This window comes from Amia ocellicauda, chromosome 21, assembly GCF_036373705.1.
Source record: "Amia ocellicauda isolate fAmiCal2 chromosome 21, fAmiCal2.hap1, whole genome shotgun sequence".
NCBI lineage: Eukaryota > Metazoa > Chordata > Actinopteri > Amiiformes > Amiidae > Amia > Amia ocellicauda.
Window position 1 is genome coordinate 20760149 of NC_089870.1, and position 52941 is coordinate 20813089.

Below are 52941 nucleotides of genomic sequence, written 5' to 3' on the forward strand. Positions count from 1 at the left end.
TTTGGAAGGCATTGGGTAAAAAAACACAACCTGCTATACGAGACCCAGTTATTGTTGCATCCATCTAGCCTAAAAAATGAAGAATATTAATACAATATTTACTCTGCCCATTCTCTTAACTGACGAGTAGTAGACAAGCAATCTCATTAATCCAGTAATAGTAATTTAATAAATGCATGTCCCAACTTGTTAATTTTAAAATTAAACAAGATTTCAAACAAGTCAGTAACACTTTGCATTATATCAATTAAATAAATCCATGTAATTGAATTAATTAAAATAAACTTAATCACCAATGAGCCAACACTCAAGTCACATGATCTGTAATGCAAGTCACATATCCAGAGAAACGTCCCCCTCACAGCCCCTCCGTGTCCACAGTGCTCAATTTAAACCTTTGACCCGAGTCCCACCGAACCATGAGCTTGTCCGAGACCCATCTGGTAAACCTGTCTCATCCTCCTCCCCTCCCAGTGATCACTTCCACTGGGGGTCCCGGAACGCTGTGGCCCCGAGAGAAGAGCCGCCGGTCTCACACGTCTCCAGAAGAAAATTCGGTCTGGTTCCAAAGGACGGAGACAATCCAAAGTCTGTTTGCACACCAGCTGAGGAATCGCAGAAAAGAAAAACTACCAACAGGAAGCCATAATATGAAACAAATGTCAACAATTTATTTTTACATGTAGAAAAATGTACAGAAAAGGTACAAAAGGTCAGAAAAAACATGACTTTCAACACTTGCTGTGGTCTAAGTTTATTGCATGAATGGAAAACTGATATATATAATTTTTTGTACAGACAACAATGACAAATTCCAGGTGGCAAACACCTTTCCGCATTAGAAATTTTTATAAATAGAAACAGGTCTTGAACCTCAAATCATACTCAACACTAAATAAATATCTATGTGGTCGTCGGGCTGAAGGTGAACTGAGTTTCTGTTTCCTATGTAGTGTTGCACGGAAGCTCGGGCACCTGTCAATGAAGTTTCCCCGTTTTTAATTTGGATTTTCACTGTTGGAAGACTAAAAACAACATCCCTACGGCAAAAACAAACCCAACCCATCAGAAACTCCTCCTCGGGCTGTTATCGTCAATTCATTAGAGCAAACCCAGAACATTTTCACTGAAAACAAACCGATAAAAAAAATAATAACAGAAGGTCAATTTTAATACAAAACAATTCTGCAGAAGTCAGATCTAGAGATGTAACCAATATACAAAAGCAGACGCGTCATTGCAATCAACGACACATACCTGAACAAACAAAAACAAGTCTCCTGAGTACGTCAGATGCAGAGATTACAGTGCAGATCTGTTTTTCAAGGCCGCCGAGTTCCCCAAGATCTCAGAGAGGCGTGATTTTTCCACTGGCACGCTCTTTAAACCCTGTTGTGGCTAAACCATCTCCGTGAACATAATTGCACACGAGTCTCAGCTCACGTCCGAACCAGGCCCGCCCCTTTAACTGAGCTAACGCAAGCAGGCTTTTCCCGACAGTTCTCCCCCCTCCCATCTTTACAATGCGAGGAGCAGGGGGGAGGCGATTCACATCCTCGAGCGCTTGGCGGGGGGAGGGGAGGACGTCTGCTCCCCGGCTTGGACTTGGAGCCCCAGTTTCTGCGCCTGCGAGTGGAAGAAGGACTGCAGCCGCACCCCAGCCTTGGCCTCGTTGGTGCTGCGCGCGTTGTACTCGAAGCAGTTGGAGAACATCAGCTCCACGTCCTCCATGAACTCGGCTGGAGAGAGAGAGAGGGAGAGGGTCAATAGTGGGAGACCAGCGTCTGCAGAAGGTAGAAGGAAGTCCATCTATAGTCAATAGATAAATTCAAGACAGAAAACAGGAGACACTTCTTCACACAGAGAGGCGTCTCAATCTGAACAAACTCCCCAGCGAGACAATTTGGGAACATTCAAAAACAGACTGGATAGGATCCTTGATCACTTGGTTATTAATGGACACCAAACGAGCACGATGGGGTGAATGGGCTCCTCTCGACTGGACACTTTCTTATGTTCTTATAAACCACCAAGTCTGGAAATACCACAGCAGGAGAAAATCATATAATACAGCACTTACAGGCCATTTTGTATTCACAGGTGTTCACTTTTTCCCTGATGATGCTCAAGGCGATTGGCCTTTTGATGATGTCAAAATAATCGGGTACCTGTGGGGGGAGAGAGAGAGAGAGAGGCGTCAGGAACTCCGATTTCTTGAGGACTCCAGGATGAGAATTCGAGTCTCCAATCCAGGGACTACATCCTAAAATAGCATCATTTCACGGGAATCCATCCAACTGGCCGTATAGGCAAACGGAATCGCCCTCCCCCACCAACCCCCAGTCCTCCTGCTGTTGCCTCACCTGAGTCCGAGAGACCAGCTTCATGAAGGGCCAGCTGTCCTCGTGTCGCACCAGCTCCACGATCAGCTGCTCACAGGTGGACAGTTCGTGGACCCCGTGGTTCCTCCCGGAGCTCCGGCGGTTCGAGGAGGACGGGGGAGTCAGGACCACTTTGGGTTTGGAAGGCTGGTCTGGAAGAGAGAGAGGGAGAAGACTGGGTCACCAAAGGGACGGACACACACACAAACACTTTTAAAGACCCTCTATACACCCCACACCCCTCGAGTCCCGCCTACCGGAGACAGGCCGCTTCTTGCCAGGCGCCTCGGCGTGCCGGTCCGGTGGGGAGGCTCGGTGCAGGCCGGCCTGGCGGGCAGGGGGCTCCGGGGTGCTGTCCGCGGTCCTCCTGCCCCGCAGTCGGGAGCCGGCGGGGGACTCCGTGAAGGAGCCGTCGGCCGCCCGGGCCTCCTGGCTGAGCCGGGAACTGGCTCGGCTGCCCTGCCTTGGGGGTGGCCTGCTGTCCGAGCTAGGGGTGGCCTTGCCCTTCTTCCCCGAGCTCTTGGCGCTCCCCTTCCCGGCGGAGGCGCTCTGTTTCGGTGTGCCCTGCTGGCTGCGGGGGGTGGACCGGCCGGACTCGGTCGGTCTAGGCACCGCCCGGCCCGTGGCGCTGGATTTGCCGCCTTTGGTGGATATAGGCAGCCTGACTTCCGCTCGGCCCTTCCTCGGCGCGCTGAAAACAAATAAACACATCATTAAGATACGGGAGGAACGTCACGGGTCAAAGGTCATCACGGAACAGGACACCGTCCGTCTCGGCAACAGGATCCGCCCTTACATCTCTTCCTCCTCCTCAGATTCCTCCTCCTCTTCAGATTCCTCCTCCTCCGTCTCCTCCTCCTCTTCCTCCTCCTCCCCCCCCCCACTCTCCGATTCCTGCTCCTCCTCCGAGTCGATGGAGGACCTCTGGCGCGAGGACAGGCGGCGGGAGCGCTGCTTGGGACGGCACTCCGGACAGTACCAGTCTGTCTCGGGAACGGCCTGCAGAAAGAAGGCACAGACTCTGATTTGAAACTGGAGAACTTCAGGAACGTCCGTCCCTCACGGCAGCTCATGCTCCGATCACGAGACTGAGGAGAAAACTCGATCTAAATGCTCCCAGATCATGAACGCATGGACACTGGGCTCCAGATCGGCCGCACCTGGGAGGCCCGCGTACCTTGAGTTTGGGCCGGACGCAGTGGATGTGGTGCCCCCGGTCGCAGCCGTCGCAGAGCAGCATGTTCTCGGCGTCGCCCTTCTTCCGGCACACCTTGCAGCGCGCGTTCAGGATGGACTTGGACCAGATGACGCTGCGGTCCAGGGTGGACAGGTGCAGGAAGACCTGGGACAGGCTGGAGCAGCACAGCAGGGACTCGCGCCAGCGGTCCAGCACCGTCTTGCACACACGGCCGCTATCGCTGGCATCTGGGAGGAGAGAGACCCGGGAGTCAGAGTCCAGGGACGCACCAGGCCAGTGTCGGGCCGAGCGCATGGGCAGCCCAGTACCGGCACAGAGAGAGTAACGAGTGCGAGACCCTGTCCTGGAGGAGTCCCTGCCCTGCGGTTCTGTTTCAACCGAGCTCTCAAATTACTTAATTGAACCCTTTATTGAAGTAATTTCCTAATTCAGAGCCTTTTCATTATTTTATACAGTATGGGGCTTTAAGTGAAGTATAGAAATGCATAATTAAATAAATAACTTAGTACACAATTTAAGAAGTCCAATCTAAGCAGATTGATACTTCAATTAAGGGTTCAATTAAGTAATTGAGAGCTCGGTTGGAACACATAACAGCAGGGCAGGGGCTCCCCCAGGATTGGGAATCTGTTTAAGGGGAATTCTTCAAAAATTACCATCTTTTTCACTGGACTTGTCTTCTTTCTTCTTCCCTTTCTGGTCTTTTTTTGAGTCTTCATCACCTGTTGAAAATTGCAAACATCACGTGAAAATTGGGCCAAAACACTCATGGTTTCAATGAGTCAAGACAATATATATGGGCTGGTAGTTCAGATTGAAACAACACTTCCACACCTTCCGGACATATTTCTCCAGTGATGCACTTGCTCTGCGCAGAGGTCTGTTTATCTCCATTATAAACAGAACTCCACCTGGTGGTTAGACCACAAATAGCACGCCATCGGAGAAATCCACGGCTCAGGAAATCACTCCTGAACACACACGCGTCTAATGATGAAACCCAGCACGTGCCGAACGGTCTCTCTCTCTCTCTCTCTCCAGATGACTCACCCAAGGGGTGCTTGAGGAACTTGCGCTCGATGCCCTGTTCGATCTGGGTCAACGCCAGCGCCAGGTAGTGGACCGCGTTGTTGATGGGCTGTGGAGTGCTGGTACTGGTGGACACGGCGCTTTGGCCTTCAGTCTTCAGCTCAAGTAACCTGGGCCGGGGCAGGAGATGGGTTAGTTATTTTTCTACCTCGGGCGTGTAACACTTGCACGTCCCAAATGGTATTTCTCAGCCTTCATCACAGAGACGCAAGGTGAAGAGGTTACCGGTCTTTGGCGCTGAATTTCAGGCTGGTCTCCTCCACCTCCATGGCTCCGTCCAGGTCTTCGGTCTCCGTCTTCACTCCATTCTCCTTGACGTCGGGGCACAGCAGCTCGTAGTGGCCACTCTCCAGGGCTGACCTCCAGGCCTGTCTCTCCATCACCTGGGCGAGAGAGTTCTGTTTTTTAACCACATTGGAAACAGTTGCATTGCTTTATTCTTCACGTGTGCCTGAATATTTACAGTAAAAACTCCTTATGGACTTGGTCTCTGTCTCTCTCTCGCTCGCTCTGTGTGGGGTCAGGGGTGACAATCGCACGAAAGGAATCCATACCTTCACTGTCCCCAGAGTGCCCTGGTAGATGCGGTCCTCGATGTCCAACAGCAGGTCTCTTAGCCGAGTCTCCAGGTGCTTCTCTGCAGACTGGGGGGGGTCCTGGCCGGCCTGCTGGGCACTCTTGGATTTGAAGGGCCCGGCTTTACCCTCCGTCTGGGATTTCTCTGTACAGGAGAGGAGAGCGAGACACACGGGTCATCGTCCGACTCATTTAAACGCCCCCCCCCCACCCCCAAAAAAAAAAAAAAACGACTGAAGGAAGTGACTTGATTACCAAAAGTGAAGTAATCCGTTGATTCATTTCTCTTTAAAAAAAAAAGGGAAAGTAATCAACGGATTTAAACTGGCAATGTTATACCCTTATAGACTTGCGTTTCGTACCCGGGATGTGGAAGCGCTCGGGGGGGCAGTGGCTGAGCCGCTGGGCGATGCGCTCCCTCTCCAGCAGCAGGGCCTCGCGCAGCGCGTTCTCCCGGTGGCCGCGGCAGTTCAGCGCCTCGATCAGCTGCTCCAGCTGCTGGGGGGAGCTGTAGAAAGCCCACAGGTTGGGCCGCTTCACGGGCTTGGAGTCGCTGAGTTCCGGGGGAGCATCGGTGGCCTCGGGGCCCTGGCCGGCGATGGGGGCGGTCCCGGCAGCGTCTGGCGGCCTGGGCCGGGGCTCCAGCATGTCCTCGGTCAGCCCCGAGTAGTCCTCCTCCACGAACAGCCCCGGCACCGAGGGGAACAGCCAGTAGCGGCGGTAGAGGCGGTCCCGGCCCAGCGGCAGGATGTAGGTGCAGGCGGCCGCCTTCTGCACGCGCTCCAGGAGCTCCTTCTCCCGGCGGAGCTGTTCCTGGCGCAGCGCCACCTCCTCCTCGGGGTTCAGCGGCTCCTGGCAGTCCGCCACGCTCTCCTTGGGCTTACCGGCCTTGGCTGCAAACACACAGACAGGCAGACGCTCAAAACCTGACTCACTCGCTTCCTGTTCAACATCGCCACACAGAGGAGGGTTTAAATCATGGCACTCTTCCCTGGTCCCTAATCAGAGTGTGAAGGTGGTGAATTACCGTGCTCACCGTTCCCGGCCTTGCCGGAAAGCTCGGGCTCTTCCTCGTCCTCGGTGGCCGGGTCCCTGGGGACCTCCTGGCTCTCGGTGCTCGTGTCCATCTCCTCCTGCTCCTCCTCCCTGCAGAGTGCAAACAATCGATCAATCAGGCCTACCCGATGGCTCGAACTAACCGACAACCAAGCGCCGCCCCCGGGAGGCAGAACCCCGACATGGTGTCACAGGATTTGCATTTAAAGGAAAACGTTTGTGAAGAAAAAACAAATCCTCTGCTCAGTGTTGATGTACAAGTTTCCCAGTTATTCTTTTAAAATAAATAAAATCTACCATTGTGCGTTTCTAACGTGATTAAGTGTCACTCATTTCTCCAGGCACTTCACCCAGACACAAGCACGAGTCAAAAGCGATGGCACGTACCCCCCCGCCGCCTGCTCCCCGTTCCGCAGCTCATCCTCTCTCATCTTCTCGTGCTTCTCCTTTATCTTCAACTCTTGCTCTTTTAGCTTCTCCTCCTTCCTTTTTCGAATCCTGCAGAAATGGAAAATACAGCCCTTTAACTTCCCCTCCCAGCATGCTCTGCTCCACCCACTCCCTCTCCTCAGGCGTCAAGCATTCCTACAGATCATCGCCCGGCTGAACGGGACTCTGACGGTTCTCTGGACCAGATCATCTTGGCACTGCGTGACCCGTGGGGAACGGCACCAAAACGCTGGATCGACTCATGGAACAGGAAGGATGAACCGCACCTGTTGGCCATCTCCTCCCTCTCCCGGCGGTGCTGCTCGGCCCGCAGTTCCCGCAGCTCCTGCTTGGCCTGGCGCAGCATGTCGGCGCTGTCCTCGATGAAGTCCCTCGTGGACACCAGCGTCAGCAGCTTCCCGCACAGCGCGTGGAGGATCTTCAGCTTCTCCCCTGAAACACACGGACGCACACAGGCTCAGTCCTCTCCCCCCGGCCCGGCATCATGCTCCACGGCAGCTCACGTTTGTGCCGTAAATAACCAGATCTTCTTCGTGCTTAGACACTGGGGGCGGAGGAGAGACTCACCTGGCAGCAGGTCATACACGGCTGTGCTGGACAGCTTCTTGAGCAGTGCCGGGCTGCCGAGCCGCAGCTCCACGCAGGCGTCGTCCATGGAGCCGAAGCCGCCCTGCTTCTGGTAGCGGAACTTGGCGTTGGTGGAGGTGACGTCAGCGCCTGAGGCCAGGATGTGAAGCCGCAGAATTTCCGACAGGGTGCAGCTGTCCAGGTCCAGCTGCTTCAGACTGCAGCCTGCGGGAGGGGAGGACACACTTTATATTACACAACCTTGAACACGTACAGCGCCGGCACGGACGGCGTCAATGCAGAGGAACACGAACGCCAACTGCAACGATAAAGGATGGCAGCTGCGCCCGTGCCAGGACGAGTAAGTCCTCTCCAAAAGACCCCTCACTTTAGATTCAGGGGGGCACCGCTATTGTCGGCCGTGTTTGGAGATCAGGCACTCACCCTGGTAGAGCTGGGGCCAGGCGGCAGCGAGGGCGGCCACGGCGCTGATGGCCGACTGTGTGGGGTCCGCATCTTCGTCCAGGGCTTCAGTCAGGTCTGAAGGGATGGGATTTTTAATTAGACAATATACTTGACAAATAAATCTGTGGAAAAGGAACCAGTGCTGGCTACAATAATCTGAAACAAACTCCCCAGCGATTCAATGTCAGCAACATTCAAAAACAGACTGGATAGGATCCTTGGATCACTTAGTTATTAATGGACACCAAACGAGCACGATGGGGCGAATGGGCTCCTCTCGATTGGACACTGTCTTATGTTCTTATAAATAGTTTAGAGAGACTGGAAAATAAATCGCAACATCTACCAACACATCAAAACAGGCGATTTCAAATCCACACACAGATAGGCCTTGGAAGCTGCGAGAAGTGACCCGACTCAACTCTGACCTTTGGTGTCTGCCTCGGCCAGCTGCTCTCTCGCCACCTCCTCCTGCTCCTCCGCCAGTGCCTGGAAGATGGCCGACAGGAAGAAGAACAGCAGCTCGCATAGGGGTCCTTCCGGGTCGCAGCCCACCAGCGCCTCCTCCAGCACCTCTGTGAACACAGGGAGTCACGCCGCCGTCAATCACACGGGAACACACACGCGTAGCATAGAAACCCGCCGGCATATTTTTCTACTCATCTTCCTTGCCTGCCACGGCCAGGGTTCCTAGGAGTCCCTTTGCCGCAGGAAAAATGTTGTGGCAGAGAATCTTGTTTATGAACTACGCCGATAGATTTATTTTTAAACTTTTAGCTTAGTGGCAAATTCTGCAATTTACAGATATGATATACTTAGATTTTCAAAAAGCATTTGATACGGTTCCACACCAAAGACTGATCCTCAAATTGGAAGCTGTAGGCATTCAGGGTAATGTAAGTAGATGGATTATGAACTGGTTGATGTATAGGAAGCAGAGGGTGTCTATTAGAGGAGTCGCTTCTAACTGGAGTGAGGTTGTTAGTGGAGTTCCACAGGGATCAGTACTAGGGCCTGTGCTTTTTCTGATCTATATTAATGATCTGGACTCTGGGATAGTTAGCAAACTGCGTTGTTCACTTTTGAAAACCACCTTCTCCTCACGAGAGACCCGACCCGGGCGTGTGAGCTCTTGCGTGGCACTGCCTGGCTGGTCCCACCCACCCACCTAGAGTAATGCCGTCGGGGAACTCGTCCTCCAGGTCGAACAGCTCCCCGAAAGCCTGCAGGAACTCCAGCACCATCAGCGCGTCTCCGAACAGCTCCGGGGGCAGCCGGGTCCGCACAGGCAGAGGGGCGGGCAGCTCCTGTCGGGGTCCGAAGAGAGACGCGTTAAGACTCAGCTAAGTGTTGGGGGGGGGGGGGGGCGGGATCCTGCCACAGGCGCCTGTCTCTCACCTTGAGGTCGTCACACTCCATGTCCTCCCGCCGCTTGCTCCACTGCTTCAGATACTCGGCGTACTTCCTCTTCTCCTCTCTGAGCTTCTCGCGCTCCTGAGCCAGAGGGGACAAGCGGCCAAGAGAGTGAGCGAGTCTGACACTTAACGGTCGGCGGTTAAAGCAAAGGCCGAGCGATGGAAGCACCAAAGCCCCACGCAGTCCTACCTTTTCCCTCTCCAGCTTCATTCGTTCCTTCTCTTCCTTCCTCTTCAGCCGCTCCTCCTCCAGCAGCTTCCTCACCTCCTCTCTCTTTTTCTCCTTGTCCTCCTTCTCCCTCTTCTTTGCTTCGAACGCGTCCGCTCTCTCCTTCTTCAGCTTGGCCTTTTCCGAAGCTGGGAAAAAAATAAAATAAACGAGAACATGGGCTTTTAACGGTCAGGAGTTTATCCCAGGGGTGTCAAACAAGCAGGTGGTTGAAGAAAAACTGACAATTCAACCAACTGTTCAGCAACTGAAGCAGAGGTTAATAAATATATAAACCCAGAACCCTGCATAACAATACTGAACAGAAAACACAGACAACACTGTCTCCCTGCCTCCGATTACCCAGCATGCCTCTGACTGAACTACCTCTCTGCGCAAACGGCTCTCCAGTGACCGCCAGTTTATAGTTTTTATTTTGCGATTATCTTTTATTTTTTATTTTTTTTAAACTCACCCATGACTCTCATTTCCTCCTTCAGTTTCATCAGCTTTTCGTTCTCCTTTGTCCCTTTGTTTCTCTGCTTCGGACTCTCGCCTTCTGACGTGAAGCTCAGCTGAGATGAAAAGGTTTCAATTGAGTACGAAAGTAAAAAGACAAACTCCCATTTCGTATTATTTATTTCATCTCCCCCCCCCCCCCCACCCGGCTTTTATAGGGCTTCGCCTAGTCGTCCATACCTCTCCGGGCGACGAGAAGTCCTTGGGTTGCCGACCCCGACCTTTAGTCAGGGGGCTGAAGACAAACGAGGGAGGCTCATCCGGGAAGAAGTGAGAGAAAGTCTCTTCGGAAAGCTTGTACTTGGCGACGGTGGCAGCCTGACAACACATGACAGATTTACTGTGAAACCTTTCAAAGGTGGATGGCTTCGAGACTAATCACAATTATTACTAAATTGTTACAGCAGCATTATTGTTCTGATGGAAGACTCCTTGTAGTGAATTATCAGGCCTTCACACCATCGTTAACATCCACAATCGTCGGGTTGGCGTGCCACACCTTTCAGTGTATAAAAGATCTACACAAGTATAAAGAAAAGGACTAAAATATATCGTTTCTGCGGCTCAACTGTACCTTCAGCCCAATCCATCCACCCTGCGGCTCACAGTGCTGCTTCAGCAGGAGTTTCAGTCTGTCCCGCGAGAAGAGGTTTTTCTTACGGCTACAGCCGAGACGAGCACAACACAAGGGAAGAGAGAGGAAAGTCATTAGAAGCGTTCAGGTTATCCCGACTTTCATCCAGCTTTTCTAACATAAATCTTACAAAGAGAACTTCAGTTTTGCGACTGAAATAAGTGTTAAACTCTGTCTAAAGTCTGAAGCTGTGCGGTTTAGATTATATTCTTACCTGATCTGAGCGGCCTTAACTGTCATTGGATCACAGCCATCGCCTTTCACAGGCTGGACTTTATATCTAAATAGCGAAGCTTTGATGGAGGCTCTCTTTTTCCTGTGAGAGAGAACACAAGGGGAAAGTTAAATTAGAGAAACACTAGCACGCAAACACAAAAGCTGGTGTTTTTGGGGAAAGGAAGAGAACCATATATACATTAAATTATCTATCACACTACAAGAGCACGGATATAGCTCAAGGTAGCCCAAGGCCAGGACGAAAGGCAAAATCAAACCCAGAGTAAATAAAAGCACAATGCAATGCTATCCTTCAATGAACCAACTAGATTAAGGACCCTGGCCACCCATAGGGGTAACCGGGCCTGGCTGTCCTATACCGACCCGTTCACCGCAGGGGATTTGGTTGCTTTGGAGCCGCCCTCCTCGTCGCTGTCATCGCTGATGACGATGCTGTCTCCGTCCATCTGGGGCTTGACGTGTCCATTGACCACGCCGTTCTGATGGGGGCCTTGGACCTCCAGGATGCAGCACTGCTGCCTGGAAACACACCGGCAGCCCAGGTCAGTGGTCAGAACACCAAGAAAACACACACAAGATAGTACAGCTCTTTCACAGCACCCCCCCACCACCCTTTCGTCCGACTCTGGCCACAATCATCGATTGCCGAGTGTGACTGACTGTTGAATGAGATCACCCCGTCTCCTCCATCCGTAGAACAACTGTCAACAGACATCGTGGGATGCAATGCAATCCCCACAATCACCGTTTAAATTGACAGTCTACCATTCAATTAAGAGCTTGATCTCTCAGATTGCTGTTTTCCCTGCGCCGTGCGTGTGCAAACATGCATCACCTACGAGATGAAACAACCCAGGGAGAGAGAGACGGGCACCGAGCCCTGGCAGTGACAGTCAGCAGGGGGGAATGAAAGCCATCCAGTCAAATGCTACCGACATACATTTAACTCATCTTCCTCATTCGGATACGATATGACAACCAACGCTCAGGTCTGTGCGGCACACGCTGAGGACAGGGTTAAAGACGTACATAAATTTAATCTGTGAAGAGTGCACACAGTGACCCCACACGTTTCCACGTAGTCTGAGCTCTCCACTTTAATCATAGCCCAGCACAGATTAGTATAATCCAGCGCGGCAGTAATGGCCGGGAATCGGTCTTGAACAAGGCTGGCAATTCATCCTCTGAAGTGCTCGGCCCGGCTAGGAACGAGGGAGCCTCCGACATGAGAAGCAGTTAAGTCTAGAGAATTCAAGTACTTGTCTGGACACAATTACTGCTTTTTCAGCACAAAATAGTACCGCTGGCGTTCCGGGTCGAGGGGTTCATTCTGTCGATGATCTGGGTTTTGGAATAGGTTTGTTTAACCCAGGCAGAAAATATAAACCAAAAAAACACAAGCACAAAGTATTCTAAAAATCTAAGTGCTGTACCAGGAAATCCGGAAAGATTTCATTCCTAAAACAAAAACAAAGGAAGCCTGCCAAACCACAACAGGAGCGCCTGCTGTTCGACAGGATAAAGAAAGACCAGTAACGCTCGGGTGAGATCCAGCACTGTCTGCAAATGAACAGAGCAGCTCTGGGGAAAAACCTCTATCCACAACCTCGCCGTAATTGACCAAGAGAGGAGGACCTCATTTCATCTACAATCGGCCTCCAAAACACAGACTTCTATCCACACATCATCAGGATCAGAGCATGACTCCCACCAGCGACTGTAATGAAGCGTTCACTCGGAAGGAAATCTCGTTTATACCCATTAGTCTATTTTTTGGTTTGTTTGTGCGTCTGCTTGATTTTTTTACATACAGATATAGCTGGGATGGGCTACCGTGATGATAATTCACAGCAAACGAGTGGGAGTCACCCAGACAGTCGCCCCCGTGCCCCACATCTCCCCACATCCCCTGCTGTGGGTTCATGTTGCTTCATGTCTGGCCTGAGCCACTCGGACTGTGATGTGATGTCTGGGAGTGCTCCTTCTGCCTGGCCAGCCAATCAGCGGCCGCCTCCTGCAGCTCCACCCCCTGCCCCTCGCACACTTCTGTTATCTCCAAGAGGCAATGTCTAAATGACGGCTTAGTGCTGATCCTGCCATTTCAGCACTAGACTTTTTTTTTTTGCGTTTTTGCAAGAGCAGGAAAAGGAAAGCAAAAGAAAAGGGGGGAATAAAAGAAAAAACACCCAGAAAGAGGTCCTGTGAAGAACATTTCAACATCCCTTGAGCTGAGTACAGCTCAGTTTGAGTGAAATAAATAAGTGTTTGTTCCAGAATACACCCAAGACAGCTTCTAAATCCCCAGCCAGTGTGGTAACCCCTTTTTGCGGTCTCCACATTACTCAGAGGAGACCCCCGGCACGCCTACAGTCACTACCAGCGGCGTCCTGCACGCGTGGTGGATTACGGCAGACGTTCACGTGGATGGAGTCGACACGGCTTAAACCTCACTGGAGCGGGAGGCCGGTAATCCCCGTCTGATTTTCACCGTTGCGAGGCATTAAACCGCGGCCAACGCTGCCCTGACTCGGGGCTCTGTCCCTTTGTTTGAGTCCTGGTTAGTGGACGGCCTAAATAATGTTGGCGTTGGTCGTGTTAATGAGGTGCAGAGGGTTGTGGGCTCGGTGTACAGTGGGATAACTGCCTAAAAGCAGCCCTCCTTCAGCAGGTGAGTGTAAACCAGTTATCGTTGGCCCACAGCAGACAGATCCATTTGCCATTTCAAAATGCAACTGCCAAGCAGAGACCGGATTAGACCCACGACACACAGATGTCCTTCCCACCACCGCCTTCTAGTCTGATCAAGTTAAGCCCGTTTCAAGAGTCGGCAGTGACAGAAACGTCTGAACAGTTAGTGTTATTTCCAATGCACCGATTATAGACAATACGTGTCTCCCGGGTAAAAAAAAAAAAAAAACCTCTCCTGCGACACATCATATAGTCCGTTTTCTCAAAAAAACTAAAAACCTGCTGCCGCCACTTCCCTAAACGCCGACTCACAAGGTTTCTCTTAAGAGGGGAACTAGTTTCACATCAGCGAATGCACTCGTACACACATTTGCATCATAAATGAAGGAGCTCCTCTCACTGGGTTGGTTTAAAAAATAATAAGACAACCATGCATCCAAATTCTACCTACATGAACCAAAATAATAAACTTGAATGAGATGTTAAAAACTAAGAAATAGAAGCCACATTCTCTGTAGTTTTCATGCTTTGTAGCAAACTTTCCATGGATGCACTTACTTAGAAGATGCAGGGACACAAAACACACACACACACACACAGTTAAAACAAAGAAGCAACGCCTGACCGATCGCCACACAACCTGGCCGAGCTCACCTGGCTCCGGTGCGGCCCGTCACCTCCACCACCTCCCCGGCAAAGAAGCGCTCCTTGACGAAGGAGAACACGTCGTCGCAGATCTCGTGCAGCCGGGAGCGCCGCGTCAGGGCGGTGAGGTGCAGCAGGGGCACGACCAGCGCCTGGGGGAAGCTCTGCAGACTCTGCCTGGCCCGCTTCTCGCTCTCCAGCGCCTCCTGGTAGGTCAGGCCCGGCTTGCCCGTGACGGCGCAGCTCCACACCAGGCTGTTGCACAGGATCATCCTCTCGAAGAACTCGCTGCGGGAGGGGAGAGGAAGAGGAGAAGCACATCAGCCGAGATGAGGACCGGTGTGAAGACGAAAGGGAGGCAGCGAGGCGTTCTCTCGTCCGCGAAGCCTCGAGACATCACTGCCGAGAAAACCCAACGCTACGATCAAAGACAACAGTAATGCGTCACAGAGATGTTGGACACCATTTCCATGAGAACTCCCACAATGCATTAGCCTCACATGGTAAGAAATGTCACACACATCAAGCCACATATTCCATCACAGCCGTCAAGACCGAGGTCTCCCTTCAATCCACAGCCTCTCATGTGCGACAGCGTAAGCAAGAACACATGGCGTCTTCAAAATCCAAATATGCAATAGTCTGACAATAAAAGGTTCCCGACAATCATGCTCCAATTATACACGAATCGTGTGATTGGAGTGAGATTACTTCACAGCTGGACACCCAGGTTAATCAAACGAAACCCATTTCGGGTTATTTGTGAGAAATGTGTGGCTCCTCAGCGCAAATTAAAGATTAATTTAGAACAAAAGAATAGCCAGTAGAACTAAGACACTCTTTACAACAACTTTCTCATACCTCTATGATGAGATGCGTCTGGTTTCAACTTTTTCCTTACTAGTTAGTTACTTGTTTCTGATTCTTGAGATGATTTAGCCTACATTTTATCTTTCACATTAAAAACAACAAGAAAATCTCCACCAGACTCACAACTTACAATGAAATGTATCCGTTTCAAAATAAAACATGTAATTGTATACTTTCATAGTACCTGGAAGTTCTAAAGGTGAATATACACATTTCAGTTTATTATTCTCATTAGAAATGGTCTGCCTTTTCATTGTATGATGTCAGTTGGTCCCAAATTACCAAGAAACCAGTGAACAGATCTGGATTTTAAATTTTCCCTGCCTGAGGACAAAAATAAAACCCATCTGAGTGCCTATTCATTCATTTCACAAGACAAAAAACACACACACGCAGTGTCCGCTGCTCTTGCTATTGGTGACTCTCGCTTCTTAACATAGTGACTAAACAAGAACATGCTCAAGTTATGCATCTCAACAAATCAAGCGCCTCCAAACAAGAATATAAACCCCAGGGGAAATCGCACTGCAGGTTCAACGCATTGCACATGGAGCTACTCAGTGACAGGAGTGCTGCACTTCAGTTCAGAAGATGGTCAAGCGCACATGAATAACTTGGCTGCAGTCATTCTGATCGACTTGACACTGAACCCTGCTGTGACACACCGCGGTGTACACAGTGGACTCCCTAGAACTGACACTCGTTGGCATCAAAGTTTGACGAAGTTTAAGACCCCACTGTGATGGTTGGCTTTCCAAACATCACGATCAAGCTACACGTCCCCATGACTTAACTCCCCCCCCCCACAAATGCTTTACTGCACCTGTGTGACCCCCCCCCACACACACACAGCGCAGCCAGCTCTGTCACAAACACGGATCACGTGACAGAAACAGACAGAAAAGTTCCGGCGAGACAAAGCGCCCGACCACGTTCCCCCAAAATCCCATCCTACCCCCCCCCAACACACACACACGCAGCAGCACCCTCCAGCCCACCACACCGGCCGCAAAATAAGTTTACATGACGTCACATCAGTGGAAACCCCGATTCGATTCGAATGCCGCAACGTTCCAATCCGCTTCACTGCTAGTTTCACTTAGTTGTCCAGGCCTACTCCGCCGGGGGTGGCTCGTCTACACCTGACAGCTTACAGCCATCAAGCCCCGAGCCCTGTCCGTCCATCCACACGGGTCCAACTTGTGGCTGACATGTCCATCACAGACCACCTGAGCCGCTACACCGGCTCTACAGTGTAAAAAAGTGAGCATTTTACAAACTTTACACTGCGCGGATGAGCGCGACTGTCACTCCGGTGGTGGTGGCAGTTGGCCGGGTCTCAGGACCCAGAGATCTGGATTAAAACCGGTCCCCCGGCGGTACTGAAGCATTAACCCACTTACTCGTAGTCCCGGAAGATCTCCCGGGTCACTTTGCAGAAGAAAACCTCCTCGTCCGGCTTCAGATCCAGCGGAGGTCTCCGCCTGACAAACGGCTTTCTGTGGAGAAGCGGCATCTTGCTCTCTCTCTCTCTCTCTCTCTCTCTCTCTGTCTGTCTGTCGTCTCCTCTGTCTCTCCTCGCTGAGCCGTACTTTTCAAAAACAAAAAAGGAGGGAAAAACAAAGTCAGAGAAGCGGTACCGGACGGGGAGCTCACGCAGGGACCGCAGGGCGCCCGGCCGGCCGGCCGAGGGGGCTGGAAAGCGGGGCAGGAGGGTGAGTGTGCGCGGCGGGTCGGGAGGAAACGCAGCCTTTTGTTACTGACACCCGCTTCCCGGTCCCGCACGCACAATAGTGAGCGCCGTGCGGTGCTGCCCCGTGGAAGCGTGCTCCCTCTCCCGCAGCGCACCGCTCCACGGCTCCGGGTCGGGACGGGACGGGACGGGACGCGGGGGGGAGGCGTTTACCGGTCGGGTGGCGTGGAGGAGTCGGGGGGTAATCCGTTGAGGAAGCAGCGCTGCAGGTTCCCGGTCGCCCCAGTCCTCCGGTCAGCCGTGTGGAGTCGACAAGTTTTGATCCGCTCTAGTTCACTGATGAGGAAGAGCCGTGGGGGGCGGGGCTTGCGAGGCGGATCTGCGTCTCGATTGGTCTGCTACCGCGACACTCACAGGGAGCGGGCCAATGGGCTTGTTCGGTGTCGCATTCGTTGGGGGGCTGTGGGCGGGGCGTGGGCGGGGATCCCTGTAAGCAGCGCATCATAGAGACCATATTCATAATAAAGACGAATTCAGCGGATGTTCGCAAATGTTACCAGACCCTGTATTTATGCTGGACACACACGTGTTGGCTGTAATGTACAGAAACGGAGAGTTTTAGCTTATTTTATTGCACTGGACCAAATAAGTACTGATTGACTTTAAATTTGGATGTCTCTCTGATTCGATCAGTCTTCCTGAATACTATATTAGTGTCTTTTCCCATCATTTTGCAAATCTGGAAGCTTGTGTAAAATACATCACATTGCAGATACAAGTACTTATTTTCATTGATTCATATCGAATAAACAAACACATAAAAACAATAATAGAATTCTAGTATTCATATTTTACTACTTAAAATGCAGGATCCACGGTTTATATTTATATTTTTTATTTTTCCCACAGCTTGGACATACAAATGAAACTGCCAACAAGTATCTTGAAAAAACCCATTCTGGCTCTTGTAGCAGACATTACCATTTGGTAGATAAGCGATCTTCAGCTTATTCTATCTGTGCCTGAATTGCATTGTTTTAAGAGCTAAAATCCAGAAACTCTAGAAAAGAAAACATGAATGATAAAGAGAAACTAAATAACCTGGAGAAACCATAATAAAGACAAAAAGTGTTGCTGAGGTGGGTGCTGTCTAGGAAGATGTGCATCAGATCAGCCTGTCTTTGGGCCGGCATTCAATCTGTGCCTTGATTTTGAACGAGCAAAACTGTAAACCACAAACCAGTCATTTCACTTTTTATCTCCCCCTCTTTGATGCACATGAAAACAAAGAGCGCTGGCATGAATAATTCACAGGACGTGAGCCGGCGCTGCCCTCACCCCTCTAAGAGCTGCGATTGGAAACACAAAGGAAATAACGCCAACTGCTCGGTGCATTTCATCATGGCTTTAACTCTCGTTTCCTTGTGCCTCGAGTTCTCTCCGTCTGAGGGCCTGAAACGTGATACACCGCTCCTCTTTGTGAGCTGTTAAAGTGCGCTTTGTAACCAAGGCACTGAGGTCCCTCTCTGGGAGTACTTGAGACAAAGAGTACAGCCCCATGATGCCCTCCACCGTCTCTCTGCTCCTGCCTTTGTTTTTGTTCCTGCGCTGTCTGTAGGCGGCTGAAACGGTTGTTTTACACTTGTTTCAGCCTCTCCACAAGTCAACAAAAGCAGAAGAGCCAGCAAAAACCAACAGAGTTGCTTGTTTAACAAAAAGAAAACAATGTATAGAATACACCAGAATGCAAAGTCTGTAGGGAAATCCTCAGCGTAGGGCGCAGGCTGATTACACAGAAGAGGAAAGCGCAGATTATTGCAGTTTGACTTCAAAAAGCAGAGGTGCAATAATGTTTCTTTTTGGCTCATTTTGTGTACCCCAAGTATTATGACAACACAACACTAGACTAGACATGTACACACTTCACTCGAATTTTATTCCCATTCCATAGTAAATGGTAAGAAAAAGATATAGAGCAGATCATGAGAAGTAAGTTTTTGTATTTATATCATCATTGTCCAACTATTGCCGTTTTGTCCCAGTTAAAATGTTTGTTTTGGTTTGCTCGGCCGCTATAAAACAGTACAGTCCGGAGAGCTCATAAGTAGCCTCTGTTGTGTACTTCCGGGTCAGAGGACTCTGTACAGGTGGATCTGCCTCAGCGCCTCTGGGTCGCTGTCCTTCCCCATGTAGACGTCATAGTTCAGAGGCACTTCTTCAACCCACTGGCTCAGATCCCCACAGCCCTGCAGAGATGGCACACAAAAAAAGATAAGTGTCCAGCCCTGATGCCCACAAAATGAAATTCATCTTGTTTAGTCAGGTGGGTGAAAAGACAGGGCCCTGATTTTTCGTTTATTTAGGCCACCACACACACTAACATCAAATAATTCGGATTTATTGGACTTATGTTATTATGAATCGGAACTACGAGTCGCCCCTGTCAGAGCAGTCGTGATTCACCTGAAGACGGGCAATGGACTCCTGGAGGCTTGGCACAGTTACCAGCAGGGAGCCCTTCTTTCTTGCATGTTGGCTCATACACTGCCATGCTCTGGAACAAAGACAAAAAGAGTGAACTGAGACGCACTTTGTTGCCAAAACACAGGAGACAGTGAGCTCTGTGTCAACAACAGACTGCTAGATTTCAAAGTGTCAATACTGCCATCTTAAGATCTCCACCTGCTCTACAAACTGCAAGCCCAGCTGGGTGTAAATCGCACGTCCGTATTTAATCCTAGTCAAGGTCGATTCCTGTACCTGATTTGTTCGCTGGTATCCAGGAAATACTCAAACACGTTGTTCATGACGATGACATCAGCATCCTGGAGCAGAGCATTCTGGGAGCAAATGTCAGCATGGACGATCTAATGGAAATTGAGAAGAAAACTTTCAACATCGCCGGTCATGCAACATTATGTTTTATTTATTGTTTATCTGTAATTATTGTGCGGTGTATCTTTTTCATATATACCATACACCACTTATTTCGCCAGTGTTGGCTCTGGTTGTGACTACAGTCGAGTGTAATACCTGGATTCTGTCTTTAAAGTTATACTTCTCCACTGTTGCTCGCTGCAGCTGGCAGAAGTCTGCATTGATCTCCACGCCTATGAGCTGGCTTGCAGAGCTGTATAAGTACCCCTGTTAAAACACACAAAACACAAGTATGACCATATAAACACAGGCTTCTCCAAAGCAAGCCTGACCAAGGCAGAGTGTCCAGCCCATACAATAGTCAGATTTTCACAGGCAGATTAATAAAGGTCAACTGAAGTGTCTACGAGTAGTTATTAGTTTGAGGAACAGGGGTCGGGAATGACCGGTCAGAGCCCTACCCCGTACAGCACTGCACCCAGCCTGGAGCCCACATCCACCAGCACCCTGCCGGCCAGCTGTGGGAGAGCGTGCTGGAACAGAAACCGCAGCTCCACGGCAGAGAACGAGTGAGAAATAAACCCTGGGAGAAAAGTAAAGCGGTAAATACACCCTAAACCAAAAGAAGATGGGGGGAGATAGGAAAATGAATGAAGAAGAAAGGAGACTGGAGGCCGGAGGGCGAGAACTAACCGAGCACAGCGGTTCTGTGTGATCCGCAGTTCAGACAGTAGTGTCTGCTCATCTTGCCCTCCTCACAGAGAGAGTCCACCGCCTCCTCGTCATATAGGAAGGCATCCACGTGGACTGTGGGCCGGGCGGCCTGCTGGGTCTGCAGACAGGACACGTTCAGAGGAGACGGGTGTTATTCAGGGCCATCCAGAAATGTATTGCAGCTTTATTGTGGCCGAAACAAACACACAGAAGAGAATGCACGCTTTGGCACGGCATTCTCCGCAAACAGAATTAAAGCACCATCCTTAACCCATCTGATTGAGAAGACTGACCAACCCCCCCAACTAGTCTTGTTAATTAAGCAAATGCTATGGGACAAATCAAGGGACAAACGTTTTTCCTCACTGCTTCTCAGACAACAGGTTCAAAACGTCTACCTTGCCAGGAGAAGCTTCTTAAAAAAAAGAGACTCAGCGAGATCCAGATCCAGAAATAGTGACAGTCTTCAAGACACCCTGTAAACTCACAAAGACCAGCAGGCCATGAAGCGGCTGTACCTTCTGCACGGCCATGGGCTCCGACTCCAGCACGGCTGCCACCGGCAAGCTGGCCCGGAGGTCCTCTGCGATGGCCTGAAGGATAACATGGCTGTTGTCAAAGCAGTAATCGTCCAGCTCCTCTGAAAATAAAGACCCAGTTATTCACCATTCCGCTCTTAACCTAAGCATGTCTGTTTGACATGTAATGTGTGGCATGTATTGTACCAAGAGAGAAGTTAGTATGACAAAATACATGACAAAAAACAATCAGTCAGTATTCATATATGCTAGTATTGTATTTAATCAAAGTAAGCATCGTGATTTATACAGCCAGTGGGGTCGCCCAGATTCATGTACATGCGCATAAATGATTTACCGGAGTTTCGCATCCAGTCCAGCAGCTGCGGGACCTCGCTGGGTTTGACGCTGCTCAACACACCGACAAGCGCACTTTTTGCACTTGCAAAATCCATGTTTGTAGACGTTCACTACATGCATCCAAAACCAACATAGATGGAAACAACACGCATGATGTCCGAGTCCAAAGCGTGCTCCTCTGAAGAAGTGGTTAATGTGCAAGGTCCACACAGGGTGCGGATAAGCGTTTTGTTTAATATAGTTTACCCTAGTAAAGTGAATTTATATAGATATATATATATATAAGTGCATGTATATTAAAACCACAACGATAACGAGAACTACAACACATCCTTAGTCACCGAAACTCCAAATCCACCTCAAATCATGATTGGCCCGGACGAGGAGGGCGGGACGTGTCTGTACGACCCGGAAGCAGTTCGCACTTCCGGGGCAGTTCAGGTTTATGATGACGTTTCTGATGTACTTTGGGAAGACAGGCTGTTTTAAGTGTTGATGAAATCAGTGTTGATAAGGTACGGAGCTCGGACTGCTTTTTGAGAGGAATATTTTAGGATTATAATTAAACCGGACAGCCCTGTAGCGCAGGCGGCGGGCCAGGTACACTTTGGTGACATTATATCGGGAATAATAATCCGCAGTTGCTGGCATCGTAGGGCCCAGCGCGTCCACTGGATCGGCGGCTCCGTTTTGTTTACTTACTAAAATGGTTTTGCCCGCATGGTTTCTTTGGGTTTCTCGGAGAGGCCTAATTTCGATCGCACAATAAGTGTTCCAGCTAGAACTTGGCTTTAATGATAAACTACGGCGGCCGGGGAGGATTTAAATGGCAATCAGTCACGTTTATTGACATGTATTTACAGCTGTCCATCTCCATATCTCAGTTTTAACAGGTATTTACCGCAGGACACGACGACTGGACACCGAGAAAGTTCTGGTCCTTCTCCGCCGTCACCAGATTGACACCCACTCGTGTATGGATTGAGTCGGGGGGTTTCCGTGTGCAAACGCTGCCGGGAAGGCCCACCTTGTTTTCCTTCGTGTCGACTTCCTCTGTGTTGCAGGTGTGATTGTTGTGGCGAGTGCTTTATTGACTGGTGTTTCATCAGAGGCAGGCAGTTGAACAGTGGCTGTCGTGTCTCCTGCAGGTCTTTAAGCAGCTGCCACCATGGTCCTGGCGGATCTCGGGAGGAAGATCACCTCGGCGCTGAGGTCTCTGAGTAACGCCACCATCATCAATGAAGAGGTGAGTGAAGTTGTCATTGACGTGAAGTTGTCACGACTCTGTGTACAAAAGCGATACAATTAACAACGCATTGGATTGTAAACAGGCGCATGCGCAGTGGCTCGAATTATTGTTACATACAGAATAACTTTTAGCATCATAGACCGACATTTAATTGTCTTCATATCTAGTGGACCCCATCCCTGGTCCTGGAGGAGCCCCCTAACCTGCTGGGTTTTGTTACAACCGAGCTCTCAATTACTTAATTGAACCTTAATTGAAGTAATTGACTACATCAGAGCCTTTTAATGATTTTAAACAGTAGGGTTAACTTTTAAGTTAAGTGTGGAATTGTATAAATAACTTATTAAAGAACCAACTCTTTTATTACACAATTTAAAAAGTCAAATCAGAGCAGATTACTTCAATTAAGGTTCAATTAAGCAATTGAGATATAACCAGCTCTGAAATATGAGTGATGCTCTGTAACTACTGTACTGCCAGATAGTTTTGGGAGAAGCACAGGTTTAGTTTATTAACAAATCAACTGATAGGGTGCTCTATCTTTTCCTTTTACTTTAGTATGGGATACAGAGAAACAATAATAAATTACCTGAACCACTTATTTGCCTTTCCTTTGCTGCAGGTTTTGAATGCTATGCTGAAGGAAGTATGCGCTGCTCTACTCGAAGCGGACGTGAACATAAAGCTCGTGAAGCAGCTCAGAGAAAATGTCAAGTAAGTTGAAGAAGGTTACGAATCTGGTCTTTCACTAATTAAATTGGTTTCTTCTGTTATTTCATTCATTTTGATAACCTGGGATAACATTTCTCCGCTGCTTTTTCTTAACATTTAAAAAAGTAAGCGTAGAAATTTAGTGTTTTAATTTTGGTGCCGTCACTCATTATTTCCAAACGCACCACATTGCACTACAGTACTGTGAGAAATGTGGCCACAGACTTTCTGTAAAAAGTTCTGTTCTTTCCGCCCCTGTGTTGCTGGTCAGAGTGGAAAAGACTTTGTATGAAAGTTTTGATGTCTTTAATGTGGTTTAATGCCACTGTTGCAGGTGCCATGTGTGAGTGGCAGTAGGCAGCAGCAGCAATGTTTGCGCTTGCAGTTACAGTCACCGTTAGTTTTCACAGCAACCGCAGAGTTCTCGGCTGTTTAAAAACCTCCCTGTAACATGATTCAACATCTTGCCTTTCAGGGCGGCCATAGACCTTGAAGAAATGGCCTCGGGTCTCAACAAACGAAGAATGATCCAGCACGCCGTGTTCAAAGAGCTTGTGAAGGTATTTAGTTTTTGTGAAGTAGCCCAGATCTATTTAAAAATAGGATGTTTCACTTTTCGGCTGTTGATATTCTGTTCCGTTTATGATTATTTTGTATTCATTTCCCAGCTTGTAGATCCTGGAGTCAAAGCCTGGACGCCAACGAAGGGCAAAAACAACGTCATCATGTTTGTTGGCCTTCAGGGCAGTGGAAAAACCACCACGTGTTCAAAGGTGCCTTTAACTCTTGTCTCTCTCCAAAGATTAATGAGTGAATTCATGTCAGTTTTTTATTTTGCAACACTAGGCTTGCTTTATAATCACTCCAGTGTTTTATGATGTTGGGTGTGAAGGAGGACGGATGCATTGTAGTAAAAGCAGTAAAGTGAATTAATAATAAATATTTTCATCTTCCATAGCTGGCATATTATTACCAAAGAAAAGGCTGGAAGACCTGCTTGATATGTGCCGACACATTCAGAGCTGGTAAAAACTCTTCAATCTTGTTAATGACGTGCTGTCGTACATTTTTGCGTTTCATTTTTTGGTTCAGATCCAAATATCCTTGACTCCAAAGCGTGTGTGTGTTTGGTTTGCAGGTGCTTTCGATCAGCTCAAGCAGAATGCCACAAAAGCCCGAATTCCCTTCTATGGAAGGTATGTGTTTTTAAAAAGAATCTCATCCTCTTTCTCCCACTGTTACTAAATAGAAATACAAATAAATAAATATAGCCATTTTAGAATATCTTGGATTTCCGGTATAGAACATTCTTGAAGAACTTTAGGTGTAGAGATTAATTTAGTCAAGGCTGTTTATTAATAAATTACAGTATTCCTATGTTTGTATTTGAAAATGTGCTGTGCTTGTAGAAACCCTTTGACCGAACCTTTGTGGCTTGATTTGTTTTCAGCTACACAGAGATGGACCCGGTCATCATCGCCGCGGAAGGAGTGGAGAAGTTCAAAACCGAGAACTTTGAGATCATCATCGTGGACACCAGCGGCCGACACAAACAGGAGGACTCTCTCTTTGAGGAAATGCTCCAAGTCTCCAACGCTGTTGTAAGTGCATAATCTGGACGTGGGTGTGTAGACGTTGTGTAAGCCTCGCTAGGTCATCATTTTGAAGCTATGCTGATCCTTTATTCTAGAGCGGTTTCCTCACTAACGAAAGAGGCATCTTTTCTGGTAGCTTTATGGGGCAGAATAACTTCCAATCATAAACATCATGATGAGTTTCTACCTGCTCATAAATGAGACCTACAGATACTCCTAGAATCACATGCTGATTGTTTTTGTGCCCCCCTCCCCATTTGTTTTCAGCAACCTGACAATATTGTGTATGTGATGGACGCCTCCATCGGACAGGCTTGCGAGGCTCAGGCCAAGGCTTTCAAAGACAAGGTAGACGTGGCCTCTGTGATCGTGACGAAGCTGGACGGCCACGCCAAGGGTGGTGGAGCTCTCAGTGCGTAAGTAACCTGTAGAGCTATGAGCTCGTAGGCTCCCTGTTGGGACGAGGTCTTTTGGTAATGTTCTAGGGGTCCGGAATAAAATGTTTCACACTTTCCTCTGTAGTGTTGCCGCCACCAAAAGCCCCATCATCTTCATCGGCACCGGAGAGCACATCGATGACTTCGAGCCATTCAAGACCCAGCCCTTCATCAGCAAGCTGCTCGGTCAGTACTTCATTGACGGAGACATGGATTATGAAATTAATGTACACTTCATACGTTTTTTTAATCTGTGAAACGCTCGGTGGCAGCCTTGCACAGGGTGCTGTACCGCATACAGGCAATTGACTGAATGTTCTGCTTTCCAGGTATGGGAGACATTGAAGGGTTGATAGACAAGGTCAATGAGCTCAAACTGGACGACAATGAAGAGTTAATAGACAAGCTGAAGCATGGTACGTTTCCCACAATGCTGTTGGGTTTCAAATCCACTGCTTTGCATAGAGATTTAGAGCCGCTGAAGTAAACCTATGATTCGGAGTTATTTGCTGAACTTGTTTACTGAATTAATTGGCTTGTGTCCTCTGTCACTGTCACACTTTTCAAATAAATGTTATATTAAACCCATCAATCAAACCCAAAGTCAAAGCAAGTGGTTTTCTTTTCCATGGTTCTTACAACTCTGTGCATATTAAAATAATCTTCCAGATACAGTGAAATGAAGTGCAATTTGCAACATGATGATGATGATTTTATATTTTACATTTGTTTTCTCAGGTCAGTTCACTCTGAGAGACATGTACGAACAGTTCCAGAACATCATGAAAATGGGCCCTTTTAGCCAGATTATGGTAAGAACCGTGAGAAGACCAATGGAGGCTTAACTGTGAAAATGACCTGCTGAATTTCTCTCGTCTCTTAAGTTCTGGTTCTGAATTCTCTAACCTCCCCAAAAACAAACTCTCTACAGGGCATGATCCCGGGCTTCGGCACCGACTTCATGAGCAAAGGCAACGAGCAGGAGTCCATGGCCAGACTGAAGAAACTCATGACCATCATGGACAGCATGAATGACCAAGGTAAGGAGTTGCACCCAAGCTTGAGATGGATCCAGTAGTCTTTTACTGTTGTTGTTGTCCTCTCGGGCAGCTAACGTCTAAGTCTTGGCCGAATTCTGTGCTGTTTGGAAGTAGAGTCCATGGTGTTGAGTTGTGTGGTTCTGAACGAAGCTCCCAATGCCCCAAAGGCTGACTGTTCTGCATCTTCCTCCTCAGAACTGGACAGCAAAGACGGGGCCAAGCTCTTCAGCAAGCAGCCCAACCGGATCCAGAGAGTGGCGCGCGGGGCGGGGGTGGCCACGCGCGACGTGCAGGAGCTGCTCACCCAGTACACCAAGTTTGCACAGATGGTGAAGAAGATGGGCGGCATCAAGGGCCTCTTCAAAGGTATTTGACTATGGGGGGGGCACAGATTCCGAGTTTTCTGGTTGACCAAATGTACGAGTTTCTTGCAACCATTGATTGGACACTACATCTTCCGATTCCGATGTGAAGAGAACCCCTGATGTGATTGCGTTTGTTTCTTCACAGGAGGCGATATGTCCAAGAATGTCAACCCTTCCCAGATGGCAAAACTCAACCAGCAGATGGCGAAGATGATGGACCCCCGGGTTCTTCACCACATGGGTAAGACCCTGAAGTGCACCCGTTATCTTTTTATGTCTTCGAGTATGACTGACAGCATGACGCACACTTGTGCCCTGAAGTCCAGCGTCTTAAGGAGTTGTGTGTTTGGTTTCTGCCCTCGCAGGTGGCATGGCTGGCCTCCAGTCGATGATGAGACAGTTCCAACAAGGGGCCGCCGGCAACATGAAAGGCATGATGGGTTTCAACAACATGTGAACGGCCTCAACACGATCAAACGTTATTTATTTCCATCTCTATTAGTGAGCGAGAGTTTTCTTTTTCTTTTTTAATTCACTGCCCATTTTTTTTTGTTGTAAATTTGTTATCAAAGAAACAAAACTGCACACGTCCAGAGTAAACCATTGATCGGATTATCGCTGCTGGCGTCGAAGATAGGGAGAGTCATCTGACACACATTTAATTTCGTGGCCGGCCAGCAAAGACGGATAGGTGATTATTAGTGGGAAATGCATCAAATGAAACTAGTTTGCGGCAATATTTTTGTCATGAAAGGTGTTGTATAATAAAATTTGTAAGGTAATACTTTATCTTTGTGTTGTTTTTATTTTCTAATGTGCATCGTCTGTATTCATTGAATTACTTTGCAATATAATTGTGCTAATATAGCCATATGCCTCCTATAATGAAGGGCATCTGAAAATAGCCCCGGCTCAGGGAATGAATTTAATCTACGCATCGTGCCCCATCCGACGCCTGGTGTTTCTGACGTAACGTGACAAAGCAGCTTCCTCGGCCTAGAGAGGGGGATTATGTGAAAAGTGTGGCCTGACCTCGTCTGCTGTTCTGCGGTTAAGATTGGCACAATTTCTTGAATTGAAGTTGCCTATAAAATGAGTGAATGTGGCTCTGTAAAATCACCCAAATCTGTTAAACCAGTGGTTCTCAACCCTGGTCCTAGAAGACTTTTAAAGAAGAAATGTAACCATTAATTTAACTAATAATTTCCTACATCGGAGCCTTTTTAAAACAACTATTTTAAACAGCAGGTTTTACATTAAGTATAACATTGTATAAGGAACCTATTAAGGAACCAACTTTGTTTCTCAATGTCAAATGTAAGCCAATTCCTTAAATTAGGGGTTAAATAAAGGTTCAATTAAGTAATTAAGAGCTATTGGAACAAAAACACAGCAGTGTATGGTCTCCTCCAGGAGCAGGGTTGAGAACCACTATTACAGTTCATGGTGTTTTAAGCACATGAAACAAATCTCCAATACCTTACGCAACATTCAAATATTTTATCCCATGCATTATTTAAGATAACAAAGCCTTTACAAAACACATTGCATTACAAAAACTTAGATACACTTATTCAAAACAGCAGCTTGGGTTAAGAAGTGTGTGTTTCACCTTTTCCGAAATGCAGTACATGTGAAATCGTGGAATAATTACATGTATTGTGAAAGAAATATATACATACATAAAATATACCAAATTATTATGAAATATTTTGTGCATAACTGCTGGAAAAGCGCAATATAAAGAAAGTTATTATTATATCACGTCTAGCGGTAGGCTTATTATGCTATATATATAGTAAGCATTTTGCACAACAAGGTTGCTTTTCAGGGAATAAGCAACATAATGCTGCGTTCACATTATGTCGCTTAATTAACCAACTAAGGCTGTAACACATTAATGTCATTGTAAGATACTGCATTTAGCTGTCAGACTTTTTGTTTACTAATGACACACACACTGTTTGTGAAACATAGTAAAAATCCTGTTTTTCACTCTTTGACAGCTGAGGTTGCCAGATTATTTGCTCCATTATTCGCTCCTTATAGGGCAAGTGTTCCAAGCACCTCTCCAAGGTTTAGAGCAACATCTGTACCCAGAAGAAGACCAGCAATTAGTCCTGCTGAGTAGCGGACAAGCTACACACACACCTTTTGTTGTTTAAATGACAATTTAGCAGTTGTGGCCCCAAACAAACAGAATGTATACAAAATGGCCAGATTTGTAAAAGCATGGTGCTTATAATTTGATGGAAGATCAACTGAGGAAGTCACGTCCAAAGAAGTTGTCCTGTAGAGGAGTGACTAATCAGACAAAAACACACATGTACTCTTGAAATGCTACACAGTACCACAGTTACCCAACTGCATGCTGCCAAAGATGCAAGGGCGAGTGTGTGCTTTAGTCTGACTTCCAACCATGAATGGAGCTGCTGGCTACAGCTCATTTTAGGACACAGCCTACTTAATTTACCCAGTTGCAGCAAAGTTCACCCAAATATCAAATTACAGATTAGCTTGTGCGTGTTCATGAATTCGCCTGTCCAATCATAAGCAGTTGCCTGATCAGATCTTGTGAATACGCTCACTATTTATGCTATGTTTTTAATTTGATCCTGTAATTCCAGCAGAATATAACAGATTTAATGACAAGTACATGCCAGCTAATTGTCAGGTTTAGGCCTACATAGGGTTGCCATATATTTACAAGAAAATTCCACAGCTCCATAACTTCCACATACTTGTATCTTTCTTTTTTAAATCCTCTTCCATTTTTGAAACTCTAAATCATGTTTCAGGAAATGATAATGATCCTGAACATTTCAGAAGACAAATAATACAGGTCTATCCCAAGATCGCTGAAGTAGGTGGTTTTGAGTTGATGAGGATAATCGGCACAACCAGAAACCGAGCGTTGTCCCGAACCCCAATGAAGGCTACACAGCACGTTACCTTCACAGTCCAGTCACGAATATAGGCCAGGCAGTGATCTACATCAGGATTGTATTTTAGAACTACTTTTTGATCCAGTGACCAAAGGCTCAGTTTTGTTTAATTGGAGAAAGTTTTGTGACATCCATAATTTGATATTTAATTAATTGATGTTTACCTGTGGAGGATCTTCCCTTTCTCCCTCTCTTTGGTTGGGTAACCACAACTGCAAAGGTGACTGATTGCCAGCTGTGCGGAGACCATGGTGATTCCATGCATCCTTAAAATAAAATAGATGTTGTTGGATTTGTGGTACGAAGCATCTGTGCAGGGCAAACAATTCAATTTCCTTCAGACTCCAAATTGGTGAATACTGTGTAGAAAAGGTCGACGACATTTTCAAAGACATCTGTCCACAGTCGTTCAATTCTGTGGAGAAATAATTGAATGACTTACCTTTATCCATCCATCCATCCATTATCAATATACCTGATATACCTGTATTTAAAAATGACACATCCAAAAGTCAAGTTCACTAAAGAGCCCTCTAAGAGTAATGCAGTTTAAGTGAAGCTCTGCTATGTGTTCAATCAAGACCTTGGGATCATAGTTCTGTCTGGCAGTACAGGTTTGAGATACTGATGCCAAAATCTCCACTTCCAATTTGTTTGTCATGTAATTTGTTTTTGTCTTTAACATTATGATTATAAAAAATGGGGATTGAGCACAGCAGATGACTAGGAGAACCTTCCTTCATGGTGCATACCTTTACAGTAACTGAAATCGGACAAACATATCAGTCAGAACCATTCGAGGTCTATCAACACAAGGTACAATTGTTTTACTTTGAATTAGCAAATCCATACCTCTGATGACGCACACTCCATCCTGTGATGTGAGAGTTACGGTTCTCCCTGCCTGCTGACCATGTAAGGTGCCACCTCGATATTTTCACCACCCTTGTCGGACCTCACTCTTGAAGGAAGGCCGACTGCTCGACTGCAGAAGCAGTCCGAACACGGTTGTGGCCCGGTTGTGCGTGGCAGCACTCAAGTACACAATTAGCCGAGAGAAGCCATCAATTCCACCATGAACAACAAATCTCCATCTGAAAAACAGAAAAGTCTATCACAACTGGTAATTGAGAGTAGAGGGATGCTGGGCACTAATAATCCAAAATGACATCCGCAGGCAAATCATTTGTATCGATTTGATCTGCAAGCGTGACCCTTAAGTTGTTCAATGCATCAACATAGTCAGACATGTTTAGATCCTAATACTAGTGTAGGAACTTAAAGACCATAAACCCCCACATGTGTCTCTATGTAAACGAATGCTAACTTAACTATTGTTTCAATTTCGAGAAAAAAGTAACAAAATACACATTGGTACTTAGCTCAGCCCACTTGCTTTGATTGACACAAACCCTCCTCATTATGAAATGTGTCATTATGCTGGAAAAGCCGTTGTGAAAAAGTAATTCTGAAATACGTCATTATGAAAATGTGTCATTAGGAAATGAAAAGGGCCATTATTTAATATTATAATGCAAAATATTTCATAATAATTTGGTATATTTTATTTATGCACACATTTATTTCACAACAAATGTATGCACTTAATTTTTTATTTCAAGATTTCATATTTAATCGTTTAATTGAGACCGTTTTGGTCCTCCACAGAGAAGCGCTCGCCTGCCGGCCAGTTGCAGCCGCTCCGCGCCTGCGCGGCTCCTCGACGTGGCAGCGGCCATGTTGCTGACGTCACGGGCCCGCCTGTCAGCCGGAGTGCAGCGGCGCAGGCAGTCAGTACAGGAGCTGCGGCAGAGCAGGTAGGGCAAATATTTACCCCCATGAAGGATGAGGGGGATTAATGAGCCGTGCTGCCCGGGCTGGGGAGCAGTACACCAGTGTAAAGAGCAAACTCCGGTGTCTGAGTGCAGCTCTAGCCGAGAAAAGGTCTCCATAGCCGGCTGTTCGGAGACGTACAGATACGAGCTAAGGGGGTGTGGTGGCGATTTATTAAAACTGGACATGGCATTAAACTGCAAACGCCGTAACACTCATAATCTCAGTTTTAAAGTTGATATTCGTGAGCAAAGACGTTTATTGTGGGTGTTATTTTCAGTGTAAACGCGGTGTGTATGTATAACTGGGGTTTGTGCAGACGTGCAGCTGTGTGTGGCAGGGTCTTTCTGGTCCTTGTCCCCAGTGTTTGCCTGCGAATCTCAGTGCTGTGTTGGCATGTGTGCGTCCAGAGTTCACCACGGTCGTGCCGCGCAGATGCCCGCACTTCTGCGCAGATCTGCACCGTGCCAGCTCTCCCATTGGTGGAGTCGCGCAGAGCTGCGGACATCTGCGCCTGCGCTCTGGCAGTGAGCTAATCTGAGACGTGTTGGCTGAACCCTGGCCTGTGCATGTCCACAAAATAAGCCAGCTCACTGCTGCCCGGTAGCTCGGCCGTGTGGCTGTGAAACGAGATCACACTTGTTAAAATAATCCCAGTTGTTTGCACAGTGATAAACTGATTTGTTAAGGCGATCTATAGCATTGCAGTGAAAATATCTGTCAATATTTGCGCAGGAAATGTGTTTGTCCTGCACACGCACACTGTGGTTTAAAAGTACTATTGCAATGTTCATGTCCACAGTCCTGCTCTGTCATTTTGTAAGGCTCAACTTCAGTGTTTAGTACCAGGGTAGCAGTGGTCAGGGCTCTGGTCTACAGTGGGGGGTTGTGGGGTTAAATCCCAGGTGGGGGGCTCTGCTGTTATAGCCCCGAATACTGTACATAGACTGTGCCAGTAAAAAAACAGCTGTATAAATTGGTGATTGTATGTAAATATTGTGATATATTGTAACAATTGTAGTCGTCCTGGAGAATATAATAAGACAAATATAATAATAGTACAACAAGTATACAACTGGAGTAGTGAAGACCTCACCCTTGGGATAGATGTGGCAATTTCTGAATAGGTAGTGGTGTTTTACCATCACTGTAGCTAATATTTTGAGAGGTTTACCGTTAAGAATCAGATTTAATTAGTTCAGGTAGCACATATGGTTACTAAGTTATAGAGCAATGAATTCAAACCCACCAATGTATATAAATACAATATACATGTACATACATGGCATAAACTCAGTTCAGCATTTATTATTATTATTATTATTATTATTATTATTATTATTATTATTATTGTTATTATTCAGGGGGCCCCAGGTCTCTCTACGCCAGTGGTTCCCAACCCTGTCCTGGAGGAGCCATTACCCTACTGAGCTCTCAATTACTTATTGAACCCTTAATTGAAGTAACAATCTGCTTAGATCAATCTGCTTTTTAAGTGTGTAATAAAAGAGTTGGTTCTTTAACAATGTATTTATACAATTCTGTACTTAAGTTAACCCCCCTACTGTTTAAAATAATGAAAAGGCTCTGATTTAGGAAATTATTAGTTCAGGTAAGGGTTCAAATAAGTAATGGAGAGCTCAGTTGGAACACAAACCAGCAGGGTAGGGGCTCCTCCAGAGATAGGGTTGGGAACCCCTGATATACACTGTGAGATGTTTGTGCTTTTAAGTATAACGAAGTATAGCACTGCCACCTGTTTACTGTTACAGCCTTCGGGCTGCCGATCTGTACTTTGTGTCTCTACTTCCTGTGCGGTTCCTCAGTCCTAACCCGGCCCCCCGTCTCGTGCGGCCTGTTCTCCCCCACAGACCTTCGTCCACATCGGGCTCAATGGCGACCTTCCAGGAGTTCATCCAGCAGAACGAGGACCGGGATGGTGTGCGTTTCAGCTGGAATGTGTGGCCCTCCAGCCGGCTGGAAGCCACACGCATGGTGGTGCCGGTGGCGGCCCTCTTCACGCCGCTGAAGGAGCGCCTCGACCTGCCGCCCATCCAGTATGAGCCGGTGCTGTGCAGCCGGGCCACATGCCGCGCCGTCCTCAACCCCCTGTGGTACGACATGGCGATGACTGACTGTGTCGGATTTGTCGTCGGATCACTATCTGTACATGCTTTGAAATCTTAACTCCCATGATCCTGGCTTCTTCCATGAAGTGATTTAAAATGTAATTTGGGGTCTGTTAGTAGTGCCAAAGGGAAATCAATATAGCGCCCTGTACTCGGTGTAGAGTTACTCGTATAGTGGACAGACAGGTAACGGCACTTTTGACCAAGAATGTAGTTTTTTCCTTGCAATTCAACGATATATTGATTAACTGTAAAGTTAAAATAACAATTTTAAGGACATAACTCCTATATTTTTTGCGTGCTCTAGATCATAGTTTTACATTTCCTGGCCAACTGGTTACAGTGTAGAGTGTGATGCAAAAACTACTGTTTCATAATGGTGTTTTTATTTTCATTATTCCCTTTCAGTTCTGCCCATTCATTTGTATGTATTTTTTATTTCCTTCCTAGTCAGGTGGATTACAGAGCGAAGCTGTGGGCCTGTAATTTCTGCTACCAGAGAAACCAGGTACAGACATCAATCAAATCTGGATGGAATCGGGACACGGTCGTTATATTCCCCGGGTTTAACGCTCAATTCTCCTTTATTCCAGTTTCCTCCAACCTATGCAGGCATCTCGGAAATGAACCAGCCAGCCGAGCTGCTTCCTCAGTTTTCCACGATCGAGTATGTCGTTCAGGTAATGCCCTGCGCTTCAGCTGGGACTTTTATCTGGGGTTTGATTTGCATGAACTAGTTTTCATAGGCAAATTTGACGGGACTCGGAAGAAATGTTTGACTTTGAACCTTTGTTTTTAGAAGGCAGACTGAACTCCAGCCATGTGTGTTTTCTCGTTTTGTAAGCTTCGGAGACCCTTCAAAGTCAGTCTAAATGATTAAAGAACGCCTGACTTTGAAGGAACACACTTTTAAGCGAAGCTGACCCAAGTCCTCTGTTTCATCACCCTCTGTGTTTGTGTGCCCCCTGTAGAGAGGACCCCAGATGCCTTTGATCTTCCTCTACATTGTGGACACCTGCATGGAGGACGAAGACCTGCAGGCCCTTAAGGAGTCGCTGCAGATGTCCCTCAGTCTTCTCCCACCGACTGCCTTAGTGGGTCTCATCACCTTCGGCAGGATGGTGCAGGTGCACGAGCTCGGCTGTGAGGGCATCTCCAAGAGCTACGTCTTCCGAGGCACCAAGGATCTCAGCGCGAAGCAGCTTCAGGTATTTTGGTGTCGAGATTAGTCAATCCAGCACACGAGGTAGCGGCCCACTCAGATTCTGGTTAGTCTGCATTCATCTGCACTTCCAAGGTATCCCAGTGTCAGGTGTTCGTAATGTGCGTTGAGAGGATGCAAATGGTCTAAATCTAAATTTGTTTAAAAAATTAAAGAACCGCGGGCAATATTGCAGCCTCAAACTACCTTAGTCGAGTTATTCTGCTAAGGTGGTGTTTTCTGTCTTGAATGCTTTGAAGCCCAATTTCCATTTGTGTCCCTGGATGCGTGTGTCCCTGCAGATCTGGAAAAGGTTGATTTTTGTTGTCCCTCCGTTCTGTAGGAGATGCTGGGCTTGACCAAACCAGCGGCTGCCCAGCCTGGGCGCGGACCCCAAGTCCAGCAGGCTCCCCCGTCCAACAGGTAAGACCCCCGAGCGGAGAATCAGCTGTGTGTCAGTTCTGTCTGTAGGGATCCAAGATTGTATTCTATGCTCTTTCTTGCAGTTGAACTTGGTCTCTTGGAGCTGGTTTTTCATGCACTGACTGACTCCCTGGACTCTGTTGTCTCATCTCTTGACAGATTCCTGCAGCCCGTTCAGAAGATTGACATGAATCTGACCGACCTGCTGGGGGAGCTGCAGCGAGACCCCTGGCCAGTGCCGCAGGGCAAGAGGCCCCTGCGATCGTTAGGGGTGGCCCTGTCCATCGCAGTCGGCCTGCTTGAGGTAGCTTGCCTTCTCCATTGGTACCTGGCTCTAAAACAACTCTAAAGTGTACTAAGTGTACTAAGTGTACTTTTTAATGGTTTCCCCCAATCCCAGTGCACGTTCCCCAACACGGGCGCCCGCATCATGACGTTCATCGGTGGTCCAGCCACTCAGGGCCCAGGGATGGTGGTGGGAGATGAACTGAAGACGCCTATCCGGTCGTGGCATGACATCGAGAAAGACAATGCCAAGTTCATGAAGAAGGCCACCAAAGTGAGCAGAAGACTTACAAATGAACAGGGGCAGTGGTGTGATAATGCCATAGACCACTGGTCTCCAGTCCTGTCTCTGGAGGAACCCCTACCCTGCTGCTTTTTGTTCTAACCGAGCTCTTAATTACTTAATTGAACCTTAACTGAAGTAATCATTTCATAAATCGGAGCCTTTTCGTTATTTTCTATAGTAGAGGGGTTAAGTTAAGTATAGAATTGTATAAATAACTTATTAAGGAACCTACTTTTTATCGGTTACACAATCAGTTCATTTAAGTTATTTTTTCAGTACTCGAGGATGGATCTCATTAACACTGCTCAGACCGGTCACAGGCACTTTGTAAACCCTTATCTCGTCCCCGGCAGCACTACGAAGCCCTGGCCACGCGGTCCTCCAACAACGGGCACATCATTGACATCTACGCCTGCGCCCTGGACCAGTCCGGCCTGCTGGAGATGAAGTGCTGCTCCAATCACACGGGGTGAGGCCTGCACTTCTTCCTCCTTGCCTGCTGGGTTGTTTCGATGGTCTGCTTTTCGGTCTGTACTCCCCTTGTCGAGGGATAGTTGTGCTTTGAGCTCGCTGAGACCTGCAGTGGGCTGGGCTTCTGTCCAATCCCTCTGCTCTGCTCTCCCTCCAGGGGTTACATGGTGATGGGGGACTCCTTCAACACATCTCTGTTCAAGCAGACCTTCCAGAGGGTGTTCAATAAGGACGTTCAAGGGGCTTTTAAAATGGCGTTTGGAGGCACACTGGAGATCAAGGTCAGTCTGATTTAGATGATGATCGGCTACAGCGTCTATTCGTTGTTTATTTCTGTGTTTGTTTGCACTTGTTTCTTCTGCCTGGTGTAAATGATCGTTTCCCTGCTCTGCATTTAACAGACCTCCAGGGAAGTGAAGATTTCGGGGGCGATCGGGCCCTGTGTGTCGCTGAACGCCAAGGGACCCTGCGTGTCGGAAAACGTAAGTCTGGACTCGTTTTATTATCATTATTAGTAGTAGTGTTGTTATTATTTTCCTCGTTGATTATACTAACGTATCCGGTGTGTGGCCCCTGTGCAGGAGATCGGGACGGGGGGCACCTGCCAGTGGAAGATCTGTGGGCTGGACCAGAACTCGACGCTCGCCTTGTATTTTGAGGTGGTGAATCAGGTATGTGAGTCATTCCCCGGGGGGTTTGAGTTGTGATGCATGTTGGGGAACGGAATGAGCTCCTGACTGCTGTGGGTGTCATTTTCGAGTGCGGGAACTGCCCACTAGAGGGCAGGATTGCCATTTTAAACTTCCTTCTGCGCTCGAGTGTAACTGGTGGTAATGAAGGACACACTTGTTCGTGTTCGTCATGCGTCAGGCTAGGGTTGAGCTAAAGAAGGTATGTACCTGGGGTCTCCGGCTCCTCATTGCAGGGGTAGGGAGAAGGATGACCCCTGACCTAACCCTGCTCCATTTCAGTACCTTTAACCAGGCTTTGACCGGGAATAGGACTTCCTGTTTCAAACACATTCAGGATGTTCTTAGCTTTTTATTTATGCCAAAATGAAAAGTAGACCAATTTTACAGTCCAAAATGTATGTATTTTAAAGTAAACAATAAGTTCCCAACAGAAGTATGAACCCGTCACACACAGCTGGCCTCCCTGATTATATTTTTAAGTAGCTCATTACTCTTTACCAGCTGTAGCAGAACATAATGACTAGTTTTGTCATCCGAAAGGTTTCTCTTACAAAATCCTCAATCTGCTTCGAGCCATTTCCGACTGGATTCCTCTCGACGGCTCACAGCTCCGACAAATTAATTTTCAAGAGTCCCACGTGTGCGAGAGAGTGTATTTGTCATAAGTCGCTCAGATAGTCCACATAACGTCTGCTTCGATGCTTCTGATGCTGTTGAACAGGTGTGCCAAGATGTAGCGCCACAGTTATTTTCTGAGTTTGTCAAAGAAACATCTGGCACTTGCAGGTTATTAATCATCTCAAGAGTGCCGTCCCACTCAAATCGGCGCCTTTGTTTTTAAACCTTGTTGGAATTCCAGATGTTTTCTTCTTTGCGTTCCAGCGGTTGGTTCCCTGGACATGGAGCGGACTGGGCTTTTTCAAGCTCCCCCAGAGTGCTTTTCTGTACTTCCTGAAACAGTTTAAAATGGAAACCACCGTTAGTCTGGTATGAAAGGAGTCATTTGGTGGCGTAAACTTCAAAATGCAGGACGAAATTCAATTTCTATACATGACTTAATGGCACCGGACACTACGTATGTCTGCTTTCTTTATCTGGTAGCAACCGTGGACTTGAATTAAACCCACACCATGGTAACCTGCGCTCTGTAGTTCATTCAAATCCTGCTTTACCAAAAACCGCTTGAGAGAGAGTGCAGATGGAAGCCGTTTGCTTTTTTTCAGTCTCTACCAAATAAAGACGTCTGTGCTGAGTTTTAATATATACTGTCCATAGAAGATAAGGAGAACTAGATCCTCTCTGAACCCTTTCTGGTAATTATTTTACTGGATTTCCAGGTCTGTCTTCTCTTGATAGATCACAGTGACCCGTCTGTACTTATTTTGCTGTTATTGTGCCCATATGTATTTAAAACCAGACCTACCTGCCGTGAAAATCATGACCACAGAGCTCTTGAGATGCAGCATGTGTGGGGCGTCGTTGCACTGGCAGAGCAGTCCCAGGACCAGGTCGCAGGCGCGGGAGTTCAGGGTCAGCGTCTCCGTCTGCAGTCAGCCATTGTGGGCGACCGGCAGGAGCAGCGCCGTGTTCCCGCACAGCGAGCAGCGGCGCAGAGCAGGGCAGGAAATGGCATTGTACACCCAGAGACGAAGGGAGAGAAATCCTCAGTTTGAGTCACTCGGCCGTCATTTTGTGTCTGTGTGTGTGTTCATTTGATGTGTTGGTTGAGTCCTCTGTTGCTCGGTGGTGAGTTGTGCGTGTGGATGGTGTAGCTGTGCCAGTGGGATGGTTGTTGTCGAAAGTTCAACTCGGGGTGAGCGGAGATGAGCAAAGGTTAACCCTTTCAAGGCTCTGAACTGAGAGATCGGCAGCAGCGAAGGATATACGCTCTCCTCTCTCTCTCTTACTCTCTTCTATCTGTCTCTCTCTCTCTCTCTCTCTCTGCTATGTCATTTCCCCTAGTAATGTTTCAATTAGAGTAGCCTAAAACTATACCTCACTTTTATGGTACTTTTAGAAATGTTTGGAACTGCTCGTCGATATTTAGTAGCTCAGCTGTTCTGGCAAAATGATCTCTCCTGCACAGCTGTCGAGAGCAGACCGAAGACTTACTGTACTGCGGGCAACTGCTTTTAGCTGGTTTTAAATTAATTAGAGGTAGGTAACGTTGATATTATCCAGCGAAGGGCTTTAAAATTAATTGGCTGGAGGCAGAATCTTAAATCCAGTGTCTGTTACAGCCCTCATCAATGCCAGCTAACTTTTCTGTACTTGCTTACCAATTATCTGTGGTTTTTACTCGTTTAATTACAACCTTTGTTTAATTAAAATATGATTCTGTCATAAATGTGGGCAAATTCAACCTTTGTGCCAACCCCACAATTCAGTGTATTTGTGATGTTTCTCGTGATGGTAAATTGTATGGGTTTCATTTGTCTTCATTCCACGTTTTGTTTATATTCTACATGTTATAGTAAATAATACATAATGCAGCTTGATGCTCAAGGGCTTGGGAGCTTGATCTCATCGTTTTTTGAATATATAATGTGATCTTAAGCCTCCAGCACACAGCCCGTTGCATTTTCACTAAACTGTTCAGAGTTACAGGTGTTAATCCCTCTGCCTCTAATAGATATTACAAACAAACTAAAGCAGTATTGATATTTACAATTCTCCAGATAGTGTGTTGAAAAGGTGATTTTGCTGTTAAGTGTCTGGTGGGGGGCTGGGGAGACCATTTTGGTCAGCGCCAAGGAGTGGAGAACGCCTCTTCTTGCCATCGATTTACCCCCCCATTTCAGTTCTGTTGAGGGGAAAACAAAATCCTTTGCCCCCCTCGATCGTTCACAGAGTTTGGGTCTTTGAAGTTGTCATCGACCGGTTTGTTTGCAGACACCTGCTTTATAATTAAAGTTGTGACTCGCATGTGAAGGACCGGCTGAGTGAGAAAAATACAAAATCCTTCTGAGCTGAAAATCTGAAAAATGTGTTCAAATACTCGAGTGGTGATAAGGAAGCTTGTGTGCGTTCAGCCAGGGGCAAAATAAAAAAGCACGATCGATGGCTGTTGAGTAATTGGATCGAGTGCGAAACTTAGCAGGGAAATGGGCTCTCTCTGACTCTCGCTTGTTTGTGTGGTTGGCCCTCAGACTCGCCTTTTTTCTCTTCACAGCACAACGCGCCGATCCCGCAGGGAGGCCGGGGAGCCGTGCAGTTCGTGACGCAGTATCAGCACTCCAGCGGTCAGAGGCGCGTCCGGGTCACCACCATCGCCAGAAAGTAGGTGAACACGTGACATCAAGCCTTGGCCACACAGGGGTTTAAACTAATACATCCAGGGCTATCCAGATGTTTACAGCTGTGACGCTCTGAGTCTAAACATCCAGCTCTGTCTCTGACACGGCTCCTCTGAACACTACATGTGAGAGGCAGTCGAACCCGCTAATTGCTAATTGCTCCTGGATAATTGAAGCGCTGCTGTGATCTCACCTCTTCCCTTACGTGGGGAGGTCTTGTGACCCGTAGCTAGTCTCCCCAGAGAGGAGACCACAGGATGGCAGGCTCGTTAACCTTATCCCTAATTATACAACCCCGCTGTGTGTAATATGCTTGTGTTATGAGAAAATGGTTTCTCTTTATTCCCTTTAGTTTACAAACTTCAGTCGCCCCCAATCTGTTTTGTGTAAATTAAATTAAATTAAGGAGCAGTTTTGCAATGCAGCATGTTTAAATGTTCAGTATTGAAGCACTGCTTTGTATTTTGTTGAGGGATTAGTTTGGTCTGCGTCCCAAGGAGATGCAATATAATGCAGAGCTTGTCTTGATAATGGAGAAAGATCACATTTAAACAAAAACAATGGGCTGCTTGTAAAGTTCATTAAGATAATGGTGTAATCATGAAATTGTTAATTAGGGCTGCAACAAACAACTATTTTGATAATCGATTAATCTGTCGATTTCTACTTCGATTAATCGGATAAAAATAATTCCAGCATTAAATGCAAGTGTTTTATTGAAGGTTTGAGTTTTTCCTCATTGTGCGTAATGCTCCCTTTTTTAACACCTTGAGATGGCAGTTATAAAACCAATAGAAAACATGTATGCAAAAAATTAAAGGCTTTATTGCATATAGTGTATATATTAACAGGTGTTTTTACATTGATCTCAAAACACAAAGCTGTTTTACTCTTCAGTTTGAAAGGTGCTAAAACTCTTTTGATAAATAATGAAAAATAAAGTAAACATTAAATTCAGTGTTTACAGGCTTTTCTACATCGAATAGCTTCCACGGCAGTCCAATACTGGACTATGAAGGTAGATTTTGTTTTCCAGACAATACGAGAATGCATAGTAGCACAATATTTACTTTTACATGCACACTGGATGATGCATACAATCATAACTTGCGCGAAAAGAGAAAAACACGAGTGTTCATATTCCCTTTCCCGCTTCGCACACTGACTACGAAATGAGTGCGATTAGATCAGATTGTCGGTGCGTTAAAAATTACAACGGACAATGAAACAGGAGAGGAAGATGTGGATTGGAAAAGCTTATGATCTGCGTGTCTAACCACGATTAACTACAACAGAGCAAATATAGACCGACAATATATGGCAAGCTATCGCGGAGCAGCTGGGTAGGAATGGTACCCACTGTCTGATGTAGCTAGAATTGAGTGCTTAAGCACAGATCGACGACAGTGTGACTTACATTATTTAAAAGATTTGCACTTTTAAATTCAAAGTTTAACGTTGAAACATGCACTCTGCTATTGTGTCTTTATGGTGAGGTGTAATTTATGTGCGATATTTTTAACATTTTGTAAAAATGATGTAAAAGCTCATTATTTCTTAAGCAGCCCCATTGCAAACTCAAAACGAAACTCAAACGTTTTCCATTAGTTTTTTCGTTAACAATTTATGTTTATATTTTCAATTCAATATTTACGGCACTAATTTGATCATACAGTCCGAGTCTTCCACAGGCTGTGAGCAGCGCCCCTATGCATGCTAGTTTAAAGAAAAGTCTTAAAAATTACCCTTTTAAATAAGTTTTTAAGGATCTCTGTTAGTTGCAAGTTTTAAAATCATCTTAGGCTTTTTGTATTGCTTGCTCCCCTTTATTGGCTATCCTGCTTTTTCTTAGTTTGTCTTTTTTACTGTGTCTGGTTTGACTCTTGCTTCAGATTAGCGCGCAGGTATAATAAGATTGCGTTATAAATGCAATGTATAATAATAATAATAATAATAATAATAATAATAATAAGGTAAAAGAAACAGGTGTAGCTTGTTTGACACATACCAGTTCCAGAAACAGAAAGGCTGTGTACTTATGTGATAGTGTAATAATAATAAAAAAGTGCCATGTCGTCGACGGACACCTTTTCGGATGTCAGACTATAAATGCTGTGTCGGATCCAGTGCCGCTGCCTGTACCAGCTGAGCTCTTCCTCCCTGTCCTCACGGCTCCATGCGTTTTCTCTTCAGTGCTCACCATCATTGTCGCGCTGCCGCACCATGTGAGTTCAGCTCTGCTCACGTTGCAGCAAACTTTCTTCTTTGCGGTGTCCAGGGTAAAGTGCTCCATGGGTGTAGCTGCAGCCGGTGCCGTCTTTAAAGGTTATTTTTTATTTTATTTTTTTGTAGCTGCGCCCCGATAGACCCAGCTAATCGACGATGAAATTCGTTGCCAACGATTTTTAATAATCGACGTAATCGATTTCATTGATTAATTGTTGCAGCCCTAATGTTAATATAGATTAATTTTGCTGAAGTAGCTCGTTCATGAGCTCGTCCGAAGGTGAGCGAACGGTTGGCATTGATTAGAAATGATGAAATGGCTGCCAGGGAAATCCAACGAGGGCAAACATTGCACAGGATATCTTTATATTGACATTTTAAGGTGTCTCTCTCTCTCGCGCTCTCATGGCCTTTTCTCGAATGGTAACCAAACTGACTGGGATTTTGTTTTTGAGGCCAAAGCAACTGTTCTTAGTCTTACTGATCCCTTTTAGTTTTTTGACCGTTTTTTTGTTTTGTTTTAATTATTAACTCATCCGCAATTCACATTGGAGAGAAAACATCAAACGGCACCCTTCAGGTTGAGAACCACAGAGTGAGGGATTGTGGGAGGGAACCCTAGGGGGGTCCGCGGACGATCTGAGCACCAGGGATCCCCGACGGCTCGTTCCGTGAAACGTGCTCTGAATGACGATGTCCGGGTGGCCTCGTCTGCTCTCATGGTCTTTCTGACAGGTATAGAAACATTTACAGATTAAGACACATTTCTCCTTTTTTTTTTCTTTCCCTCTGATTTCTCTCTTCCCCCCCCCCCCACCGGCAGCTGGGCGGACGCGCAGACGCAGATCCAGAGCATCGCCGCCTCTTTCGACCAGGAGGCCTCCGCTATCCTGATGGCCCGGCTGGCCGTGTACCGCGCCGAGACCGAGGAGGGGCCGGACGTGCTGCGCTGGCTCGACCGGCAGCTCATCCGCCTGGTGTGTACTCGCCCGTGCCCCTGACCTGTGCCACACACACACACACACACACACACACACACACACACACACACACACTGCTGTGGCTGGCCAGCTCATGTTTTTCTTACTCACGATAAGCCACCATGGAGTCACACAGCACCTGTTTCAGTTTCCCACAATGCCTCACCACGGTCTCAATGCCAGGCGTGTCGCGATGCCAGGCAGCTGTTGACGAGAGGCGCCTTGGTGTTCGAGGGTCGATTTCCATCATAAACACTCTTCTGCGCTTTCTACTTTCCACAGATTTGTTTTCCCGTCATTACGTTGTCATTGTGTTTGTGCTGCAGCTGAATCGCATTCGTTCCCTCTGTTTCAGTGCCAAAAGTTTGGAGATTACCACAAAGACGATCCCACCTCCTTCAGGTTCTCCGAAACGTTCTCCCTCTATCCACAGGTAACGTCTTTTTAACGCTTGGAGAGAGATGTTGTGTTCCTCTTCTGAGAGGAATGCTTATGTGTGTGTGTGTGTGTGCTAGTCTAAAATGGAGGTACTTAAAGGGTATATTAAAGCCTTCATAAGAGAGACAATGGAAACCACTCTCCCTTGCCTTTGTGCTTGGATTTAATTAATATTTGAAAGTAGTGTGCCATAAATCCGATGTATTGGTGCGTGAAGTGCGACAGTATACAGATGTTTTTGGCGGATGCAACCATTGTACAATGATTAAATACAAGGTAGAAAAGGTTTTATATTATTCATTTACTCTCGATAAGCCCTTCAAACGTCCCTTTGAATTTTGGAGAAAGATGAGAGAGAAGGAAAAAGTGAACGATTAGTCCAGAACTACAGTCTTCTCTAATGACTGTCATGAGGTCTTGTTGATTCCAAATATTTCCCACGGCGTTCACTTTGTACAAATTAATTAATCTCTCGGCCACGGGGTGCATTCGCTCTCAGATAAGTGTCTATTTTGTCAAACGCTTCTCGAGTCAAAGAAGTGCATTTTTGCTGATTCTTTTTCGGCACGTTTTTTCTGTGCGGACCGCATTCAGTCCGCGGCCATTAGCTGCAATCATGAGCAATTTGTCTGGCTTTCTCGGTATCAGTGGGTGCTTTCTGGGGAGGAAGCATTTTGAAAGACAAAGGACTAGCTTAATTGTCTTGTCTCTGTGTTCTCTGGAGTTCAGTGGGTCCGTTTCTCTTCCTCATAGTTCATGTTTCACCTGAGGAGATCTCCCTTCCTGCAAGTCTTCAACAACAGCCCCGATGAGAGCTCCTACTACCGGCACCAGTTCATGCGCCAGGACCTCACCCAGTCCCTGATCATGATCCAGCCCATCCTCTACGCCTACTCCTTCAATGGGCCCCCTGAGGTACTGAGCAGCTGGGATACCAGCAGTACTTTTTACTGGCCTGTTTGTGTCATTGTGATGTCAGCTCTGTAATATAATAAGGCCTCTCTCCATGTCTCTGCCTCTTTCTGTGTCTCTGTCTTTCCCTGTCTCTCTCTCAGTGTCTGTCTTTCCGTGTCTCTGTCTCTGTGTCTCTGTCTCTGCCTCTCTGTCTCCTTCTGTGTCTGTGCATTGCTCTCTCTCTCTCTCTGTGTCTCTAGGTGTCTCTCTGTCTCACCAAACCATTATATCACCATTTTATTAACAGAGTCTTGTCTTCAATCTGAGAGTAATTTGCTGTGACTTTGAGCGATAAATTATTCTGACTGTCAAATGTGGCCAGGAACTGAAATCTCTTACCAGTGGGTCCATCCTTGAGCTTCAAACTTCCCAGTAACTGTAATCGCCTCCTTTTGTTGCATCTTTTAATTATATATTCATCCCTCTTTATTTGTCTCAGCCGGTTCTGTTGGACAGCAGCAGCATCCTCCCGGATCGCATCCTTCTCATGGACACCTTCTTTCAAATCCTCATCTACCACGGAGAGGTGAGGCCTTTCTCGCTTTATTGTCACATCCTGCTGTAGCGGCTGCTTTAATCCACAGCCTCGGATCAAGACGAATAAATAAAAAGAAAACACAGCAATCCGGTTACTCAGGGTAACCTAGAACGTCCTGTGTTTCCGTCTCATCCCTCCAGACCGTGGCTCAGTGGCGCAAAGCCGGGTACCAGGATATGCCCGAGTACGAGAACTTCAGGCACCTGCTGCAGGCGCCCGTGGACGACGCCCAGGAGATCCTGCACACGCGCTTCCCCATGCCACGCTACATCGACACGGAGCACGGGGGCAGCCAGGTGACACCTCGGGGCTCTTATTACGTCAACGTGGGGCTTCGCCAGGGGCTGATCGGGAACCACTGCTAGTAGAAGTTCATTTTTATAGCCACTTTTGAGTTCATAAATCACTGTGTGTATCTATTTGCAAAATGGTTACATTAGAAAAAGAAAGTTAACTTCCGGTTTGTTGGATGTGTCTCTTGTTTCACAACCACCGGCTTAAACCGGCTTCCTGTGGATCTGCACGATCGCAGCTGCCTATGAGCGACATTTTGAGGATGATGACATTATATTCTTTGTTTTCTCTGCCCAGGCTCGCTTCCTGTTGTCGAAAGTAAACCCGTCTCAGACTCACAACAACATGTACGCGTGGGGCCAGGTAAGAGGAGTGTAACCGAGTCGTTTGTAAATTGTCGTATTGTAAGGAGAGCTGTTTTTCTCCCCGACTGCAGAACTATAAACACGGCCGACCACATCCTCTGCTTTGATTGATCTCACAGTTGGCCCAGGCCGCCGCGGAAGATTGATAGTTACCGATCGGTGCGACGGCGATCTCGTTATTGCTCCGATCGCGTCATTAAATACTGCAGCTGGCAACTACAGCTCTACAACTTAATCTGTCTAACTGGTACCTTTGTTTTAGATGCCAACATCAGTTTATATCTATCAGGATGCAGTGTTTCTCACTGCAGTTGGCCGTCACACCTCTGTGAAGCTGGCACCGCATGTGTTCAGAATAGGAATACAGACATATGCATTCGTTTGTGCTGCATTTGTGCTGGTTTGTGCCGTGAAAATCATCATTTGTGCCGGTATGGTTCCCGAGATATTAAAGATTATATCTTATGAGCTGTGACGTCACTTGGCACCCCATCAACGTCCAAATCGCACCAAAATAGTATTTCGTTTGTGCCTGTTTGTGCCGTATTTGTTTTCATTGGTGCAGTTATAGTTTTTTAGTTATTTTTTAATGATCAACGATGACGTCACCTAGCACCCCATCAAACCCCAAATCGATGCAAAGTGGTGTCATTCTTTTGTGCGGCAAAAATTGTTTGTACCGACATGGTTCTTGAGATATTAAACATTATATTTGAATCACTTAACAGTGGTCTCTGTCCTTTATGCTACGATTGTGCCGATTTGTGCTGTGAAATGCATGGGCTATTTTGGCCGTATCCGGCTTCAAAAGTGTATTCTGCTTCAATATAATTCTGCTTGTAGATTGCAGTGCAATTGCACAACAGGGCTCTTTATTCGGCTGCCTACAGCAAAACAGGAGAGTCGGGTTTGGACTGCCGACAACACCAATCAAGCCAATGATTTTAATCAATCAATGTTTTAATTAATAATAATGAAACGCGTCATCAATGCATACACTTCTTGTCTCGTTTTCGTAGTTTAGGACTACTGCACGTTGGTTTGCACGTTGATGGGATGCCAAGTGACATCACAGCTCATAAAATATCATCTTTAATATCTTGGGAAATATACCGGCACAAACCAGCACAAATGAATGCATCTGTAGTCAACGAGCTGAGAGATTAATTAAATACACACACAAAGGTGTAGACGGGAGAAGGGAAGAAAAACATCCACAAAAATAAGTGTCTGTTGAGTGGACAGTCATGAGAAAGTGATCGACAGACGCTGATTGTGCCCTGATTTCCGATCCCTCCAGGAGTCCGGGGCTCCGATCCTCACGGATGACGTCAGCCTGCAGGTGTTCATGGACCACCTGAAGAAACTGGCCGTCTCCAGCGCCGCGTAAGTCCCACCCTCACAGCGACGGAGGAGAGGGGCCACCGAGCGGAGGAGGGCTTCGGGACTTCGAGAGCAAAACACCACTTACCATGTCTCTGGTACCGCGTTCTAGTGTATGCTGAGGTGTTTTATACAGGGCGGGGGGGAGGAAACATCAATACTATGCATATTTAAAGACTCGGACTTTCTCTGATTGATTTAAATGTAAAAAAAAAAAAAAAAAGAAAAAAGCCAAGATTATGAAATATTTTCTATTTTCTTATTCGGTGGAACACAGGAAACTGTAGCGGCCTTTTGCATTGGAGTCAAAACCACATCTATTACAGACTAGCATCGTTAAATTAATTCCCTCTGTGTTCCGATTCCCGATCCCTGGGGTGTGTCAGTTATTTAAATTCCCGTCTGCTTGTAGAAAGACGATGTTTCTGAGAGTTGAGGCTGTGTGGAGTGTGAAGACTGTGTGGAGTTGTTGACGCTTTTATCCAACCATGCCTAGTTGATTAACTAAGCCAATAATAGTGTTTTTTATGTCATACTGGTGGAATCCTGGCTAGATCTTTATTCATGAAGCTGTTATGTTTGCTAGCAATACCAAATATGCAGTATGCTGTAGTTATAGATATTACAGAACCACAATGTGATCAGTAAAACAATCCAGACAAACCACAAAATCGATAAAAATCCTGTCAAATTGTGTCACACACAAAAAAAAGCACATTTCCCATATTGTAGTCCAGTGCAATTGTTTGTTCATTGTTTGTCATTGAATCGGGCAGATCTTTTTCACTGGCATCGGTGTCAGAACTGGATTAACACTAATGACTTGTATCAAAGCTGCCTTTCTCTTCAGCTCTCTGATGTGACGAATGCCTCGTTTATTATAGTATTACACTTCTGGTATTTGTAATAAAATATCATCCTGTAAGCCTGCATTGGGAGCATTGCGTTTTGTGAAAGACATTCCTTTACATCTGCTGCTTTGTTTTTTTCTCTGTGTCTTCTTGTTTCTGGTATCTGTTTTTGTGTGTCAGGCTCCTGTCCTAAGGATTAACCAAATAATCTTGTGCATTTGGGGCTCGTGCGATTTGCAGGTGCTCACCTCTAAAGCCACCGGAAAAACCCGCGTCAGAGCTGGGTGGGGGGTGGAGGGAGATCTTGCTTCGTACCGAGTCTGTGAGAGGACCTTCAGGCAGTGGATCTGATGCTCTCGTATCAAAGCCCTCTTTCTTGAGGACCGCGGCAAAGTAGATTAAATCTGCGGCTTGTAGAAGGATAAATGTGCATTAGTGACAAGTCTCGTCTTCGAACAACATTGCAGTCTGTACACTGAGCCCTGTGTGAAGTGTCGCATGTACCCGAAATAGAACATTGTGCGAGTTTTTATGATCTTTTATTTAAAAGCAGCTAATGAAGTCTGGAATGGCAATAATAATTAAGGTGTGTGGTTTTGGGAACACGAAGGCAGTGGGAAATAAGCATCTTATCACTTTGTGAGGTGACAGGCTGAATTCCTGAGCTGAGATTTGCCATTTTGAAGAAGTAAACAAGTGTATGAGAAAAATAAGCTTTTTGACAACGGAAAAACTACTTTAAGATTTATCTGCTGCTCTGTGCTTTTCTCAGCCCTTATTTACATATTTCTCTCATTCGCCACGGCACCGTTTTCCCCTTGAACTTTCTTATTGGAAATCATGGCTAGAACGATGAAGCGGGTTCAGTAAAAAAAAAAAAATGCATACCTTGGTAGCATGAAAATGATTTAATGAAGTCCGTGGAAGAAATCTCATCAGGGCGTCTGCCGGAGCCGACGCAATTACGGCTCCGCTCGGGCTGTCGGGGACATTTTCAGGCCTGTGAAGATGTGAGGACGTGTGTCGGAGTGGTTTTGACAGCTGTGTGAGGGAGGAGGGAACCCCCATCGTCTCACTTTACAAACTAAACGCTTTGAAAACAGAACCAAAACATGCCACACGCCAGTAACACACACCTTGTATTGTGTATTGATGTGTTGATCAAATGTATTGATCTATTGATTATAGGGGGGGAATGCAGTGTTGAGTAAGTGCTCAGTATATATTGTTTTCTAGGTCAGAATTAGAAGCGTTAGTCTCTGCTGTGATCGGTGTCTGCAGCGTGTGATCATAGCGGTGCTTCACTTCATATCCGTGCTGTTACTCTCAGTGAGATCAAAGGGGCGCTCGTACCTGACTCATGGGGTTTTAGCCTGGGTGCATTATGGAGTGGATTGGACTTGGAGAAGAACAAAGCTCTCACACAGAAGAACGCCTCTCTGATAGGGGTGCCATCATCGTAATAAACCACCGGAGTATCACCGCGGTATTTGTAAAACTTTACTGCTTATGGCTGAGGTAAGATAGTCAGGTTAACTGCAGTTTTTTTTATTCAAGGGGTAAAGGGAACAAACGTTTTACCTGTTTAAAGGCATGCTTAAATCTCTCTCTCTCTCGCTCTCTCTCTGTATATTTAAAATATAAAATGAGAGGACATTTTGAAAGAAGAACCGATCAAAGAAGCACAAATGAAAATCAAAATGGATCCCAAGAGATGAAAAAAAGACCACAAACTATGGGAAGATTGGGGAGGCCTGTGTGTGTGTGTGTGTGTGTGTGTGAGCGCAGATGTCATTCCTTACCCAGGGCACCACGCTATCTTTCTCTCTTCACGCATATAATGCACCTCATGAATTCAAAGCTGTATTCATATGAGATATAACAGCACAAAACACCTTGAAAACAGACGCAAACAAACAAATGAAAGCAGTGCTCGTGTAGAGAATTGTATGTACTTCGACACACAGAGAGGAGAGAGAGAGACGGGCTTTACAAATTTCACATTTTGGGAAAAACAAACACGATTGTTGTGCACATGAATCTTATTTAAATGTTAGTATGCGACTGTCGGGATCATTTCCGGCATTTCGTGTGGGCTGTGACTGTAAAAAATGTGAGCATCCGTCCAAAAGATCATTTATTTACATACGATAATGTATTAAAGTTTTTCTGGGAGAACAATCTGGATCTGTTGCCTGTGGGATAAAGAATCGCTTTGCTGCTTCAGTACTGATCACCCCCCCAGTGTAAGCAGTCACTTACATAACATTCACATCTGGAGCACGTGAAGCTGCAAACCCACATCGCAGGTCTTTGTGGAGAGAGAAGAGACATAACTCTTACAGATGGCTGGGAGCATTCTGGGTAAAGTATCTCTTCTGTGGTTCTCTTACTATATAATCATGATGACTGAGGCACGATGAACTGACCGCTAAGCGAGGGTCAGAGGCTTCGTTTTTAAGAGGATAGTAGTAGTAATAATAACAACCCTACAGAAAGTGATTGTTAGAAGGCCATTATTGATGCCCAGAGCCAATTCATGAACTGCTGTTATCCTGTTGACCTCTGGAGGGCAGTAGCCACTTAACTGAGCCTCTCCTGTGTACTAATAATAACCTTGAAGTGTTTTTGACAGTGAGGACTGAATCAAGAAGCCTAGGTGTATCATTAGTTTTTTTCTCCTCCTCTTTATTCCTTTCTTCCTGAAAGCAAATCAGTAATAGCAGCCGACAAGTGGACGAACCATGTCCCGTACAATATGTCAGTCAATAGTCTGCCGAAAGAATAGCGGCATTGTTCGGAGGTGTCTGATGATTGTGATGTATTTAAAACGAAGATGGCAGACTTCACAGTCATCTGATGTTTAAGGACAGGAGAGCAAACAACGCTCCTGCATCGTACCGTGTGCTTCTCAGTGCAGAATGTGTTCACCGCCGGGGTTTGAGTGACTTTCTGTTCAGCGAGTTTGTCCCCAGCGAGTGGCAGGTGTGTGTTTTGTGTGTGTTTTTTTTCTCAGCACACGTGCCCATGCAGAGGAGGCCAAGAAGGGCTTTTACACCCTTCACTCTGCCCCCCCGCCTCCTCTGTTGTTCCTCAAAATTAGATCAGTCGTGATTTCCACTCTTCTGTGCCCGTCTGGACTGCCGACACTCAAACGAACCCTGGCGCGAGGTTGCCGCAGGACGGGACTTGACGGAGGCTAAAAAACTCTAATGACACACAGGATGCTTGTGTCTCGTGCGAACTCAAATTAAAATGGATAGAAACCGCGGGACGTCTTCCATCAGATCACCCTCGTTGTCCGGACGCCTCCTCGGGAGCAGATGCCCGCTCTCTGACTCGGCACTCGGACAGTGAATCTGCACGGTTGTCTCCTCCTGACGCGGGTCCAACTGAAGCTCCACGTCGCCGGCACAGCTTACATTAATCACTGTGTGTCGGTAACTGCTTCAGCCTGTACATTTTGCAGCAATGTGGTATCAAAAGATACCTCAGGACCCCCAACAGTTGTGTCTAGGCACGCAGAGGAGGGAACAGGTCTGACTTCCCTCACAGAATATAGAAGAACAATAGTTTTTTTTTTTCCTGTCTGTTATCTATCCGGGGGAAAATGCCAAACGGAAAAGCGGTGCTGGCTTGGTTACCTTTCTTGGCTGGACGTTGGTCTTAAGGGTCTCTCACTGTCCATGACCTTGTACGACAGAAGAGATCCCTCCTAGATATTCGTAAAACCAGCACAGTTTCTTTTTAAAGCTGGACTCTCTTGGCAACTGTGTAACACATGGGCACATGTCCGAGACCGCGGTCGCCTCGGGCCGTGCCGGTGTCTCTCAATAAGTAAACTCTTTGGGGCCGCATTAATGATTTTCTTTCTCCGTGTGGCAGGGAACAGGCCGTTCAATCAGCTGGAAGCCCTGAAGATGGAGGGGAAATAGGTATCCCAGTTGCCGTGGTGACAAACATAAGGTAGCGATGAAAGACTAATTTCACCCGAGCAGCGTCTGTGTAAATGCAGAAAATATGAAAGGGAAGCAGATTCTTCTTTAAAAAAAGGGGGGACTCAAGCTTGTAGCTGCCGTTCATTTTGACACACCTTGGCTTTAAGGCTCTGCTTTTATCTTCAGAGATTTCAATCATTTATTAAAACATATTGCTGTGTTTCTAAAGTGGAGGGAAAAAATACTGTATGTGTTTATATTAATTAGTCAGATTTTCTCTCCAGCGCAGCACCAACCTTTAAATGTGAAAGAAATTGTGTTTTTGAATCCATTAGATTCAGTTTGAACGAATTAGACCAGAGGTTTGCGAACCCATCTGCCCCACATGTCATATCGGCCTCTATAGCGTCAGCACGGCCGCTGAAAAGTGATTAATTTAATTAAGGGCGATAGTTATTCCACACCAGGGAGGTCTTCGGAGGTCCGGTGAGTAAGTCACTCTCCTCGCCTCTCGCTGGGAAAGGATCAATCGGGTGGGACCCTCATTACTATTTAAATGTGCAACATCTCCATCACACTGTGTGCCTGGCCTTCCCCCCCCTCCCCCATAAGAAAACCAACTAGATCTACTAGATTGGCATAAGCGGCTTTGGACAGTAGATTTGAGAGGAGCTGAGCAGGTGCCATCTGACCAGTAGGTATGCCAGGTGTCTGTACCGGCGTGCAAAGTCCTGCCAGGCACCTGTGGCGCTGGTTATTAGAAAGCTGCTGGTACCTTCTCACCTGCCGAGCGTGATAGCGTGATAACAACGCTCTTTGTGAAATGGATTTATTGGTAGATGCCCTTGCCCAGACT

At 46.7% G+C, this 52941-nt stretch overlaps 4 protein-coding genes and 1 long non-coding RNA gene across 7 annotated transcripts; 2 read left to right on the top strand and 3 right to left on the bottom strand.

Moving 5' to 3' along the window:
- Window positions 1–646: 646 nt before the first annotated feature.
- baz1a (bromodomain adjacent to zinc finger domain, 1A) lies at window positions 647–17016 on the bottom strand. 2 transcript variants are annotated; one of them, XM_066694255.1, is made up of 28 exons: window positions 16905–17016; window positions 16402–16589; window positions 14138–14416; window positions 11159–11314; window positions 10773–10874; window positions 10499–10586; window positions 10105–10242; window positions 9881–9980; window positions 9388–9554; window positions 9181–9276; window positions 8951–9089; window positions 8211–8357; window positions 7762–7857; window positions 7318–7542; window positions 7017–7182; window positions 6688–6798; window positions 6281–6390; window positions 5607–6137; window positions 5223–5389; window positions 4894–5051; window positions 4630–4778; window positions 4236–4301; window positions 3559–3806; window positions 3178–3380; window positions 2639–3072; window positions 2364–2533; window positions 2081–2168; window positions 647–1739 (listed from the first exon to the last, which is right to left on the bottom strand). In XM_066694255.1, exons 2-28 carry the CDS (start codon window positions 16512–16514, stop codon window positions 1549–1551), a joined length of 4638 nt encoding a protein of 1545 aa, XP_066550352.1. In that variant the 5' UTR covers window positions 16515–16589; window positions 16905–17016; the 3' UTR covers window positions 647–1548. The 2 variants fall into 2 exon arrangements, with proteins under 2 accessions (XP_066550352.1, XP_066550351.1); XM_066694254.1 differs by having other exon boundaries at window positions 6272–6390.
- A 1590-nt stretch (window positions 17017–18606) lies between these two features.
- On the bottom strand, window positions 18607–21540 carry LOC136717224 (uncharacterized). Of its 2 annotated transcripts, none has more exons than XM_066694734.1 (8): window positions 21159–21540; window positions 20771–20922; window positions 20262–20400; window positions 20030–20151; window positions 19725–19835; window positions 19452–19558; window positions 19155–19245; window positions 18607–18937 (listed from the first exon to the last, which is right to left on the bottom strand). In XM_066694734.1, the coding sequence occupies exons 1-8, from the start codon at window positions 21253–21255 to the stop codon at window positions 18821–18823; spliced, it is 936 nt and encodes a 311-aa protein (XP_066550831.1). In that variant the 5' UTR covers window positions 21256–21540; the 3' UTR covers window positions 18607–18820. The 2 variants fall into 2 exon arrangements, with proteins under 2 accessions (XP_066550831.1, XP_066550832.1); XM_066694735.1 differs by having other exon boundaries at window positions 20801–20922; window positions 21159–21539.
- Window positions 21541–22184: 644 nt separating this feature from the next.
- Window positions 22185–27346, top strand: srp54 (signal recognition particle 54). The gene is made up of 16 exons (XM_066694733.1): window positions 22185–22224; window positions 22309–22406; window positions 23032–23123; window positions 23596–23680; window positions 23789–23893; window positions 24079–24145; window positions 24259–24316; window positions 24571–24721; window positions 24983–25131; window positions 25238–25338; window positions 25482–25568; window positions 25891–25964; window positions 26084–26192; window positions 26388–26558; window positions 26703–26798; window positions 26923–27346. The coding sequence occupies exons 2-16, from the start codon at window positions 22329–22331 to the stop codon at window positions 27012–27014; spliced, it is 1515 nt and encodes a 504-aa protein (XP_066550830.1). The 5' UTR covers window positions 22185–22224; window positions 22309–22328; the 3' UTR covers window positions 27015–27346.
- LOC136717225 (uncharacterized) lies at window positions 22353–31176 on the bottom strand. The gene is made up of 3 exons (XR_010805203.1): window positions 30355–31176; window positions 29667–29768; window positions 22353–22444 (listed from the first exon to the last, which is right to left on the bottom strand). It is a non-coding gene; the product is annotated as an uncharacterized LOC136717225 (long non-coding RNA).
- A 46-nt stretch (window positions 31177–31222) lies between these two features.
- sec23a (Sec23 homolog A, coat complex II component) lies at window positions 31223–48226 on the top strand. The gene is made up of 20 exons (XM_066694732.1): window positions 31223–31319; window positions 33207–33449; window positions 33915–33972; window positions 34058–34144; window positions 34436–34672; window positions 35009–35088; window positions 35248–35392; window positions 35489–35647; window positions 36013–36128; window positions 36288–36411; window positions 36532–36612; window positions 36712–36801; window positions 39995–40101; window positions 43168–43321; window positions 43680–43757; window positions 44516–44677; window positions 45156–45242; window positions 45395–45550; window positions 45846–45911; window positions 47214–48226. The coding sequence occupies exons 1-20, from the start codon at window positions 31240–31242 to the stop codon at window positions 47301–47303; spliced, it is 2400 nt and encodes a 799-aa protein (XP_066550829.1). The 5' UTR covers window positions 31223–31239; the 3' UTR covers window positions 47304–48226.
- The last annotated feature ends 4715 nt before the right edge of the window (window positions 48227–52941 follow it).

What these genes read in the sequence shown, in the direction of transcription:
- baz1a (XM_066694254.1), bottom strand. Translation starts at nt 16,514, where the DNA reads ATGCCGCTTCTCCACAGAAAGCCGTTTGTCAGGCGGAGACCTCCGCTG. An exon ending in GTGGATGGATTGGGCTGAAG is followed by an intron (nt 10,243 to 10,498) that starts GTACAGTTGAGC and finishes ATGTGTTGTCAG; the next exon opens with GCTGCCACCGTCGCCAAGTA. An exon ending in CGAGCGCTTCCACATCCCGG is followed by an intron (nt 5,390 to 5,606) that starts GTACGAAACGCA and finishes TCTCCTGTACAG; the next exon opens with AGAAATCCCAGACGGAGGGT.
- LOC136717224 (XM_066694734.1), bottom strand. Translation starts at nt 21,255, where the DNA reads ATGGATTTTGCAAGTGCAAAAAGTGCGCTTGTCGGTGTGTTGAGCAGC. An exon ending in TGGGTGCAGTGCTGTACGGG is followed by an intron (nt 19,836 to 20,029) that starts GTAGGGCTCTGA and finishes GTGTTTTAACAG; the next exon opens with GGGTACTTATACAGCTCTGC. An exon ending in ACTTTAAAGACAGAATCCAG is followed by an intron (nt 19,559 to 19,724) that starts GTATTACACTCG and finishes AATTTCCATTAG; the next exon opens with ATCGTCCATGCTGACATTTG.
- srp54 (XM_066694733.1), top strand. Translation starts at nt 22,329, where the DNA reads ATGGTCCTGGCGGATCTCGGGAGGAAGATCACCTCGGCGCTGAGGTCT. An exon ending in CCACCATCATCAATGAAGAG is followed by an intron (nt 22,407 to 23,031) that starts GTGAGTGAAGTT and finishes CCTTTGCTGCAG; the next exon opens with GTTTTGAATGCTATGCTGAA. An exon ending in GGACAGCATGAATGACCAAG is followed by an intron (nt 26,193 to 26,387) that starts GTAAGGAGTTGC and finishes CTTCCTCCTCAG; the next exon opens with AACTGGACAGCAAAGACGGG.
- sec23a (XM_066694732.1), top strand. Translation starts at nt 31,240, where the DNA reads ATGTTGCTGACGTCACGGGCCCGCCTGTCAGCCGGAGTGCAGCGGCGC. An exon ending in GACCCTGCGTGTCGGAAAAC is followed by an intron (nt 36,613 to 36,711) that starts GTAAGTCTGGAC and finishes GCCCCTGTGCAG; the next exon opens with GAGATCGGGACGGGGGGCAC. An exon ending in GTCACCACCATCGCCAGAAA is followed by an intron (nt 40,102 to 43,167) that starts GTAGGTGAACAC and finishes CCCCACCGGCAG; the next exon opens with CTGGGCGGACGCGCAGACGC.